A 69,304-nucleotide genomic window follows, 5' to 3' on the forward strand; every position below is an offset into this window, starting at 1 on the left:
AGTCCACCGCTCATGGCAAAGGCAGTGAAATTGACAAGAAGAGCGGGGTAGTACTTGCGCTGAGAAGGATAGCACGCTTTTCTGTACCTTTCTTCGTTTTAACTTTCTGAGCGTGTTTTTAATCCAAACATATCATATCTATATGTTTTTGGAATCAGGAACCGACAAGGAATAAGATGAAAGTGTTTTAAAATTGATTTGGACAATTTAATTTTGATAATAATTTTTATATATTTAATTTTCAGAGCTTGTTTTTAATCCGAATATAACATATTTATATGTTTTTGGAATCAGCAAATGATGGAGAATAAGATAAACGTAAATTTGGATCGTTTTATAAATTTGTATTTTTTTTTTTACAATTTTCAGATTTTTAATGACCAAAGTCATTAATTAATTTTTAAGCCACCAAGCTGAAATGCAATACCGAAGTCCGGGCTTCGTCGAAGATTACTTGACCAAAATTTCAACCAATTTGGTTGAAAAATGAGGGCGTGACAGTGCCGCCTCAACTTTCACGAAAAGCCGGATATGACGTCATCAAAGACATTTATCAAAAAAATGAAAAAAACATTCGGGGATTTCATACCCAGGAACTCTCATGTCAAATTTCATAAAGATCGGTCCAGTAGTTTAGTCTAAATCGCTCTACACACACACACACACAGACACACACATACACCACGACCCTCGTTTCGATTCCCCCTCGATGTTAAAATATTTAGTCAAAACTTGACTAAATATAAAAAGAGAAACAGCCTAACGGTTTTAAGATGTGTTTCTGCAATTGTTTTTACATGTGCAATTATCCAGAGAGAGTGCATGACTACAGCGAATAAAACTTTTGTGAGCGCTCTAGCGTCGTTAGTTTGTCAAAACAGGAGGTGGTCCATATTAGGAGCCGGTCCATAATAGGAGCTCTTCCCCTACACTAAGCGTCATAACAAAAAACTATACATATGCGTTTGATGGCACATCTTTCTGATGAGGCTGTTGATTGTAAAATCAAGTCATATAAAAATGACTGAAACAGCCATTGATTCCCCTACCTTGTTCAGATTGAGTTTACATGACGTAGTGTCTCTACAGTGGAACCTACAACACAGACACACCCCCCCCCCCCCCTCCCCATACAATTTCGCAAAATCAATTTTCCCGCGATACAAATCGACAACAAATCGAAACATGTTTAGCATGTCATTATATAGACAGGACAATCATATCTCCATCCAAAACAGTCAGTTTTGTTCACATATCGTGTCTAACATGGACTCTAGAGCATGCTGAATCCTCTCAGAGTGCATAACAGGCAGTTTGTGAAGCCGTTTTAGCGGGCAATGAGACCAAAAATTGTACGTTTGAGTAACTCGTTTACGCATTGTCTTTAATCTTTCAGTGATTTGTGCTAACACATGTCGTAAACATACACACGGAATCTCAAATCATTCAAGATGTTAGGTCTGCTGTTATGTGACATACAAATTAAGATATACCCAGTCAGAACAGAACAGCATTTTAAAATCAGCATGCGTTTGGAAAAATGAAAGCTCCATTTACCCATAAACTTAATACAGTTTTAACAAGAGCTGTTCACAGCGCACTTGTTCAAACGCACACACAAATTCTTCGAAATTTCTTTTTTAAGAGCCATTGATCAGTTAAGCGTTTCAGTAGTGAGTTTTGCTAGGCGTACGCCGACATTTGCGCTCAGCGCGCGTTCTGAATGAGTCAACTTCTCAAAAACTACTTTCGCGTTCAAATCCTCATACCACCCTTGTCTGATTAAATGTGTACATGAAATGTGAGTATGTGGCGCATGTTGTTGTACTTGAAGATGTCAACAAATTAAATTGTTTCGATGGGTCAGCAAAAAACTACTGTCAATTTCAGAACTTTTCTGACATGAAAAAAAATAGCAGACCTAATGTCTCAAATCACTTGAAATTCCGTACGTACATTTGGGAAAGTTTTCTGACGATTTAGACCTGAAAACGGGACTGAACTCATGCAATAATATTTTTCAAAACTGCTCCGAAACTATGCCAAAATCAAGTAATTAAATGACATGTTGTTACTGTACGATAACTAAGTCTTTCCGATTTATTGTCATACTAACTTGTTTAATCACACTCTGAAAATATCACACGCAAAATATTAGCGAAATTATTTTGTTTTTGTTTTTTGTGTTCTGTAAATGTGACATGTTTTAGGCTTTTATATACTACATTATAACCGAGATGATGTTTTTAGACCCACAGATTTAGGTCAAAAATATGATATGTTTTTCGTTTCCTGAAAGGAGCTAATGTACTTATTCTGCCATCATGCTAACCTTTGTTTTGTAATTACTATGATTGCTTAAAATAAGCATTATGCTTGAGTATGTAATCATCCATGCATTGTTCTTGTCATGATTAAAATTGAATAAAGTTTTGTTTAAACCAAAAATATGATAGTTTTTTCTGAGATGGTGCAGACAACGTTAACCCTCATATAAATTAAATGTATTCCATGGTGGAATCCTGCTTGCACAATCTAATCTATTCAATCTAACCTAATCATAGGCACAATCAATAGAATCAAAATCACTCACCTTTATTGTCTTGCCTTTCTGCTATTCCTCCCAGAAACAAGTCTCACAACCTCGAATTATCTCGCGGACAATTGCTAATTTGCGAAACGAACTAACTTTATGTAGGGCACGACCTCTCAAAGGGGTGAGAACCGTGTCAGTGTATTAACCAATCATATGAACACATTGCCTGGCGCGTGCGCTCTCAAAATCCACTGACCAATAGCCGATAAGAACGACATCACTGCAGGACCGGCAAGTCATGCAATCCAATTGGGCGGTGTTTATGATGCTCCCCGTGTCGACCACTGTAGCGTCGTCAAATGTCCAGTGTCAATTGTATTGGATGATTCTCAACTCGTGGTCAAAACAACGTTTATGCTTGCGGCCATTGTCACCTAGTCCTATAGGCAAGACCATGAATTAAATCTTGGCGAACAATGTTTAATATCTTTATTGTACAAAATAAAACAAACTAACAAAAACCGATTTTATCTCACAGAATATTATCATGCTGTTCTCGCAACAACAACAACAACAACAACAACAACAACAACAACAACAACAACAACAACAACAACAACAACAACAACACTTCAGGGAGTTATTCCATGAAAAATGCATGGATGTATAATTTCTATTCGATTTTGTTTTCGCTGTGTACAAAAGGAAACAAACAAACTAACAATAACCGATTTTATCTTACAGAATATGATCATGCTGTTCTCGCAACAATAACAAAAACACTTAACAGAGTTATTCCATAAAATCGCATGGATGTATTATATATTTTCTATTCGGAAAAAAACCCCACCCGAATGTTATGCATAAAGTATTCCCATACACTTTTTAGGATTGGACATGAAACGATTACCGAACGTGCTTTTCCTCAGGCCCGTACAGACACTTCGGCATGCTTGAATTCTTTAACATTCAACAAGGCTTGAGTCGGTTTCGCGTAATCCCTTTGCCTGATCAGTCAAATTATACAAGTCATAAAAATGTTCCCGACATATATCAAACCATACGTGCAGTAGTATCGTCTGTTTCTCCCGCGGGCTTAAAGCTTAATTATGATCAAACTCTGTTTGACATGAAAGCACAGCTGTTTAATATTTCCTCCCCCCCCCCCCCCACACTCACACACGTGCGCACGAGCAAACATAAGACTTTCATAAGTAATGTGATTAATCAACATGAAATAAACTTTTTTTGGGGGGCTTCTAGCGTGAAAATGCGCGTGGGTGGCACGAGCATGTTCATAATAATAAACATCTCTCTAGGGGTCCTTAAACGTCCTCACAGGAAATGTTCCTTTTTCACAGACATATATCCCATTTCGTGACACCTACCACTACTCCGCCCCCCCCCTCCCCCCCCTCCCGCTTCTTCCCTTTACCGCCTTGTATTAGACAAGACAAAAGTATTTATGTCCTACAGGCATATGTTTTAGGCTTCGAAAGGACAGGACTGGGGTTTCATGATATCTAACACACACAAAAAAGGAGGAAAAGAAGGAACAGAAAAAGGCAAGACCGAGCAAGCCAGACTCTGATGACTGGGGTCCGGGACCCACTCTCGCGGTTGCATTAAACGGTATACGTTAAAATACTTGAATAGGAGTAGTTGTAATAATCTCTTCGTACGTGTTGTCTTCCTAAGGGAAGGACCATTAAAAGACTATCTTTAATTCTTATATCATTTAAAAAAAAAGATGCTAAAACTCAGGACCACCTTCTGTTAAAAAGTTTCAAAGGGAAATGTTGTGCGAAAAATAGAGAAAGTGTGCAAACATGTAATACTCGTCTTCTATAGGGATACAGGGCCGGGATATAAAGATCAAACACACACATTATTTTATACTTGCACGCATGTATCCTGTGATATACGGCATCTGTTCATGATAAAGAGGATAACATGGTATAGTTAAAAGATCTATCTGCATTGTCCGTCGGCCTCCCCCCCCTCCCCCCCACCCCCTCCATCTCCACCTACCATAATAGTCGCAGTGAGAGAGAGAGAGAGAGAGAGAGAGAGAGAGAGAGAGAGAGAGAGAGAGAGAGAGAGAGAGAGAGAGAGAGAGAGATATATATATATGAGAGATATATATATAATGCACGCTTCACAAGAACAAGCTTGCATTTTTTGTCACTCAAAATACTTAATAGGGAAAAAGTACGATACCTGTTTTTAAATACCCCCACTTACTCATATTTTAATTCTTCTCACTTCTCTGCCTTTCCTCCTTTACCAGCTCTCCTCGCCTATTTGTATTCGTTTTTACACCGTTGCCTGCCTGTTTCCCCGTTTCCCTGCCTGTCTGTCCGTCTGCCTGCTTGCCTTCCTGCCTGTGTGCCTTTGTGCGTGCCTGTTTCCCTGTCTGCCTGTTTCCCTGTCTGTCTGTCTGGCAGGCTGGCTGGCTGGCTGGCTGTTTGTTTGTTTGTCCGCCAGAACTCAGAACGAACAGATATGTGTTTAGCTTAAAAACTAAAGCTACCAAACGTGCACTACTTGGACAACAATTCTCTTTTAAGAACCAGCAAGCTTCCTTTTCCGCTGAAACCAAAAAAGGATATGACGGAAAAACTCAAAAATAAACTTGTGGGGAGGACGTTAATCCCCAAAGTCAGTCAGTCAGTCACTAAAGGCAAAAGCGAGGTAACGCACAACTGGATCCGATCAGTAAATATTTCCCGTCAATTTCAGAGAACCCTTTGCTTAAAGTTCCAAAGATTTTTTTGTTTAGGAACTTTCTATTCTCTTCGATCATGAACAAGGAAATAGCTGAATGAGTATGACGCATTCTCTAAAGCTGTTCTGGGGTAAGAACGGATGTGATTACACACCCATCGCTCGCTTGAGTAATTCTTCAATCACGCAAGAAGCTTTTGTGGTGTTATGTTTTCTTGAAATAGTGACACGTTACCTGGCACACTTAAGCTAGGTTTCATGCCCCCCCTCCCTACCCATTGGGAATACAGACCACTTGAACAAATTTGAGTGTGTGGAGTTACGCCATGGAGTCATACTCGCCGGAGGAAAAAGGGTTAGTTCTTTGCTTTGTGGCGCCAATAACAAGTCTTTGGTGACGAATTGAGTCGTCTGTCAGAAAAACGTAACAAGGGGGGAAGGTCTCTTATTCATATTTGCTTTGGCTACCATGAATGTCTTGTTGTATGCCTTTTTTCTTCCAAGTATATACAACTATTGCAACGACAATAGAGAGAGAGAGAGAGAGAGAGAGAGAGAGAGAGAGAGAGAGAGAGAGAGAGAGAGAGAGAGAGAGAGATTTCAACAAAATCAAGGAAAAGAAAAGCCTAACAAAGAATTTCAAGTGGCAGCCCAAATTTTCGACCTGTTGCTTAAAAGATAAACTCCATGTCCTTACTTTATTTTGGCAGTTCAAAACTGTCAAAAACATGATTTCTCATGTTGGTCATGCTCGCAATAGTTATCTCTAATCGATGCTTCATAATATTATGCACGTTTTAGTTCTGCAGTTGCTCATACATCTTTTCATAGACATCTGAAGACGTGTGCTGCCCACATACAGATCAGCATAAATCCATTTACTACTTAGATTGTTTATTTATGTGTCTATATGTTATTTGCTTGTCTGTCTGTCTTGTGCGTACTCCTTCTCAAACATAAACAAACTCGGACATATTCAAACATAGTCTACATATGATCCAGAGACAGCCAGCATGCCTCTTCCTTGTTCTCCGACAAAAGAAAGCTTCCTTGTGGCCCATTGTGTGTTTTCGCCGGTAGGTGTCAATTGGCAGGCCAGGCACTTAATCACGCTTGACTCCCCTCCGCTCAAGCGGCAATCGTTTAGCAAGCCCCGGTGTCTGCTTCAAGAAAGCCCTTCACACCCAGATTAAGTGAGGGAACATCGAATAGTGACATTTTTCGATGTGATTTTCGATTTCATAAACAACAATTTTGAAAAAAATATATAAAAGAGATAAATATTTTGCAAATACCGTATCTGAGTGGTCTAAATCAGGTTTCTTGTCAAACGTAAAATGCAGTAGAGAAAAAAACAACAACATTGTATTAGAATGTACGACTAAATCAATTTGGGTCTACTTGTAGAAACAGTGTTAATAAATGTTCAACAAATGCTGAAAGAAGCAACAGGCAGCACCCTTGAAACGCTTGGCATGTATATTACATGTTGAATGTATATATTGGTTAAGAACAAAAGTTACGTTTGATTTAGACCCCTACCTCAATAGTTCTTTGAATGTTCGCCTTCTTTTATATTTACGGTACCGAGAAGCCTTTAACGGATGTATACATGTATAACTAATTCAATATGTTTTTCGAAGCATCCTATTATAAACTCTTACGTTAAATGTCTGACCTTTTTTGTTTCTGTTTTTATTTGTTTCTGTTGGGTTTCAAACAACATTCTGTGAGATCACCTTTAAGGTCATCGCCGTAACAAGAACACTGTTCTTCCTTTTATAGTCCATACAATATTTGCTGGCGTACACCCGTCAATTTTACGTTTATCAGTTCATGAAATATTTGCCGGCTTTTACCCATCTATGTTATCTTTCCCCGGTCAAGGCAATATATTGAAATGATTGTTGAAACTTCAGAGAACCCTTTGCTTAAAGTTCCAAAGATTTTTTTGTTTAGGAGCTTTCTATTCTCTTCGATCATGAACAAGGAAATAGCCGAATGAGTATGACGCATTCTCTAAAGCTGTCCTAGGGTAAGAACGGATGTGATCACACACTTATCGCTCGCTTGAGTAATTCTTCAATCACGCAAGAAGCTTTTGTGGTGTTATGTTTTCTTGAAATAGTGACACGTTACCTGGCACACTAAGCAGGTTTCATGCCCCCCCCCCTCCCTACCCATTGGGAATACAGACCACTTGAACAAATTTGAGTGTGTGGAGTTACGCCATGGAGTCATACTCGCCGGAGGAAAAAGGGTTAGTTCTTTGCTTTGTGGCGCCAATAACAAGTCTTTGGTGACGAATTGAGTCGTCTGTCAGAAAAACGTAACAAGGGAGGAAGGTCTCTTATTCATATTTGATTTGGCTTTTTGATTTTTTTTAACGAAACTAAAATAGAATTAAAATCCATGCTTCCAAAACGCATTTTTACTTACAAAACTAAACAGCACACACAAGAACGACCCCATGAAATACATCAAATGGGGCTTTTTTCCTAAACTCCCTCCAGCCCTATTACGCATTCTAAGAAGGGCCCGAACCAAAGGCCTCAATTGTTCCGTTTTCAAAAGAAACTGCGAGTGTGGCAGCGAAATTACCATAGAGCACACCTTCGTAAAATGTACTTCAAACTTAACCCGCTTTGCAACCCTGTATGATTATATGGACAAATATAACCTTATGCCAATTCAATTCTTTAACCCGGACGATAAACACGGCCTCGACCATGACCCCTAGATTCATTCAGCACAACTGGGTCCGACCAGTAAAGCCGTCGCTGCCTGTGTGACAACCACCATAAACATCTACCACAGCGGGAAACTTTCAAGTTAAGTATGTTAAACCATCGCCCGCATTCAACTTTACAATCAAAGGATGTCTGTTGAGATAATCGAATGGATCAAAACTTTGAAGCCTGCGCGCATATTCTAAGCCGACTAACACATAACAGTCAAGGACATCATAAAATAGTTCTCGGTGAAAACTTGACCGAGGGCCATTTTACGACGTCCTTGACTAGATAGTGTTTATGATCAAACCAAGCACAACTCGAGTTTGTGAAGTATACTCAAAGAGTCATATGCGCTGTTTCTTGGGCAAGGTAAAGAACACCGAAAGTACTCCAATGCCGTTCTCGAGCTACGCTGACTTTTACAAAGGGAACAGCTGACGCGGCTTACGTAATCCGGTTTCCTGGTCATTTGTGTGAAAAATCTGTCCGACAAACAAAACTGCCCAACGAATAGAGATAACTCGGTCGAAAAAAATACTACCAACATATTATCCACCACCCCCCCCCCCCCCAATCCCCCGAAGAAAGACCACGGGATTCAATACATGATAATAGTTATTAAACACAAAGCAGTTGTAGCTAGATTCAACTGGATGCTCCCCAAAAGACCTCAACCCCCCAAACTGGATACGCTAATGCCGTTCGCCACGGCCGTTACGACAAAGGTAAACACCCCCCTCACCCCTGGTGAAAAGCTCAGTCAAAACAAACCATAAGAAGGCGGACAATGGCACTCACCGCACTGCACAGAGTCCACTAAACAAGGGAAGAGACAAGCCATTTAACCAAGAAGAATTTGTCGCCTCAGTGGCCGATCAAATTTACAGTAAAGTAATGAAAAAGATCGAAACCGACCTGGAACAAAAACAGCGAGACATTAAACCTTCACAGGAAAGGGAACTGGCAGCAGAAGTCTTCAAAAAAGTCGATAGTCACAGAGACTCTGTGTTCATAACAACCCAAAAAAACAGAAGAAAAAGACCTGAGAGGCTACCAAGAGCTCTGCCTCACCTCGATGGTGACTGCTAGGCAGAAGCAGAGCCCCGAGGCTCTCATCAACTTATTAACGGATACCTACTGTTTTGTGACAAAAAATAAAGTGTCCGTCCCTAAACCAGACACCTACCTCATGGCCCTCAGCGCTCTCGCGGGGAGCAGAGATCTGTCGTCTGAGGAAATTCTCACAATTAAAAAATCACTGTAAGTCCCTTGTAATTTTGGACTCCCTAAAGTGGGAGCAAACTAAAATAAAGCCAGCATAAACACATGATCGTCATTTGTCAACGGTTTTAACTTAAACAAAGGGGACACACAGCTCGCAGGGAGCGAAGGGCATTGCCCCACCTCGCGGGCGTGGTTTTTTTTTGTTTTTTTGTTTGTTTTGTTCCTCTCCTCCTGATGGTTTTAAACTCCTGTTTCCGGATTACACGATAAACTTAAAAACATGATTATATAAACGAGAGGATAGCTGTTTTCTCTCTCAGTTAATACTGCTAATGTGCCGTCGCCTCCCCTGCGACTATTGTAGTGGCGGGGAGGTCGACGGACAATGCAGATAGATCTCTTAACCCTATCTTTTTATCCTATTTATAATGAGTAAATGCCGTATAGCAACTCATGCGTGCGTAAATAAAATGATGTGTCCAAATGTTACTACCCTATAGAAGATCAGTATTACGTGTTTGCGCATGTTCTTTATATTTTTCTCACAATGTTGTCACTTTTAAACCTTTTAACAGGTGGTCCTGAGTTTTATCTTTTTTTTTAACGAAACTAAAATTGAATTAAAATCCACGTTTTTAATGGTCCTTCCCCTAGGAAGTCAACGCATATCAAAGAAAAATTATTAATATTCCTCTTACAAGGATCTTAATGTATATTTCTTATTGCCCCACCCCCTCCCTTATTCACGGAGAGCGGGGCCGGGGTCCTATCACGGTCGGGATTGCTTGGTCTTGCCCTTTTCTTTCTCTCCTTTTTATTTTTAATTAGCGTATCATCAACTCATGTCCCTAAAAGGAAAATTTCCTGTGAGGACGTTAAGGACCCCTAGATTCAGCTAGAGTCAAGGCAATCACAAGATAGGAAAGCTTTCGAGTCATCGACAATCATTCGGAGGTGTGTTTTGGAACAAATGTTGGAGAAAAGGCTTCTTTTACAGACACTATCTAGTCTTATGTTTCTTATTTATTTGACCCTCTTAGGATTATGGAGTTTTATGCACTGCCTTTTATTGTTAACTAAACGTTTGTATTTGAAATAGCCCATTGCAGTTAAATCGCTTGTCCAGTATTTAATTTAATTCTCTATTTTTGTATGAACTCAAATGTTTAGTGTTCTTAGTATGTCTTGCTAAGCTAAGTTCTATTTAATCATAGTATGTTTGCGCGTGCTTATACTTTGTGATTTTGTAAAGCGCAGAGTGCTTTTAGTTATGCGCTATAGAAATCTCCTTAATAAATAAATAAATAAATAAACATTCAAAACTGTGTAAAATGGTCGAACTGAAGTTTTTGCACAACAACTATGACCATAAAAATTATTTCCCAAACTTAAAGTACTGGACAAATTAACCCCTTCGTTGTAAAGTTACACACGCGCAATGTCGAGACAAATTCATCAAAGACATGAACGCAATCATCCATGGAAAACGCGCTAATCATGCCAGTAAGGGCTGTTTTCAAGTCACTGAATGTCTAATGTTGATTGAGGTACACCATGTATGGTAACACTTATCTCCCAATACCCCCTCGGACAGTTCTAGAACCCCATGCAATGCTTAAAAGATAAACTCCATGTCCTTACTTAATTTTGGCAGTTCAAAACTGTCAAAAACATGATTTCTCATGTTGGTCATGCTCGCAATAGTTATCTCTAATCGATGCTTCATAATATTATGCACGTTTTAGTTCTGCAGTTGCTCATACATCTTTTCATAGACATCTGAAGACGTGTGCTGCCCACATACAGATCAGCATAAATCCATTTACTACTTAGATTGTTTATTTATGTGTCTATATGTTATTTGCTTGTCTGTCTGTCTTGTGCGTACTCCTTCTCAAACATAAACAAACTCGGACATATTCAAACATAGTCTACATATGATCCAGAGACAGCCAGCATGCCTCTTCCTTGTTCTCCGACAAAAGAAAGCTTCCTTGTGGCCCATTGTGTGTTTTCGCCGGTAGGTGTCAATTGGCAGGCCAGGCACTTAATCACGCTTGACTCCCCTCCGCTCAAGCGGCAATCGTTTAGCAAGCCCCGGTGTCTGCTTCAAGAAAGCCCTTCACACCCAGATTAAGTGAGGGAACATCGAATAGTGACATTTGTCGATGTGATTTTCGATTTCATAAACAACAATTTTGAAAAAAATATATATAAAAGAGATAAATATTTTGCAAATACCGTATCTGAGTGGTCTAAATCAGGTTTCTTGTCAAACGTAAAATGCAGTAGAGAAAAAAACAACAACATTGTATTAGAATGTACGACTAAATCAATTTGGGTCTACTTGTAGAAACAGTGTTAATAAATGTTCAACAAATGCTGAAAGAAGCAACAGGCAGCACCCTTGAAACGCTTGGCATGTATATTACATGTTGAATGTATATATTGGTTAAGAACAAAAGTTACGTTTGATTTAGACCCCTACCTCAATAGTTCTTTGAATGTTCGCCTTCTTTTATATTTACGGTACCGAGAAGCCTTTAACGGATGTATACATGTATAACTAATTCAATATGTTTTTCGAAGCATCCTATTATAAACTCTTACGTTAAATGTCTGACCTTTTTTGTTTCTGTTTTTATTTGTTTCTGTTGGGTTTCAAACAACATTCTGTGAGATCACCTTTAAGGTCATCGCCGTAACAAGAACACTGTTCTTCCTTTTATAGTCCATACAATATTTGCTGGCGTACACCCGTCAATTTTACGTTTATCAGTTCATGAAATATTTGCCGGCTTTTACCCATCTATGTTATCTTTCCCCGGTCAAGGCAATATATTGAAATGATTGTTGAAACTTCAGAGAACCCTTTGCTTAAAGTTCCAAAGATTTTTTTGTTTAGGAGCTTTCTATTCTCTTCGATCATGAACAAGGAAATAGCCGAATGAGTATGACGCATTCTCTAAAGCTGTCCTAGGGTAAGAACGGATGTGATCACACACTTATCGCTCGCTTGAGTAATTCTTCAATCACGCAAGAAGCTTTTGTGGTGTTATGTTTTCTTGAAATAGTGACACGTTACCTGGCACACTTAAGCAGGTTTCATGCCCCCCCCCCTCCCTACCCATTGGGAATACAGACCACTTGAACAAATTTGAGTGTGTGGAGTTACGCCATGGAGTCATACTCGCCGGAGGAAAAAGGGTTAGTTCTTTGCTTTGTGGCGCCAATAACAAGTCTTTGGTGACGAATTGAGTCGTCTGTCAGAAAAACGTAACAAGGGAGGAAGGTCTCTTATTCATATTTGATTTGGCTGCCATGAATGTCTTGTTGTATGCCTTTTTTTCTTCCAAGTATATACAACTATTGCAACGACAATAAAGAGCTAACAGGCAAGTGATATTTAATTTAAAAATGGAATACGCTTTAATTTAAAACAAAAGCACAACGAACAAGATGTTTTAATTTATTTCGCTCCAAGTCAAAATTTAAGCAAAACATCTAAATAGTTTTTAATGCGCATTTAGTCCGCTGCCGCACGGAGGAATGTAGGATTACCAAAACCGGCAAAACCAAAACTGGGCAAAACTTGATTTAAAAGAACGCCCCCCCCCCCCCCCCCTTGTTGAATTTGCACTGCTAGATGCGTTGGCGGCATCCCATCCTGCCTCTCCCATCTTACTGTATCCCAGTCTGCCTTACCCAATTTGCCGCATCCCAGTGTGTGTTAGTGCGTGTGGGGCAGAGAGAGAGAGAGAGAGAGAGAGAGAGAGAGAGAGAGAGAGAGAGAGAGAGAGAGAGAGAGAGAGAGAGAGAGAGAGATTTCAACAAAATCAAGGAAAAGAAAAGCCTAACAGAGAATTTCAAGTGGCAGCCCAAATTTTCGACCTGTTGCCAGGCCTTCCTTAGAGGCGTGTAATTCTGCGAGACGCCAATTCATGCATCAAGTACTAAGCAACACAATACCATAGTTAATTCTGTTACAAAACACAAAGCAAATATATTTCAAAGATAAAATCTACAAGACTTGATTAAAATTAATGTAAAAAATCAACAACAAGTAGAAACAGAGGCGAAAACAGTATTTGACTTTCGATGTTTTTGCAGAGAACTTGTTTACGGCAATAGTGGAAACTAACATGTTTTATGAGCGTGTTTATGTTTTGCAATCTTGTTTTCTGATTTATCCATCTATATATTTATTTACCAATTTACTTATTTAGTTCCGATCAAATGATCCGCTGCAAGAGCAGTTTGTAAATCAAATCAGCGATACAAAATGCCTCCGTTTCACTAAGATGGCGTATGGAACTTATTATGATGGGTGACCTCATTGCAAATTGCTCAAAAAAACACAAAAAACGATATCAAAAATAGAGTTACTAGACGGAGTCCTTCGGGGCGTTTAGTCATGCTTCAGACATACATTCAAATGTTTTGACAGAGTATGTCCTTATCTGCGACCAAAAGACAAATTGTTACTTCAACAGTGCTTTGAGCGGACCAGCATCTTAAGTATTGCACTTTCGGGTCTAATAACGTACGGTGTCTAAGATTAAATACGGCGAAGTGGTCTGAGCCTACAATGTTTAAATGTTTTATTGCATAACTTCTAAAAACTAGTTTCATGGTCTCATCCCTCCCCCCCATCTACCCCCTCATCCCCTATTTTTGTTTTAAACCTTTTTTCTTTTCTTTTCTTGCTCCTCTTACAGTATCACAGTAAATGTTCCCAAATAGATCTTAGTTACCTCAGAGGACGTTAATCCCCAAAGTCAGTCAGTCAGTCAGTCATTAAAGGCAAAAGCGAGGTAACGCACAACTGCATCAAGTAATCTTACAAGGCACGGCCCTAGACCTAATATGGATTCCCTCGCATACTAACCTAAGAGGAAATGATCTAGCCGACACTGCAGCAAAGAAGGCTTCCATTTCCTCCTCAACCGAAATTAATATTGGCTACTCCATCTCAGAATACCATTTATATTTTTCTCACGATGTTGTCATTTTTAAACCTCTTAACAGGTGATCCTGAGTTTTATCTTTTTTTTAACGAAACTAAAATAGAATTAAAATCCATGCTTCCAAAACGCATTTTTACTTACAAAACTAAACAGCACACACAAGAACGACCCCATGAAATACATCAAATGGGGCTTTTTTCCTAAACTCCCTCCAGCCCTATTACGCATTCTAAGAAGGGCCCGAACCAAAGGCCTCAATTGTTCCGTTTTCAAAAGAAACTGCGAGTGTGACAGCGAAATTACCATAGAGCACACCTTCGTAAAATGTACTTCAAACTTAACCCGCTTTGCAACCCTGTATGATTATATGGACAAATATAACCTTATGCCAATTCAATTCTTTAACCCGGACGATAAACACGGCCTCGACCATGACCCCTAGATTCATTCAGCACAACTGGGTCCGACCAGTAAAGCCGTCGCTGCCTGTGTGACAACCACCATAAAAATCTACCACAGCGGGAAACTTTCAAGTTAAGTATGTTAAACCATCGCCCGCATTCAACTTTACAATCAAAGGATGTCTGTTGAGATAATCGAATGGATCAAAACTTTGAAGCCTGCGCGCATATTCTAAGCCGACTAACACATAACAGTCAAGGACATCATAAAATAGTTCTCGGTGAAAACTTGACCGAGGGCCATTTTACGACGTCCTTGACTAGATAGTGTTTATGATCAAACCAAGCACAACTCGAGTTTGTGAAGTATACTCAAAGAGTCATATGCGCTGTTTCTTGGACAAGGTAAAGAACACCGAAAGTACTCCAATGCCGTTCTCGAGCTACGCTGACTTTTACAAAGGGAACAGCTGACGCGGCTTACGTAATCCGGTTTCCTGGTCATTTGTGTGAAAAATCTGTCCGACAAACAAAACTGCCCAACGAATAGAGATAACTCGGTCGAAAAAAATACTACCAACATATTAGCGCTATAGAAATCTCCTTAATAAATAAATAAATAAATAAACATTCAAAACTGTGTAAAATGGTCGAACTGAAGTTTTTGCACAACAACTATGACCATACAAATTATTTCCTAAACTTAAAGTACTGGACAAATTAACCCCTTCGTTGTGAAGTTACACACGCGCAATGTCGAGACAAATTCATCAAAGACATGAACGCAATCATCCATGCAAAACGCGCTAATCATGCCTGTAAGGGCTGTTTTCAAGTCACTGAATGTCTAATGTTGATTGAGGTACACCATGTATGGTAACACTTATCTCCCAATACCCCCTCGGACAGTTCTAGAACCCCATGCAATGCTTAAAAGATAAACTCCATGTCCTCACTTAATTTTGGCAGTTCAAAACTGTCAAAAACATGATTTCTCATGTTGGTCATGCTCGCAATAGTTATCTCTAATCGATGCTTCATAATATCATGCACGTTTTAGTTCTGCAGTTGCTCATACATCTTTTCATAGACATCTGAAGACGTGTGCTGCCCACATACAGATCAAGTAATGTTCGACGAAGCCCGGACTTCGGTATTGCATTTCAGCTTGGTGGCTTAAAAATAAATTGATGACTTTGGTCATTAAAAATCTGAAAATTGTAAAAAAAATTTTTTATATAAAACGATCCAAATTTACGTTCATCTTATTCTAAATCATTTGCTGATTCCAAAAACATATAAATATGTTATATTTGGATTAAAAACAAGCTCTGGAAATTAAATATATAAAAATTATTTTCAAAATTAAATTTTCTAAATCAATTCAAAAACACTTTCATTTTATTCCTTGTCGGTTCCTGATTGCAAAAACATATAGATATGATATGTTTGGATTAAAAACACGCTCAGAAAGTTAAAACGAAGAGAGGTACAGAAAAGCGTGCTATCCTTCTCAGCGCAACTACTAAACCGCTCTTCTTGTCAATTTCACTGCCTTTGCCGTGAGCGGTGGACTGACGATGCTACGAGTATACTGTCTTGCTGCGTTGCATTGCGTTCAGTTTCATTCTGGGAGTTCCACAGCTACTTGACTAAATGTTGTATTTTCGCCTTACGCGACTTGTTTGTTTCTGTTTTTATTTGTTTCTGTTGGGTTTCAAACAACATTCTGTGAGATCACCTTTAAGGTCATCGCCGTAACAAGAACACTGTTTTTCCTTTTATAGTCCATACAATATTTGCTGGCGTACACCCGTCAATTTTACGTTTATCAGTTCATGAAATATTTGCCGGCTTTTACCCATCTATGTTATCTTTCCCCGGTCAAGGCAATATATTGAAAAAATTGTTGAAACTTCAGAGAACCCTTTGCTTAAAGTTCCAAAGATTTTTTTGTTTAGGAGCTTTCTATTCTCTTCGATCATGAACAAGGAAATAGCTGAATGAGTATGACGCATTCTCTAAAGCTGTCCTGGGGTACAGAACGGATGTGATCACACACTTATCGCTCGCTTGAGTAATTCTTCAATCACGCAAGAAGCTTTTGTGGTGTTATGTTTTCTTGAAATAGTGACACGTTACCTGGCACACTTAAGCTAGGTTTCATGCCCCCCCTCCCTACCCATTGCGAATACAGACCACTTGAACGAAGCTGAGTGTGTGGAGTTACGCCATGGAGTCATACTCGCCGGAGGAAAAAGGATGAGTTCTTGGCTTTGTGGCGCCAATAACAAGTCTTTGGTGACGAATTGAGTCGTCTGTCACTGTGTCAGTAAAACTTAAAAAGGGAGGAAGGTCTCTTATTCATATTTGCTTCTTTGGCTACCATGAATGTCTCGTTGTATGCCTTTTTTCTTCCAAGTAAATACAACTATTGCAACAACAATAAAGCGCTAACAGGCAAGTGATATTTAATTTAAAAATGGAATACGCTTTAATTAAAAAACAAAAAGCACAACGAACAAGATGTTTTAATTTATTTCGCTCCAAGTCAAAATTTAAGCAAAACATCAAAAGAGTTTTTAATGCGCATTAAGTCCGCTGTCGCATGGAGGAATGTAGGATTACCAAAACCGGCAAAAGCAAAACTTGGTAGCACTTGTTTCAAAAGAACACCCCCCCCCCCCCCCCTTGTAGAACTTGGAATGCTAGATGCGTTGGCGGCAACCCAACCAGCCTCTCCCAACTTGCCGTATACCATTTACCATTCTGCCTTACCCAATTTGCCGCATCCTAGCCTGCTGCTTTGTATGTGTTAGTGCGTGTGTATTTGTGTGTGTGGGGCAGGGAGAGAGAGAGAGAGAGAGAGAGAGAGAGAGAGAGAGAGAGAGAGAGAGAGAGAGAGAGAGAGAGAGAGAGAGAGAATTTTGGAACTTTGAACTTTGAACTTTATTACAGGAAAGATAGCATTATGTCGATCACTAAGTGGGGCACTGCCCTTTGCTCCCTGTTATCCGAAAGCCAACAACAATAGGATGAGCATCAGAAGTGAAGATAAATAGGGAAATGTTTTCTCTGCGCGCGCGCCAGCAAGCAGGATGTCTCAGAACTGAAGCGGTAATTTTATGATCTAATTATAGGCGATGGGTTTATGGGTCACGTGATGTGGGGGCGGAGCAAAACATTGGTTGATACTTACTGTGTTGACATTAGTTCATTGGCCCCGCCCCAACATGATGTGACTTACTAATCCATGGGCTATCATTGGTTCATGTTTTTGGCGCTAAACTATCTGACAGTAAAGTACTATTTTGATGTGACACGTTATTACTTGGTGCAAATACGCGCGGTGTTTAAAACCACTTGGCGGACAGAACTGTGCATTCCCACAATTCGACACTTACTACACCCATAACCACACCGTTGATCAATTGCTGAGAAATGGCGCAAATGACAGTTGGGGAAACATTCAGAAGTTGGAACGACCTTACCGAACGGCTGGCAGACTTTTCCAGAAAGAACGATTTGGTGTACGTGGTCAAATACAGTCGTGCTGTTCAACTTGCGAACAAGAATTCAAAACAGCCCTTTCCAGACGAACTGAAGTATGCATACGCAAAACTTGTGTGCAAGTACTCAGGAAAAGGACGACTCACAGGCCGAGGTGCGAATAGGAGCAATGGGTAAGCGGATTTATACTTATTTGCTATACTTCTTATGCTTCCTTGTCACAGATAGTAACTCGTATGAATGTTTAATTTTAATATTATTATTTATTTTTTATTTTTATTTAGTCAAGTTTTGACTAAATATTTTAACGTAGAGGGGGGAATCGAGACGAGGGTCGTGGTGTATGTTTGTGTGTGTGTGTCTGTCTGTCTGTCTGTCTGTGTGTGTAGAGCGATTTAGACTAAACTACTGGACCGATCTTTATGAAATACCCATACTTTTTTTTCATTTTTTCAATAAATGTCTTTGATGACGTCATATCCGGCTTTTCGTGAAAGTTGAGGCGGCACTGTCACGCTCTCATTTTTCAACCAAATTGGTTGAAATTTTGATCAAGTAATCTTCGACGAAGGCCTGGGTTTGGTATTGCATTTCAGCTTGGTGGCTTAAAAACTAATGAGTGAGTTTGGTCATTAAAAATCTGAACATTGTAAAAAAAGTTTTTTTTATATAAAACGATCCAAATTTACGTACATCTTATTCTTTATCATATTCTGATTCAAAAAATATATAAATATGTTATATTTGGATTAAAAACAAGCTCTGAAAAATTAAAAATATAAAAATTATTATCAAAATTAAATTGTCCAAATCAATTTTAAAAACACCTTCATCTTATTCCTTGTCGGTTCCTGATTCCAAAAACATATAGATGTGATATGTTTGGATTAAAAACACGCTCAGAAAGTTAAAACGAAGAGAGGTACAGAAAAGCGTGCTATCCTTCTCAGCGCAAGTGCTACTCCGCTCATCTTGTCAATTTCACTGCCTTTGCCGTGCGCGGTGGACTGACGATGCTACGAGTATACGGTCTTGCTGGGTTGCATTACGTTCAGTTTCATTCTGTGAGTTCGACAGCTACTTGACTAAATGTTGTATTTTCGCCTTACGCGACTTGTTACATTTAGTCAAGTTATTCCGATTGTGAAGAAAATGTAACAGCAGAATACATCGCGCGTCGTGAATCGCTGCGCCCCTCGTAGCGCCGCGCGTTGTAAATCGCAACGCTGCACAACGCGCCGCGCGCTGTGAATCCACATCGCTCTTTGTGTGTGTGTGTGTGTGTGTCTGTCTGTCTGTATGTCTGTCTCTCTGTCTCTCTCTGTCTCTGTCTGTCTCTCTCTCTCTCTCATCAGTTCATCAGTCTGCAAAGATTAAACATTTTCTAAATTTTGATGCACGCAGAACATTTTTTCAAGCGCATGTGCAGTCTGGAATAGACTATGCATCAACCCTTTGGGATTCTGCAAGTGATGCAGCTTTAAGACCCCTAAAATCTTTGCACAGACGCGGAGTAAAAGTTGTTCTGCTGAAAAACAGCACCCTCTCTAATCATGACTACAAAAAAGCTGAAATTCTTCCACTTTCATCCAGACTAGCGTTTAACAAGGCAAGGTTTATGCATAAAATAGTTCGTGGACATGTACCGGACTATTTAACTGAAAGAATATTATTAACTGAGACTTCATCAAGCCACACGAAGAAACTAAATGTTCCCCTCCCTAGAATTGACTTGTATAAAACTAGTCTAGCATACTCAGGTCCATTTCTGTGGAATGTTTTACCAGTTTCTCTCAGACAGCCACTTTCTGTTGCCAGTTTTAGAAGACATACTTTTTTTGTATATGCTTTCATCGTCGTGTGGCACTTAATGCCGCGATCAGGTACTGCTGTTTGATAAGTACATGAAGATCTACTAATATAATCATTTTTTTCTTCTTTTTTTTCTTTTTTTCCTCTTTGTCTGATTTAATAACCATGTTTTTATGTTTTTGTTTTGCTTCTTCTTCTGCTTCATTATTATGCACTGCTTAGTTAATTCCCTCTTGGGCGAGGGCTGGATGAAAAAAGATTTCTCTCTCTCTCTCTCTCTCTCTCTCTCTCTCTCTCTCTCTCTCTCTCTCTCTCTCTCTCTCTCTCTCTCTCTTCTCTCTCTCTCTCACGTTTTGCGTTGCTTGAAACAGTTTTCATTATACCTTTGACAATAAGTATGTCATGTTCGTTTGTATGTATATTTTTGTTTGTTTGTTTAGTCTGTAATCGTTTGCTTGTTTGTCGTTTGTTTTTATTACTTCTTTAATTGATATTCCAACATTTTAAAACGTATTATCATTCGGGCGAGGGCTGGATGTAAAAAAGCACCTGTTTGCTTATGCCATTACCCTCGTTAATAAAGAATTTGTCATTGTCATTGTCTCTCTCTCTCTCTCTGTCTGTCTCTCTCTCTAAAATAACGAAACCCTAGAAGAGTTCGGACCAACAAAATAAATTTGGCTTATATTTTGCCTGTGTGCATTAATAGGTAACATGCGCCTTGAGTCGCCTTGTGTGGTGAGATACGTGCGCGATATAAATCCTCGTAAATAAATAAATAAATGAACAAATAAATAAATAGTGTAAACACAAATAAATCAATTGGTCAGAATGTTGAATTGTTGCTTCGTTCCTTGTTAATTTTGCCCCGTTTCGTAAATATATTGTTTTGTACTTTCAGGTCAAAGAAAACAGAATGCCCAGCCTTCATTTTTGTATCTGCTGACCGCAAGAAAGGTTTGCTTTGGATCAAAAACATGATGAACAGTCACAACCATGAGTCCTCGAACAACAACGATGCAGAGGTACGCAACGTACTTCATGTGCATCCGACTAATACCTAAGTCATCATTTTGTTTTCATTGAATATGTTTTATGTGTTGTGTGATATATTAAATTTAGGACACTCGTCACATTCTAAGATCTTGAGCAGAGACCCTTTAATTTGTGTGACTGATAAAATGTTTCTTTATAGTGTTTACCGTATACTTGTAGCAAGAATGATCTCTCTCTCTCTCTCTCTCTCTCTCTCTCTCTCTCTTTCTCTCTTTCTCTGGGTCTCTCTCCCTCTCTCTCTCTCTCTCCCCCTCTCTCTCTCTCTCTCCCTCGCGCTCTTTATCTCTCCCTCGCCCCCCCTTCTCTCTCTCTCACTCTCCCCCCTCTCTCTCTCTGATGTGTGTGACTGATAAAATGTTTCTTTATAGTGTTTACCGTATAGCAAGAATGATCTCTCTCTCTCTCTGTCTCTCTCTCTCTCTTTCTCTTCCTCTCTCTCTCTTTCCTTTTCTCGCCCCCCTCTCTCTTTCTCCCCTCACTCTCTCCCTCCCTCTGTCACTCTATATCTCTCTCCCTCCCTTTCCTTTATGTGAATGCTGCAATACGTTGTGTTAAATATTGGTTGAAGTTGTTAAGAATGGACGTAAATAGATTGCCACATAAAGCATATAAAATGTTGCGTGAACTGGATGAAAGAGGTAAAAGAAACTGGGTGTCTAGCGTACGTTGTAAATTATGTCAGAATGGTTTTGGGTTTGTATGGATGAATCAAGGAGTGCAAGATGAGAACCGTTTTTTTTAAAGATTTCAGAGAAAGATTGATTGATTGTAGATGGCACGAATGGAATGTTCATGTTCAGAACAGTTATAGATTTGCGTTATATAGGACATTTTGCACCGTGCACGAAGTAAAACCTTTTTTATTATTGAACATGGATAGGCATTTGACAATTAATATGGCAAGATTCCGAGGTGGAATAACAGAACTATTTGTGCACGTTAATCGATATAAGAGATACGATGCAGATAATGTTGTTATGCCCGTTGTGCAGGGAACGTAAGGAAGATGAGTTTCATTTTGTGCTTTGTTGCCCCGCACTTCGTGATTTGCGATGCTAGTTTATTTTTGCTAAGTTTTGTAGAAACCCAAGTTTACACAAGTTTTCTATGCTTATGGCATCTGTGAATGAAGGTATTGTTCGAAAGTTGTCAGTTTATGTGTACAAAGCATTTCGACTACGTAGTGTTGTTATGTCTTAGTTCATGTAAGCCTACGATATATTTTATTTGAAATGTAATGTCTTAGTTCGTGTATGATTTATTTCATTTGTGTGCAAATGTCATTATGTCATAGTATATATGTTCACCCCCCTCACAAGGGGCTATGGCCTAAATGAGTAAACAATCCAATCCAATCCAATCCAATCTCTCTCTCTCTCTCTCTCTCTCTCTCTCTCTCTCTCTCACTCTCTCTCTCTCTTTATCTCTCCCTCCTTCGCCCCCCCTTCTCTCTCTCTCTCTCTCTCTCTCTCTCTCTCCCTCGCGCTCTTTATCTCTCCCTCCCTCGCCCCCCCTTCTCTCTCACTCTCTCTCTCTCTATCCCTCTCTTTCTCTCAAGGGCACATTGTAAGATTAAGCCTATGGCCTAAAATGTCTACCCTTTATGTGAATAAAATGTTCTAAGTCTAAGTCTCTCTCTCTCTCTCTCTCGTGTGTGACTGATAAAATGTTTCTTTATAGTGTTTACCGTATAGCAAGAATGAGCTCTCTCTCCTCTCTCTCTCTCTCTCTCTCCTTTCCTCGCCCCCCCCCCCCCCCTCTCTCTCTCTCCCCTCACTCTCTCCCTCTGTATCTCTCTCCCTCTCTCCCCCTGTCTCTCTCCCTCTGTTTCTATCCCTCTCTCTCTCTCTCTTCTCTCTCTGTCTCTGTGTCTCTCTCTCTCTCTCTCCCTCTCTCTCTCTCTCTCTCTCTCTCTCTCTCTCTGGGTCTCTGTCGGTCTCTCTCTTTATTTCTCTCTCTGACTGAAATATTAACCACACCTCATTTCAGCGTTTTGTGTAATTTTATAACCAAGAGGTGGATGGTATGATTCCATGTAAAAGCCTGGCGCGGCCACATCTCAAACGTTGAGCCGAACTGATTACATTGGAATGAGTGTGCCTTTACAGTGAAGGCGATGTGGGTATGTGACTGTATATATAATTTGTCTGTTTATTTCAGGTCCAGTTAAAAATCAGCGGAGTTTTAACAGAAATTCAGCTGTCCTGCTACAACGTCCACGACGAAGAACTTGAGAGACGTCACTCCGCTTTGGCAAAGCTGCTGGAAGGCTGGCAAAACACAACTTCCCTTGGTATGAACCACGCAGGTACTGTTTGTTTCTGGTACAGTTTTGTGCTATTGTATACGAAATGTATGAGAAACACAATGCAATTAATGTTACTCAGTGGATTTAAAACTTAAATGAACACATTTTCTAAGGTTCCGAACTCAAATGCAACCAAGTGTCCGGATTCCATGCAAGCTTTTGAAGTTCATGTGCAGGATCCTTGTAGGGTCTCTCTGCACCTTGAAGTGAGAAGTACAGTGACTTTAAACCATGGCGTGGGAGTTTAATTGGCTAACTCCAAGACTGTTCAAAAGTTCAGTCAGCGAGTAACCTTGCTGAGGCTTTGGCAATGTGCTGTACTTTCAATATAAAGGAATGGCCCATACGTTGTTTTGAGTTTTTCGGAGTTGTGCAGTTACACAAAGAATTGTCTAAACCAAGAGTGCGAGTAATTCAAATAGATGTCATGACGATGAAAGGCACTTGGGCAATATATTGTGTGGTTTTTGTCATAACACACGAGGCGTTTAAGTAACAATGCCAATCATTTTCTGTTGTGCAGGTCCAGTGTCACTTTCACCTAAAAATATCGCAGACACTGATGAGCCTGATTTGGGGTAGGTGAACACAAGATGCCAGTTTACAAACTTCTGTTATCAAATTAAACGATAGTTCCTTTCAAAAAATGTCGTAGTGCAATATTAAATCTGTTTGTAAGCTCACTGCTAATGAGGTAGTGGATCCAGAATGTTGCTTTCCAAAAAGCAGTTCATATTGAATACATTAAGACGAGTCATAATTTTAAGAATTCATGTAACGTTTCGGTCTCGTCATTTTCGTTTGTACTGTAGGGTTTTGTAGCCTAGCTGTGTCGTTTATCTTTTGTAGGAAAAAAGTGGAAAAAACAGACTTTATGTTTTTCTATATGACAAACGGGGTGAAAGTGTTTAAGTCGGACCGCATTCACGGAATTTCTGAATTGACGGGAATTCGGCAAGACTTTTGCCCATTTCGCGTAATCCGAAAAAAAGGCAGCCAGGATTGAGGGTTTTGCCAGGATGTGCAAGGATACGTCTAAAACAAGCCTATTTTGCCAATCCGTAATCTTCTGTATTTTGTGTGTGTGGTGCTTTAGCTCCTTGTTATGGTTTGCGGAGCGACTCGGACACAGATTGATAACGGACTCTCATGCTCGAGAAACTGTCTCACTACGCGAAGTAACAATGTGCCGAGTGAGCTCAGGTAGCAGAGCACTTGACTCAAAACCCGAATCAATAAAATCAATCATTTTAAAGAACATTTGTTTTTAGGAACAGCCCAATGGGCGCTTGTAACCCCGCGCGTCGATTGCCGGTAATAGCTCTTAATGAACTCGGCCTGGCACGCAATATACCTCTTGCAGTAGAATTGGAATGTTACGATTAACCAGGAAATTCATTTATCTAAATTGTTCACCTGTTGTATCAAAATTAAATCATATAATTGTCATGTGCATGGCAGGTTGACGTTGCCAGACGAAAAACTGGCAGCACGTGTCAAACAACTGAAATCGGAACTGTTTGCCATATTTGACGGGACCAAAGAAAGTGACCGTCATAAGCTGTACTGCCGAGGTGGAGTATCCCGACGTGAGTTTCACTTCATTGCTGCCTTATTCAATAATGGTCTCCCCACCCAACACGGTCTTTAATTAAAAAAAGCTAATCGTGTTTATTACTTTTGTAGTTACAATGACATGGTACTATTTACTGTAATCCAGTACTTACACAAAATTATTCACACACTAACATCTTGCTTAGTTGGTGACAAAACGTAATGATTATCAATCAATAGGAGAAATTATGTATAACGCCATCTCAATCGAAGGATGCACGTGTCAACTTTACTAAGGGTAAAAAACAGGTGGGGTTCAGACCCTTTTTGATAGGTGCCACTAAAGGAAAGATCTTTATTCTTTAACCTCGTACTATACGGGTTTTTTCGGTGTATTTTGGGAGTACCCTCAGTATAGCGGTGGTCACGTAGCCCATGTAAAGAAATCGTTGATCCAAGATGTTTGCCAGATAGTGAAGTGAAATGCCTTTGATGGCACCAGAAGTTTAAATGAAAGACCACGGGTATTTGTTTTTATGTTGGTCCAGAAATTCAGTATAAATGTGTCATTAAAGTAATTCGCTGCACCTGGCACTGAACACACTATTGGCAAAGATCTACATAGGAGCCTCGGGGTGCGGCAGTCTGTTCCGCTCATAAGAGAGTGAGGTATTTTTTTATAAACAATTTCTGAAACTGTTTATTACAGGATCGTTGGATGGATATGGAGGACTTGGCTACCTTCAAGAAGGCCAGGAAGACCTTGTGATGGATATTCTCTTATCTCTATTCTCCAAGCACGGAACATTGTCTTTGAACGTACGTAAGAGTGGTTTACTGATTTAGTTTTGATGGCCTTCATACAGTAGCATAACATGTACACACATTGTGTCACGAAAGTAGCAGCCCGTTTTACAAGAAATGGTTAGGAAAATGTTGATGTATTCGTATGTATTTCATCGCATTATTGGAAATAATGTTTTTGGCATTGAAACTCCTGATGGAACTTGTGACTATTTGCAAGCTTTGGCGTCAATACTTTCGGCGTTTATTGTTGATTAATTTGTTTTTTTAGGGGTACAGTTTTACTGCCTTGTTTTTCTAAAACCGCAGCTTCAGGCTTAAAGACAAAAAACGTAACAATACTTTCTTATGCGATGTTACATTCACGCTTCTGAGATTTATTATTTGTACTATAAGTGTGTGTCTGTCTGTCTAATTAAAAGACCACTGGATCGACGTACTAGTATATGTAACATTTTGTTTTGTTAAACATAAACGTTTTATTAACATACAATTCTTGTTTTTGATCCCGTACGATGTACAGTTCAGAGAGTTCGTTGTCGTAACAGAGGCATCGGAATCTCCTATTATTAACACAAAGAAGATGAACAATTAACGATTTTTTTCTTTTAATGTGGAGTGCTCACCCATTTGCAAACGGAGTGTTTCGCTTTCATTGAAATCCGCTTGTAATGCCTAATTATTTTCTCTCGGGGTTATCAAATACTGTTGAAAATGGGTAACACTGTGGTACTTTTGTTGTGTCTGTTTTAGATGGCTGACTACTTGATGAGGGTACTGCTGCCGGAGGTTGTTGACAAAATATTTGTCAGCCAGTCATGAAAGAAACATTAGATATTGTAAACATTTGTTACAATGTGTTTTGGTGATTTTGGTTAGATGTGTGTTTTAGATTATGTTTTTCCTGATCAAACTTGCTGCTATTGAACTTTTTGTTCAATAAAAACGCCAATGAAGTATATACAAAGTATACATTAAATGCAATCGTTTTCGAATCATCAGTGATCGGTCATCATCGAACCAAAAGCAATTTCAATGTTCAAACAAATAAACAAATATAAAACATCAGGGTAGCATAGTGAACGCGGTGTTAACCTGCATATTTCGAGCTTTTGGAATGATATGAGAACAGGTCAATGCCTTTTTTAGTCTTATGTTTTAAAGTTTTGTTGTTGATCTACATGTATTAACCATTCAAGAACTTTGATTGAACAACAGTTTAAGATATTGCCATCAACACAATATTCAATGAACAGCTATTTATGCGTTTAGTTATCAGTTTGATGGTATATGTATGTGTTGTTTATAATGATGTAACAGAGAATTAAAGCTTTGTCATGAATGATCCGGAATGCACCACCTCTATTATTGTCACTATGGCCATGTTACTGCTCACTACATCTATCGTCACGCTCATAAGAAAAAATACCTATCTCAGTGTTAGACATGTCTGTGGTGAAACTACAGGGGGAGCTACTGGAAGGGTATATATCATGTGTAAGAGAGTACACAGTCTTAGACCATCGGAACCATTGCCACGGTAACGTAAGCAAAACTGCCGAACACTTTTTCTTTATGATGCAGAACAAATTGTTTTGAAAATGTACGGAATGCAGAATCTCTTTATGGGTTGATTTGCAGTTTTGCCGACTGAAAATGTTGCGGTCACCTTTTTATTTCACGTTATGCTGTGGTAACAGCCGAAGATGGGCAGTTCGCAAATTAAAATGAGATAAGCAGATTGTTCAGAAACCAAAGACGTTCCAGAACATAAAAAATGACAGAGGCAATTACCGTATGAGCGTGACGCTATGTTCGTCTGCGTGTGACTGTCTCTCTCTCTCTCGCTCCCTCCCTCCTTACCTCTCTCTCTTCCTCCCTCCTTTGCTCCCTCTCTCTCTCTCCCTCCGTACCTCTCTCTCCCTCCCTCCCTCCTTTGCTCCCTCTCTCTCTCCCTCCCTCCTTACCTCTCTCTCCCTCCCTCCTTTGCTCCCTCTCTCTCTCCCTTCCTACGTACCTCTCTCTCTCCCTCCCTCCTTTGCCCCCTCTCCCTCTCTCCTCTCCCCTCCTTTGCTCCCTTTATCTCTCTCTCACTCTCTTTCTCCGTCCCTCTCTCCCTCCCTCCCTCCTTTGCTCCCTCTCTCTCTCTCCCTCCTTCCTTACCTCTCTCTCTCCCTCCCTCCTTTGCTCCCTCTCTCTCTCCCTTCCTACGTACCTCTCTCTCTCCCTCCCTCCTTTGCTCCCTCTCTCTCTCCCCCCTTACCTCTCTCTCTCCATCCCTCCTTTGCTCCCTCTCTCTTTCTCCCTCCCTCCGTATATCTCTCTCTCCCTCCCTCCTTTGCTCCCTCTCTTTCTCTCACCCTCCTTACCTATCTATCTCCCTCCCTCCTTTGCTCCCTCTCTCTCTCTCCCTCCTTTGCTCCCTCTCTCTCTCCCTCCATACCTCTCTCTCTCCCTCCCTCCTTTGCTCCCTCTATCTCTCTCTCTCACTCTCTTTCTCCGTACCTCTCTCTCTCCCTCCCTTCATCCGTACCTCTCTCTCTCCCTCCCTCCTTTGCTCCCCCTCTCTCTCTCCTTTCCTCCATACCTCTCTCTCTCCCTCCCTCCTTTGCTCCCTCTATCTCTCTCTCACTCTCTTTCTCCGTACCTCTCTCTCCCTCCCTTCATCCGTACCTTTCTCTCTCCCTCCCTTCCTCCGTACCTCTCTCTCTCCCTCCCTCCTTTGCTCCCTCTCTCTCTCCCTCCTTACCTCTCTCTCCCCCTCCCTCCTTTGCTCCCTCTCTCTTTCTCCCTCCCTCCGTATCTCTCTTTCCCTCCCTCCTTTGCTCCCTCTCTCTTTCTCCCTCCCTCCGTATCTCTCTCTCCCTCCCTCCTTTGCTCCCTCTCTCTCTCTCACCCTCCTTACCTATCTCTCTCCCTCCCCCCTTTGCTCCCTCTCTCTCTCTCTCTCCCTCCCTCCGTACCTGTCTTTCTCACTCCCTCCTGTGCTCCCTCTCTCTCCCTCCCTCCTTTGCTCCCTCTCTCTCTCTCCCTCCCTTCCTCCGTACCTCTCTCTCCCTCCTTCCTTTGCTCCCTCTCTCTCTCCCTCCTTACCTCTCTCTCTGCCTCCCTCCTTTGCTCCCTCTCTCTTTCTCCCTTCCTCCATACCTCTCTCTCTCTCTCCCTCCCTCTTTTGCTCCATCTCTCTCTCTCCCTTCCTCCGTACCTCTCTCTCTCTCCCTCCCTCTTTTGCTCCCTCTCTCTCTCCCTTCCTCCGTACCTCTCTCTCTCCCTCCCTCTTTTGCTCCCTCTCTCTCTCTCTCACTCCCTCCTTACCTATCTCTCTCCCTCCCTCCTTTGCTCCCTCTCTCTCTCTCCCTCCCTCCGTACCTCTCTCTCTCTCCCTCCCTCATTTGCTCCCTCCCTCCTTTGCTCCCTCTCTCTCTCTTCCTCCCTCCGTACCTCTCTCTCTTCCTCCCTCCTTTGCTCTCTCTCTCTCTCTCTCTCTCTCTCTCTCTCCCTCCCTCCCTCCTTACCCCTCTATCTTCCTCCCTCTTTTGCTCTCTCTCTCTCTCTCTCCCTCCGTACCTCTCTCTCCCTTCCTCTCTCCTTTGCTCTCTCTCTCCCTCCCTCCTTTGCTCCCCCTCTCTCTCTCCCTACCTCCGTACCTCTCTCTCTCCCTCCCTCCTTTTCCCCCTCTCTCTCCCTTTCTTCCTCCGTACCTCTCTCTCAATATATATCACGACTTCCCCGCCCCCTTTATTCCATCCCTTCCTACCGCCAACAATCTACTTTTCTCTACCTCCCTCTTACCCTCTCTCTCCCTCCCCTCTGTCTCTCCATCTCACTCTCTATACCCCTCCCCCTCTCTCTTTCTTCCTCCCACTCTCTTCCTCCCTTCCTATCTCCACCTCTCTCACTCCCTTCCTCCCTCCCACTATTTCTTTCCATCCTTCCTTCCCCTCTCTACTCTCTCATTTTCCCTCCTCTCTTCCTCCCTCCATATCTCACTCTCTCCCCCCTCTCATTCCTTCCACCCCACTATTTCTTTCCCTCCCTTCCTCTCTCCCTCCCTTCCACACTCCCTATCTCTTTCTTCTTCTTTTCCTCCCTCAATCCCACCAAATCTCTTCCCCCCTCTCTCTCTCTCTCCCTCCCTTCTTTTCTCCTTCTCTCTCCATCCCTTTCACTCAGTCCATTCCTATATATCTCTCTTCCTCCCCATTTATCTCCCTTCCTCCGTACATCTCTCTTTATCTTGGTAGTATTATGACATTTATTATTGAAAGTAACAAGAAAGCACCTACGCGGTTCATACTTCGCAATAAGTCAAGTCAAGTCAATACTTATTTCAAAAAACCCCTAGGGTTACATGAATAAAATAAATAAAAATTGCAATAAACACGACAAAAAAGATGTAATAATGAGACACAACACTTCGAATTAACCGAAAATAAATCTCATAACAAAATAATTGTAATCATTTTTTTTTTTTTTACAGGAATGTATATGTTTCTGTGTTTGTTTTTGTTTTAATACAAAACAACAAAAAAAACCGTGATCAAATAATCAGAACTCTTTCAAAATACTCTTAATAAAATATATTAAATGCAATAACTTTTTTTTTTTTTTTAAATTCAAATACATGTTTAAGTTTGACTGCATTTGAATAGAAACTGAATTTTGATGAAAGCAGTTACTGTAAAGTCATTTGAAGTCACATGATAAAAATCACATGGTTTAGTTGAGCAGACCAAAAAGTGCAGAGCTAAAATGTGTGTATGAATCTGTGTGAAAATCCAGTCCGTTTGTCCACAGGGATGCTAGGAAGCAGTCAAATGGGGTCGCTCAATCTGCTCAAATCCAGTCAAATGGGGTCGCACGGGCCGACAAATGGGGACGTCCCCGTTTGTCGGAAGCGTCCCCATTTGACTGCTCTCCAGTGACAATCGTCCCCATTTGTCGGTAAAACCACCTACACACACACACACACACACAATCTGCAAACACCAAGTCAAACACACACAGAGTTTATTATTTTTAACATAGACCCTCCAAGAGGGTTAGGGCCTACCTTTTCTTGTACCAACTTCTTGAGGTAGTTGTTCTCTTCCCGCAGCTTCATGACCTCTCTGCAGCAGATACAGCAAAATCAAACAAATGCTTTTTTGCAGTAATACTGTAGTTTAAACAGACTATTCCTGCAGCTAGGGGGCGTTTTCTTTTTGCGAAATAGTGGGTACAGTGTCTATCGGGACAAGAAAGTTGCAACTATCTAAACAGTTTTAAGGCGCTGGAAGTTTCAACTTTTTTTTATTTGGATAGACACTGATCATTAATTACTAAGACTCACTGATTACTCAGGCGTCAAAAAAGTCTGCGTCAATGACTGAAGACTGAAGCCTGAGACCAACAATGTACTGCAGTGGAACCCCCCTTTTAAGACCTCCAAAAATCTGATAAAAACAGGTCTTAAAAATGTGGGAGTAAATTTACAAAGGCTATAAAAGGAAAGTCTAAGAAAAGAGGGTTTTAAAAGCGAGGAAGTCTTACGGTAAAGAAACCCCATGGAAATTAACCAACAATTGTTGATAGGTGTGTTTTGGGTTTTAACACTATGACACACTTTGATCTATGTTCTTTCGGTTGAGCATAACCAAAATGTGAATTGTTGGCAAAAAAGGCACTTTTTTAAAACTTGTTGTTGTACTGGTTGCGATTGAATCATTTCTGGACTCATTTTATATTCATTATTTTCAAATCGCCATAACTTTTGTTTAAAACTACTTTGGAAGATGTTTCAAGCACAACAATGTAGATCTACATACGCTGATTGTGTTCGCCTGCCGTCGCCCGAAAGTGTGTAACCTTGTTTTTGATTAGCTGATGTGTGAAAGGGTATGAAGCCTCACTTGCCAAACAGAGCGTGTCTTATATAGTACATTTGCGGGCTGAATCTAAATATGCCATGTGCATAACTTGTACAGTTTTAGATCTGAAGGTATGAGTAGGTCTAAAAAGTGTTCACGGCGTAAAGTTTGCGGATGGCTATGTTTACTCTCGGAAGACACAACACAGATTTCTCGAGAATCCACATGCCGCCACCTCCACACGAAAAGTTGACAAAATCACAAGAAGAAAATAACAAAACACAAACAGTTGATGTTGCTAGTTTTGAGCAAGCTGATGACGAGGTGATAAGGATCTGAGACACGTCACAGTGTTGTGCGATGACGATATGCTATCTGTCACTGAAAATTCACCACCGATAACTTACGTTCAACTTCAAGCGCGATTTTCTCAGAATCACGTTTTTCGCAGCATGCGTTGCGGTTACATGGACATTTTCAAAACTATTCAACCGATTGTCATAAAATTTGGCATGATGTTTGTTCATGTAATTGTTTTACATTTTGTTCCTCTGAATAAGAATTCTGAAGAAAGTTGTCATTTTTGTTACGGTTTTTCTATTTGGTACTTGTTTGGGCTGGTCAAAAACAACCTTTTTGTGCATTTGTCAAAAAACTGGAGGAACAAAACGCAGAGGAGTCATTTTTTGACACTTCAGCCAAATATGGTGACAATCGGAGAAATGATTTTGATCACATGTGTGTAACGCTACTCCGACCATTGTCCTAAAAATCTGATGTTATGAAACTGTTTTTGCAGATATCATAACGAAATTTGCACACTGCATTCCTTAATAATTCAAGCATGTACCGTGCAAGTTTTGTGCAAAACGGTTTGTATTCTAGTGTGTAGCGCGAACACAAACAAGAAGGGCAAAGCCCATACGACTCACATGCTTGACCTTTACATGACCTTGACCTTCAGCTAAACCTAGCAATGACATTATACACTAAGAACTGCTTTACACATTTTTCCTACCAAAATACATGTGACCTTGACCCAAGGTCAAGGTCATCCAAGGTCATGCAACACAAAGCTGTTAATTCAAGACATAGGAAGTACAATGGTGCTTATTGGCTCTTTCTACCATGAGATATGGTCACTTTTAGTGGTTCACTACCTTATTTTGGTCACATTTCATAAAGGTCAAAGTGACCTTGACCTTGATCATATGTGACCAAATATGTCTCATGATGAAAGCATAACATGTGCCCCACATAATTTTTAAGTTTGAAACAGTTATCTTCCATAGTTCAGGGTCAAGGTCACTTCAAAATATGTATACAATCCAACTTTGAAGAGCTCCTGTGACCTTGACCTTGAAGCAAGGTAAACCAAACTGGTATCAAAAGATGGGGTTTACTTTGCCCTATATATCATATATAGGTGAGGTACTGTATTCAATCTCAAAAACTTCAGAGAAAATGGGAAAAATGGGAAAAATAGCTGTTTTTTAGACAACATTTATGGCCCCTGCGACCTTGACCTTGAAGCAAGGTCAAGATGCTATGTATGTTTTTTGGGGCCTTGTCATCATACACCATCTTGCCAAATTTGGTACTGATAGACTGAATAGTGTCCAAGAAATATCCAACGTTAAAGTTTTCCGGACGGACGGACGGGGGGGACGGACGGACGGGGGGGACGGACGGACGGACGGACGACTCGGGTGAGTACATAGACTCACTTTTGCTTCGCATGTGAGTAAAAAAAACCCGCAATTTTGCGCAAAATCCATGGGGTTTCCTTACCTTAAATTGGGGGGGGGGGGGGGGGGGTTCTTAAAAGGGGGGTTCCACTATACTATGTACTGAACTACTGCAAAGTCTGCACACATAACCATGCAAAAACCAACAGCTGCAGCCTTTAGCTAGCTTGATCATCTATATTGCCTTACGGACTAAACAAGAAGAATTAACATGCATGAGGAAGAAACTTATAATGGACACATGCAAAAGTAGGAAGAGAAGATGAAAAGAAGAAGGATACCGTAATCGTCTGTCAATCATCAAACACTGATTACACCCACAGACAGACAATATGTACACTCCTGCTTCCACATGTAAAACAAAAAATTAAACGCAGACAACACATTGGCACACAAGGAGTTGAAGGACTGCATGAGTCTACAAATGAGGAAAGAAAATCACCTCTCATAGGCTTGTGCAGAAGAAATCATCTTCTTGGCATCTATAAGCATCTTGTTCTGCTCTTGCAGCTGTGACACAAAACATTTTGCAGTGAAATTAGAATATCGCAGATCATCCACACAATTCACACGATTCTAAAGGGTCACCCGAAAAGTGCTGTACCTGTGCAAATCTTAACAACTGCAATAAAAATTAATGGAAACTAGAATCTGCAGCTTAATGAAAGTCTAGGTTGGTTTTGTTTCTCCTATCTAGTTTCTCTTTGTCTGTCTTCTAATATAAACTCTGCAAAAAATATTATTGCGACACTTAAATTTGTTGTCCCCAATCTAAAAAACCAAACCAAACCCGCAAAAACCTTATTCACATTTTCCATGCCTTTAATCATAAACACATTTAGCGTGGCTGCATGTTTGGCACACTTTTTAGACAGATAATTTCCTTCACAGGGGTCACGGCCACTCAAATGAGGGTACCCCCCAAATCGACCCGACAAAACCGTAATCAAGGTATACCAACCAAAAGTCAGCAAAAAAACAGGAAAGGCAAAATTCACCAACTTCATTTTGCAATAAAGTTTTAACAACTCTTAAATTTATTATTAATTATTATTGATTAATTATCTACCCAGAACATTTGGGGTTTTTTGCATGGCTATCTTGTGTATTTCTTGTGCATTGCCATTCATTAATCAAGGTATACCAACCAAAAGTCAGCAAAAAAACAGGAAAGGCAAAATTCACCAACTTCATTTTGCAATAAAGTTTTAACAACTCTTAAATTTATTATTAATTATTATTGATTAATTATCTACCCAGAACATTTGGGTTTTTTTGCATGGCTATCTTGTGTATTTCTTGTGCATTGCCATTCATATATTGACGCAGATATCAATTGCAAAAATGGTCGAAAACATGGATTCAATTTTCAAGATTTACTTGACAAACGTTCAGAAATGTTACAAAAAATATTAAAGGATGTAGAGTTACCTTGTTTTTGATGTGGGTGATAAACCTTCGCCTGTGGTTCTTTTGAAAATCCAACACCTGGAAAAGCAAAATAAAATGTGAAAAAGATATATTGTGACACTTCTTTCTACCCAGACAAAAACATTTATATTTCTGTGGCAAAATTAAGCAACTTTTCAACACGAACATACAGGAAGAAAGTCCAATCAGTTACTGCAACATCTTCCCAGCTAGGTAATTTTGTTTCTCTTATGCATTACTTCTTGTGTTACATCATTCTGACTGATGATGTAAACAGTGCTAATATAGTGGTCAAAGTCAGGCAGTGCAGGTGAAGCACTAGACAATGTGATATTGCATTAAATTGGTATAAAAAAAACAATACAGCAGCAAAAAGGTTACAGAATACCTGCATGCACTTTTTCATTGCCTTGTTGAGCTGCTCAACAGGGTCTTGGAAATACACCTCCACATCAGGTTTTACCTGAAAAACAAAATGCCAGAAATAAAGAAACCAACAACATGGAAAACTGCAACAGATTTAAATGTTTATCAATCAATCAATATGAGGCTTATATCGCGCGTATTCCGTGGGTACAGTTCTAAGCGCAGGGATTTATTTTTTTAATTTATTTTTAAATTATTTAATTTTTTAATTTTTATTTTATGCAATTTATATCGCGCACATATTCAAGGCGCAGGGATTTATTTATACCGTGTGAGATGGAATTTTTTTACACAATACATCACGCATTCACATCGGCCAGCAGATCGCAGCCATTTCGGCGCATATCCTACTTTTCACGGCCTATTATTCCAAGTCACACGGGTATTTTGGTGGACATTTTTATCTATGCCAATACAATTTTGCCAGGAAAGACCCTTTTGTCAATCGTGGGATCTTTAACGTGCACACCCCAATGTAGTGTACACGAAGGGACCTCGGTTTTTCGTCTCATCCGAAAGACTAGCACTTGAACCCACCACCTAGGTTAGGAAAGGGGGGAGAAAATTGCTAACGCCCTGACCCAGGGTCGAACTCGCAACCTCTTGCTTCCGAGCGCAAGTGCGTTACCACTCGGCCACCCAGTCCTTTATAGCCTTTGCAACGGAAAGCCAGTTGTCACACGGGTATTTTGGTGGACATTTTTATCTATGCCAATACAATTTTGCCAGGAAAGACCCTTTTGTCAATCGTGGGATCTTTAACGTGCACACCCCAATGTAGTGTACACGAAGGGACCTCGGGCGGGGATATAGCTCAGTTGGTAGCGCGCTGGATTTGTATTCAGTTGGCCGCTGTCAGCGCGAGTTCGATCCCAGGTTCGGCGGAAATTTATTTCACAGAGTCAACTTTGTGTGCAGACTCTCTTCGGTGTCCGAACCACCCCCCGTGTATACTACATTGGGTGTGCACGTTAAAGATCCCACGATTGACAAAAGGGTCTTTCCTGGCAAAATTGCTTAGGCACAATTAATAATTGTCTACCATACCCGTGTGACTTGGAATAAGGCCATGAAAGGTAAATATGCGCCGACATGGCTGCAATCTACTGGCCGTATAAAATTTCACCTCACACGGCATCACTGCACAGCGCCTAGAACTGTACCCACGGAATATGCGCGATATAAGCCTCATTGATTGATTGAGTTGTGTTTTTCAAGAATCCTACCAGCAGGTACTTAAGTGTAACTTAATTAACATATTATGCATCATTTGTTTTAGTTTTGATTCTGAAGTACCCCCCCCCCCCCTCCCCCCAAAAATTGAGAATCAATAATTCTATAACACATGAAGTCATTTCCTTCTTATACAGGAACCAATGGTACGTATGATGAAAGTATAGTTTTGGGACCAACCAAAAGCGTCCCTGCATTGCAGGTGGCCTTTCCTAACAATTACATTTTGGTTAGATATGATAGAAAAAGGGAAAACAAAAGCCAGCCTTTCATTGGAAGTGTCCTCTCAATGGAGGAGTAATATATGACGTTGCAGCTACCACTGTGTATCCTGCTGGGTCCTTGGCTTAAATTTATAGCTCTAAGTCTAACTGCATGGATGTTAGAATACCTATCTGTGCCACATGTCATTACTTCACAATATAATTAGCAGATAAAAGGTCATCACAGCTGTGTGGCAAGACCTCCATAAAAAAAACATCAACAACAAAACTGAAGCACAAACACATAATGTTAAACGCATTGTAATCTAGAGATTACTATTCATCTGACAAATGCAAACAATAAACAGCAAACAAAAATTCAAAATTGCAATGAACAAAGCACTACAACAAAACAAAAGTCAACATCATGCACATCTTATGAAAGTTAACACCAATTCTTACATTCCCTGCCAGCTGCATAGTTGAACATTTGCTTGCACACATTCTGCAGCTATCTTTTGTAGCTGTGTTGGACATAAAAGCAAACTGTCGTCAGTTTTTGCAATCTCACTAACATCTCTCGCGAATGACATTGCTGATTGCTGATCAAGTCACTGGATTTCAATGAATACCAATTCATTAAACAGCAATTAAGTGCCAACACTGATAAGGTGTAAACAAAATTCTTTTTAGAGTCTTTGGTAAGTACCCCAACCGACCAAATTTTTTTTCTTTGACCAAAGAGCTTTGTGTGTGTATTAACCAAAAAATCGCAAACATTTATATTTAATTTTTTAATGTTAATGAACAAACTTATTATATAACTTTTAAGCTTCCACACTGAAATACAATCTCATATTCCGAACATGATTCAAAGATTGCATGCTTTTGCATAAAGCTGAAAACCTGCGGATTTAGTTTTTATTTCCGGTGAATATATATATGTTCTGCGCGAAGTTAGAATCCGGTTCCATTCTAGAATGGACCGGGTCCAAGTTGGAATTCTGACCCTGCGCAAGTACAGGGGTGCCATTCTAGAATGGTACCCTTGTTGCTGGTCCATTCATCGCGAGAGTGAATAAAGGGGGCCGTAATGTTTGTAGGTAAGACAGAGTTGTCTTCCCTTGAATTATCTCCACCTGCACCTTCCCTTTGATAAAATGGGGCTGATTTGTCTACCCCTGAAAAAAAATCCTTTGGCGATCTTGCGATGTCATGTCATGTCAAGAAAGTTGACACTCCTGAGTACGCAATAAACAAAGGCAGACCATAGCAAGGGGGACTACCAGGGCGGTAATGTTTGCAGGGCAGTTGTTTTTGTGATGAGAGCCGGTTGCGGCCGCTTGCAATGTCAGCGCTGTCTCCCTCTCGGAAATGTCCGGTTTTTTGACAATTTTTTTGACAGACAGACAGACAGACGGTCAGACCGACTAACCGACAGACAGACCAACAGAAGGACAGAGTGAGTTATAGAGCTGTTGTCACAGGTTTAAAAAAAAGTTGACATTAACAAAAACAGAAATCAACAACAACTTTTGTCTGGTTTTATAATATTATGGGAAAACATTGAAAGCAATTCATAGTAGTAGTACTACCACAACAAATACTCTCAAAGGGGAATTCCATGCCTAAAAGTTTGACAGTTTTTATTTAATCTATCAGAATCCCTACCTTCCAAACTGTGATATGCCCACGTTTCAAACTCCTACAACCCTGCATTACTACTACACAAAAGAACAAAGTTCCAAGAATTATATCCTGGTGCACATTTATTTGTAGAGGAAGTACCAATCATTCAAGAGAGTTCACTTGATTTACAAATGGATTGGAGGTCTGTCATTTCCAAGCAACTGAATTGTAGCTTAAAATCAGTGAATACCCTTTATTTCTGACCAAGCCTCATTGCAATGACAGTCAATTAATTTTTCTCTCCAAAATCACAACATTATACCATGTCATACGTTCAAATAACCTCTAATTGTCCTTGAAAAAAATACAGGCTCCTGACGTTCTCAGTGCCCAGTGACGGCAGAGATTGACGAATTGCAATTCAACCGTGTAGCAAGATGACACCACTTGAGCCAGAGGTCAACTAATGATTAGTAATGACATTCCAATTCACAGCATCTTGATTGACAAGCTTGATTTTCCGTAATAACTGTGGAAAGTCAGAATTTTCAAAAATTTTCCCTGAAAAGCATAAATACTCGAAGCTCAGCGTTCACAAATGAATCAAATGAAAGAATGAAATCGATGATTAGATGCCACAAGACCTTATGTCGAAATACAAACGCCAGTTATGGGATGATATGTCATTTTGGAGAAAACAGAGACGATTTTCTACAGAAACTAGCCTCGCCTTTGCCGATTTTCGTGGGGCCAACCGCAGCCAATTGCTTTCGTTGTGGTCGGCGCTCATAACGAGGGGTTTGCTATGGCTGCGAGTCTTGTGGTCAAAGCAGCACCGTTCTTAAGAGGCGCATGCCTGATAGAACGTTAAAGCTAGTTTAAAAAAAAAAAAAAAAAAAAAAAAGCCTTTCCCTCGCTCAAACTACACAGTCATATTATATATCGATACAAAGCTAAAGACTTTATCTTCACAATTCAGAAGACCAACTTCATGTATATGAATAAGATTAAAAGTTACAAGCGAGATCGGCAAAACACTGTCAGTCCGGAAATTTCCGTTCGTAGCGATCAGTGCTGAGTGTCTCTCAAAATCGTAATCACTTTCAGAACATCACAATCCCAATTCACGATGTCTTTGAGTAAAGTGTAAAAAACCCGGAAAAAAACCCAACCAAACACACAAAAAACAAAAACAAACAGAAAATCCACATTTGTGGCTTTGGCTGTGTGATAATCTAATTGAAATGACTATTCCAACTTGGACCCAAATTCCAACCTTGCGCACGGCCGATTCTAGAATGGACCAGCAACAAGGGTACCATTCTAGAATGGCACCCCTGTACTTGCGCAGGGTTAGAATTCCAACTTGGACCCGGTCCATTCTAGAATGGAACCGGATTCTAACTTCGCGCAGAACATATATATATGGAGTGACAAATTTCCCATTGTTTGCGCACCTTCATTTTTTCCAGAGTGTTGAAAGAAGTTTAAGGGTCATCAGAAAAAATACAGAGGTCGATCACCCAAAATATATAATAAGACAATATGCATAAGAAATTCAATCACATAAACTAAAGAAGTTTTGGAGACCACATATATTATATGTCTGTTAACTCTAGATAGCAATATTTCTCAAATAATTTGCAATTGCCCATGCATTACTCTATAATATGATTGATGATTTGCAGGCCATTTGTATACGTAACTTGTAAACTGTTGCGAGTATTCAGATCTATTTATATTAAGCTACTATATATATATCCAGGTTTCCCAATTGCTTCGTTTCCGGCCGATTTATGTGGAGCACGTGATGCGCACAAAAAATATTGGCGGTCTAGAAGTGTCATCTGCGCAATGATCGCAGCGGCTTTCTTGACCACCAAGGACGACCACGCACGTTCTTAGACGTCATTTGTTAGACCTCAATAGGGGCTGCCTTACTTTTAAGAGTTTATCATCATATAACTGCTACATCACCTTTGATAACACATTTGTCACAGTAGATGTGGCCACATGTTGTAATGTGAAATTGTATGCCCTTGTAGGGCTGCAGAAAACAAGTGTTGCAGTGAAGCCAGTCAGCCATCAGAAGTGGATTTGCCGTTCCTGGCAATGAACTGATCACCTGACGACATAGAGAAAAGAGAAACATAGTAACCAGCGACTAATATCGCACGCCAGTTGTTCTCACGGATTTTCACATAATTGTCAGATTCTGATTTCCATTGTATGTTGAATAACTCACTGTCTCGCAATAAACTACAAGTATTATACATCCCACTCAGCTTAATCAAGATCTCAAGATCTCAAGACCAAAAGGCGAGACGTACCCCTTCCATTTTATTTTACTTTTTTTTACTTTTTTTTTACTGATGAATGGGATTGATTGTTACGCAGATCAACCTTAATGGTAATTAATTCCCTCTTTTAGTGCACATCGATAATAACAAGGTATGGAGCTTAATATACGTATACCATGGCCACATTTGACAGCACAACAACGACGTCCGTGAATATCCACACGTTGACTGTCGTCTGCTGGGCATTTAGACGCAAAGAGTAGCTTCCCTTTATCAAGTGAAGTATTGTGTTCTTGATTTTCCCCCCCTTGTGCTGTGTGTTAAAATACAAAAATATGTTTGACTGGCACCGAGATGTCCTTTTTCTTTCTGGGTATTTGAAGCAGTTCTAAAGAAATTATTTAATTTCTAAGTCGTTAGTGTTCCGCTCTAACAAATTTTGTAAGGTATCATGGGATACCGAAATGGCGGAAGTACGTCTTCCTTCAGAAACCAAAGTTGTTGGGGAAAATGTGAAAATCAGATCCACTTTAGTGCGTTAAGCTCCCAGTTGTGGGAGTGGTGGTTGTAAATTAACTTGGTAAGCCTTGAATGCTTTTGCTTTGTTTCTCAATGTGACGACAGTGGAATGTGACAAAATGTCAGTGATGTACTACTACAAAATTACTTTTATTTAAGAGAAAATTGATGTCTCAGTCACTAGTGTCTGTCGTGTCACCGTGACAGTGTCACTGTCATTGTTACGCTATTGGTGTTACTCAAAGACATTTATTTGCACATGACCTTTTAATACCAATTTCAACCAAACCGAAAAAAATCCAGCTCTACTGGGGCACCAGTAGATCCAGTCGAAATGATTGAAGATATGCCACGAGTAGGAGACGTAAACAAGCAGTATGGTACTGGTACTAGTGGTAGTGGTAGCTAGATTATTAAGCTTTATTCTGTTGTTTTTCATTCCGAAAAAGACACACTTTAAGTGCTGTATATATACATAGTGGTCATTGTGTATTAAGATATGTATCTTTGCGTCATGCGTGCATTTGTCTGTTAAAGTTTGCCTTTACTGTTTCTGTTTTTGTTACTCTGTCTGTTGAACTTCAAGTTCAATTTTTAAGCTGTTTTTTTTTTAAACTTTTGTACTACATGTATAGTGTGCCATACATTTTCAAGTACCACTGTCTCTTTTGGGGCTGACCACATTCCATACACTGGATGGTGACTGACAGTTAAAAAATGTCTCTTAATTATAACACTGTAAGTGTAACAGGAATGTTTGTAAATTGTACACATTTTTGTGAATCTGAATGGGACAAATTTCCTGATCTCATCAACATGTATAAGACATAAATTTGAGTTTTTTGACTGGCTTTACGGTTTTCAATTGGACATTTTGCATCACCAACAGTGGTCATAGACATCAGTGTCTGCTATAACTGTTCTCTCTTGTCTTCTTCTTTTTTTTTTTTTTAACTGTACAACATTTTTGTTTACTTTGTTACATCAGCTAGGTTTACAAAATAAAGAAGAACTAGTAGACTAGGTAAGGAGCTGAGGAAAATGATTTGGGAATACTTGGCAACTCTTCATTTTGACTTTCACTAATAGTAGTAATACACAATTTGGCTGGTTCCACTTTTACTGTTAGCATCTCTTTCTCTCTCTCCCTATATATTTTTTGTGTGTGTGTTTGTAATATAAACATTCTTTTTTATTTTGATTAAAGAGCACTTGATTTTTTTATTTGAATTTTTGAAACATTACATTTTTTTTTACTAGGTTGAATAAAACAAGGGTATTTTTATATCATGGGTTTTATGAATTTTCTTCTTTTTTTCTTTTATAGTTATTAATTAATGACCTATATGTGCTGATGACTAAATTAATTTCCTTTGTTGGATCAATAAAATGTTATGAGTTATGAGTTATGAGACAGACTAATGACAATGACATTACACAGTTACCTCCCTTGAGCAGTTGATGAGAAAAATATCACTTCACCAATGAATTCATGACTGCTTGAAATGTACAACAAACTATTTCAAGTGAGTTTGTTCCACACGCTAACTGTTAAAAGGACTCAGTGTACCCAAAACCACTGATGTTTAGGGCAAGTAATTACTCCATACTTCATTACCTGAGAGTGAGACTAAAGGGGCTGATTCCATGCCAGTGGGCTACATAAAGTGACTGCATGAAACAGAATTTCAGTTACCGATTCTCTGGAACAGTTGCTGAGCCTGTTGCTGTGTCTGATGTTTGTGTTGTGGTTTAAATATGTTGCCAAACAAGAAAAGGGTCACCTAGTGTTGTGATCTTGAGTACATAGCTGCGAAATTCTGGCACGGCCCAGCTCTGCGGTTTAAATTGAATCATCAATGAATGCAGTGAAAGCGTTTTGACCGACACAAGCTAAATTTAATTTGACTGAGCCTGTCCTCTACAAAGAATAGACATCTGACCCCCCGCGGGTTAGGGGGAAGAATTTACCTGATGCTCCCAGCATGTCGTAATAGGCGACTAACGGATTCTGTTTCTCTTTTTACCCTTGTTAAGTGTTTCTTGTACAGAATATAGTCAATTTTTGTAAAGATTTTAGGCAAGCAGTATGTAAGAAATGTTAAGTCCTTTGTACTGGAAACTTGCATTCTCCCAGTAAGGTCATACATTGTACTACGTTGCAAGCCCCTGGAGCAAATTTTTGATTAGTGCTTTTGTGAACAAGAAACAATTGACAAGTGGCTCTATCCCATCTCCCCCCTTTCCCTCGTCGCGATATAACCTTCGTGGTTGAAAACGACGTTAAACACCAAATAAAGAAAGAAAGAAAAGACCGACACCTGACCTTATGAATGGATATTTGAGGCAGTTAATCGGACTATGAGTATGACCAATGTCCGACGCAGAACGACATATGTTTATAGATAAATGTCACACAGCAAACTATAAATGTTTGCGTATGTTACTTACTACGTAACTAATAGAACGTTATAAATTCACCCACTGCTCTCTACACATGCATTCTCCGAACCTTGAATGCACATCCTACACAACACAGCCTTCCCATCCCCCTTCAATTAATCAGTATGATTTCTGCTTACCTGGAGATTGACATCACCAGACGGAGTGCCTCTTTTCAATGAATACTACTTGGTAGTGTTTACATTCAACTACTAGTACTACTGTACTAGTACTAGTAGACTACGATTGAATTAGAAAGAATAAACCTAATTTCCTTATCTTAACCAGGGATCGCGTTTACCGGTAATTTCCGGTATTTTACCGGTTAAGATTCGCCAATACCGGAAAAAATAGTGGATGTCGGTCAGACGTACCGATTGTTATTTAGTTTGACAGGTAAAAAAAAAAGTAGTAATCACAAAAATCGTACGAGGGAGAGAGAGAGAGAGAGAGAGAGAGATTTGGATGGCTTGTTGTGACAGCGCTACAATGTTGCGATTATGTCTCCATTGATGACACTTGATGTCAAGGTGTCAAACATGACGTCAAAAATCAGACATCATACTTTTCGCGCCATTTCTTTCGGTTCCCGGTCCATCGTAAAATCTTTCAGTTTATGATATAAGGGACGGCGTCTAACTATAGCCGACATAGCATCATACCGGGAAATCACGTACTCACACCAGCTTAGATCTTTGTCTACATACAGTTGATTATTGTGAGGCGAGTCGATTGCGATGAAGAAGCAACGATCTTTACTGTCTTTTCTACCCCCAAGAGGTGAGAAAAGGCCTTTGAATGAAGGAACTGAAAGTGAAAGTACTTCACGGCCTAGTACATCTGCAGAGCCCGAGTCTCAAGCGGCGGCATAGAAACCAACATCGGCATCTTCCACTGACTGTCAAACGATTTCAGGAAAAATGGTGCAAAGAGTTTCTGTGGTTGCGGACAGAGGGGGAGGGGGAGAACTTTCTCATGTTTTGTGAAGACTGCAAAAAAAAACACGTCAAAAAAATGTTTACACAAGAGGTTGTCGAAATTTTCAACATTCATCTCTCGAAGACCATTCAAAATCGCTAAGTCATAGAAATGCTGTTGGCTCTGCGCGTGAAAACTTTTTGACAACAAAGACTAGGCGAAAGTCATGAAACTGTAACACTAAATTAAGTAACTAGTGAGTAAGTCTTCCAGTGGCGTGATTACTATTTGCTTTCCTATTTTATTTCGGAAGTCTCTCTCTCTCTCTCTCTCTCTCTCTCTCTCTCTCTCTCTCTCTCTCTCTCTCTCTCTCTCTCTCTCTCTCACACACAGCGGCTGCTGATGTGTCACTGTCAAGTTGTGCGACAGTTGTTTTGAGGGGGGGGGGGGGGGGGGGAGAAAAAACGTCCGCATACCACTGACATTGATTTAATGTATTGTAAGTCATTGTTTGTCTTTTACTGGTTGCCTTGGCAAGCTTACCGATTTTCGTGAGAGCCTTGTAGCCAGCTCATGACGTCATACCGGTTTGAAAAATACCTAGCGCGATCACTGCTTAACTAAGTTCTATCTCAGTATCTGTGCTTGGTATTCAACTTTTCATCCTTGTAGTTATAATATTCTCTTTGGAATAAATACATTTATGAGTCTGTGACATTTTTGTCACATTTATTTTGTAAATAATAATGCAGTGCAAGTGATCTTTGAGTTTGATGTGTATTTTCCAGGACATGATGGCTGATAATGGTCCAGTCAAGAGTGAAAGCGGCGAGGAAGATCAAGATGACATTACAAACCCAACAGCTACCACAGCAGCAAGAGACAGCAGTGGGGCCGAAGAAAGCATCGAGACTCAGAGCAGTAGCCTTCCCGCAAACAGAGATGACGGCACGACAAACATTGTCACAAGGACCAGTGTGATGCAAGCGTCATCCCATTCCCAAGTGACGACCGACAGCCACCTAAATGGCTGTTTGTCCTCGCCAGCAATCAGGAGCACCCATGTTCCAGACTGTCTGAACAAAAGGTACGAGAGGAACAGTTCATCACTACAGGCTGTTGTGACACAAGGTAACCCTACTGCTGCAGCCAGTGTTTTTCACTCAAAGAACGAGGCTGGGGCCAGTTGCAGCCATGACAGGTCTGGGATGCATCTGAATGGTTTGGTGTCTGTGTTCTCGCATAATCCCAGCCTAGTCACCTCACAAACAAATTTTCTGTCAGGTTCAAGCCGAGTAGTGAATGGTGGTGGTGGGTTTTCTCATGATCTAAGCACTGATGATAACTTTGACCTTGCTGCGCCTGACATTGGGTCGGCCATGGGCCAGTCACATCAGTGTCACAAAGGCACCAGGCCTAAGAAACTGAGAAGACGCTTGCGCAGAGACGATCGACACCACAGCGCAGCGCTGTCTGATTCTGAGGAAGAGGGCGCCAAGTTTCAAGGCGGGATTTCCGTGGTGCGACCCAATGTGGTGGACTGTTCTCACATGGGTGGAAGGCCGAGAAATGCAGGTCAGTGCAATGGAGAGATGTCTCCCCCTGTCCCTCAGCGTGATCAGGGAGGGTTCAACCAGCCAGTGGCGCTCAGAAGGGACGATGACTTAGTCGATGAAGGAGCAGTCTGTGATTTTGACAGAAACGTTTTAGTTGATGAAAATCTTGTCTACACCGAAGACTCCAGTATTCCCTCACCAGAAGACGGTGGTAATGAAAGGTCAAACTTTCCCAATGGACACGCGTTGCATGGTTCTCCTCTCTTACATCACCATAGAAATGGGGGCCAGCGGCGTTACTTCCCCTATCGTGGCTGCAATTCTAGTGATTCGGAGGATGGCTTGTATAGGCGTGGTGCTGTGGGACGGCGAAACGAGAGCCATGCTGAGGAGGACAATGGAGACTTTATTGATGCAGACTTGCCTGCCTCATCTCGCCAGCTTCTCTCCAGTTCTGCTGACTCTGCTTCGTTATCTTCTGTAAATGGTGACCTGGCAGAACAGGCAATAGCGCCGTATCCTAACAGGCCGGAACATGTGTCTTCCCAGTTAGAAAATGATTTGTCGGGTGGATCAGACAAGGAGCTGAACCACAACCAAGACTCACCATCAGGTCTTCAGCCTCTAAGGGATGGTGCTATTGTCAGAACTTCCTATTCTAGTCCAAGTCATGATGGAGGCTTTGACAATTTTCTGCTGCCTCGGGACTTGTCCAGCTCTGAAGGCGTTTTCTGGAACAGCAGCGAGAGCGAAAACGAGGATGAGTTGAGTGAAGGAGCGCCAGCGGACAACAAGATGTGCCAAGAGGTTCCAGTCACGTCGTCAGAGGGTGCGGGTGTAGCCGAGGCGCTTGTGGCTCCTTCCCACAACGAGCACAGCAGAGTGGGAGAGCCCCAGTTTGGTGCAGGCGGGGACCTGACGATGTGTTTCCACTTTGATCGCGCCTGCTGCCTGCAGGAGAACCAGTGGCCCATGCCCAGCTGTGTGCCCCACGCTTTTCTGGCTGGTCACAGCGCTGCCCGCCACTGCCCCCACCCTCACCTTCCCTCAGACTCCCCGTTGGAAGGGGAAGCGGGTGGAGCCTGTGCCCCTCCCCCTCCTGTCAACAACCTGAGTCGCCTCCACCCCGCCTCCCGCTCCGGAGAGGCCATGGCCAATGGCCTGGATGACGTGGCCCCCTCCAACTTCAACGACGAGAGCAACCGCCAGCAGAAAGTGTTTGACAAGTTCCCCATGGTGGAGGAAGGAAGGGATGGGGACTGCGGGTCGGGTGCGGGCCCAGGAAAGTGCGACGACAACAACGTCATGTACCCTTGCCCTGTGGCCCCTGCCCCTGGTATCATGTATGAGAGGGCTGGCGACAGGGTGTCCCTCCAAGACCAGGCCACGTTAGGGACTCTGGGACCTAACGTGGAGTCCTTTAGACGACCCGACTACAAAAGTCCTTTTGGGGATGCTCCGTGGAGGGCCAACTCAGAGTGAGCTTTTATGATTATTATTGTTTCATTGAGTGTTACCAAATGAAAATTACTGATCAGTACATCAGAAATCTTGTGTAGAGATTATTAAAGAAACAGAGGTAGAACTACTAGAAGTAGAACCCTTCTGTTATTGTTGAGAGTACAAGTTTAGTAGTAGTACAGTATGGAAAATAACATATTTCATAACTTGTGTTAGTTCACCAAACACACATGGGTACTTGCAGTGATTGTGATACACTGTACTTATAATCTTATGTGTGTACTTTGTCGCAATTATCAAAGTAAGTGTAGTATGAATCATGAGTAGTAGTATTGCTTGCATTCGTACAGAACTTTACAGTTACACTAAAGGCTTCATAGGTTTAGGCACAGCACTGCATTATTTAAACTCTTCATTTCATTGTTACTGTCAGTGTAACAATCACATTCTTCTAAGCTATTAGCAGGGTTTCGCCTGGGAGAAAAAGGCAATGGGACATTTGTCCCCCTCAACTAAATTCGGATGGGACATTGACAAAGGCAAGAAGCGTCAAAGATGCATGTTTGCGTTTTTGACCAAAGATGCAAAATGGTGCAATATGGTGCCATCTGAGAATTAGCCGCTATATTGTGTTATCTCTGTATGTGTGTGTGTGTGTGTGTGTGTGTAATCTTATGTAAAGTGTACATTTGGTGGCGTTTTTTTTTTAATTTTTTTTTTATAAATCTACTTAATTTATTAAAAAAAAATTTATGTTTCCCTTGACTGCAAATAATCAAAGAGAGTTCATGCAACATGTTACTTTTGTTAGGTTTTATCCAGTGAGGAAAATACTGTGAGAATCTTTTATGATATTTATTCAGAAATATGTTATTTCTTGACTGTAGGTCTGGTGTGTCAGAGCCTGTGTATGATGAGAGCTATGGATACCGTCTTTGTCCTTCTGCTGATTGCTGCATGGCACATAACTCTCTCCACCAACCAACCACCAAGGGAGGCAAGGATGGCAAAAAGGTTTGTACGCTTGTGTTTATCATGTCTGTCTCAGTGTTTCTGTGGATGCAAAGGATACAAATGTAATATGGTTTTTGCTTTAACTCATCGAAAAAAATGTTTTGTGTACAGTATATATTCTTGCGCGAAATAGCCTAAATGTGGATGTGAGAATACATTTTAGACAATGCTACGACGGGCGCAGTGGCATGGTGGTAAGACGTCGGCCTCCTAATCGGGAGGTCGTGAGTTCGAATCCCGGTCGCTGCCGCCTGGTGGGTTAAGAGTGGAGATTTTTCCGATCTCCCAGGTCAACTTATGTGCAGACCTGCTAGTGACTTTACCCCCTTCGTGTGTACACGCAAGCACAAGACCAAGTGCGCACGGAAAAGATCCTGTAATCCATGTCAGAGTTCGGTGGGTTATGGAAACACGAAAATACCCAGCATGCCTACTCAACGAAAGCGGAGTGAAGTTGACTATGCTCTCAGAGTATAGTTTGAGGAACCCAAATGGGCAAACGAGCTCACACGTAACCAGAAAATTCTGGAACGCTGAAGAAGAAGACAATGCTACACTATACTAAAACACCATTTGCTACGCTGAAAACTCCAAACAAATGTTAATTGCTACACTTGCAGTTTCACAAGGGTTAGCAGGTCTGGTCCGGGATCCCTTATGGTAGAGGATCTGTGGGGAGCCCTGTTTCCATTTCTCATTAACAGTCCTAATTTATTCTGTTAGTGTTACAATGAAAACAACATTAAATATAAAGGTCCATGAAACTCGTGTTAAACTCATACATGTGTGCTTTTTCTCACAGAAACGGATAGTTTGCCGGCCCATTGAAAATGGCATGGATTCCTTGCCATCGGTGGAACGCATCATGATCTGGAGCGAGTATGAGGCCTACCTGCTGCAAGTCAAACAGATCGGGATGTCTGCTTGTGGACAGACTGCTGTGCTCAATCTCTTGGTAAGTCCCAGTGCCTGCATGCATACAGGTTGTTACAGTTGAACCTGCCCCGGCGACCACCTCTTAGTAACGACCACATGCTCATTACAACCACCTATGAAGATCCCCGCTGATGTTGTTGCTATATTTTCACCTGCCCCTACCTGTTTCTAACAACCGCTGTTGGTTGGTCTCTTGGATCGTCATTGTGGACAGATTCGACTGTATTTCTTGTTTGTTTTTCTTGTTTGTCTTCTTTTCTTTTATCTTCGATAGGTGTTTTATTGTGCTTGAGTTTTTACATTTGGACCGAGTGAGTGATCGATACAAAAAATCCAAATTTCACAGTCAGTCTTTCAGTCTTTGCCAAATAAGTGCAGTAATGAAAAAAAGTGAAATATAAAAGTACTTGAACAACATTTTTTGAACACTCAGAATTTATCCATGTGGTTACAGATGAGTTCGCTTAGGACATCTTGATCTTTATTTACGTAAAAGTGAAGTGTGTTGTTTTTTGCAAATTGCAGAAAGCGTTTGAACTGGTGGCAGAGAAAGAGGACGTGTGCAACACCATACAGGTCAACATGAGGAAGGAGAAGGCATCTGTGGCAGAGTATCTGGCATCCAGGGCTGTCGCAGGTACTTTTTCACTGTTCGGTAATCATGGATTGGCACAAAAGCAGGGTTCGTACAGAGTCCTTGAACCCTGGAAAACTCCTTGAAAATTGGAAAACCTTTTCCAGGCCTTGAAAAGTGCTTGAAAATAGAGTTTTGTTAAATAGTCATTGAAAAGTACTTGATTTTTCCAAATTGTTGCCTATACATTTCGTCAGCTGCTTGTCTTATTTAAAAAAAATAATGCAACCCCCTTTGTTTTCGTCAAATACAGTACACACATTTTGGGAGAATAAAAGATCGAGTGAAAACGAAAGCAGACGAACTAACTATTACTAGTCACCCGTAGTTGCTTCCCTTCCCGGAAGTTGGCAAGGGAAACAACTACGGAATGACTTGGTGCTTTGCATTAATTTGGGGAAAATCATGTCCTTGAAAAGCATTTATTTGGTCCTGGAAATGTCCTTGAAAACTCCTTGAATTGTATCAGCTCTGCCCTGCAGGAACCCTGCAAAAGTCACTTTTTAGGGGTTTCATTCAGCTTGTGTTATTTTATCGTTTGATTGTTCAGAATTATGTAAGGAGACAAGACACATGGCCATGTGCAATATATTTGGAATAAGTTCAGAAATATTTGAAAAAAGTAAGACTTTGTGGATACAATTTATCTACACGTTCTGAAATATTTGAGTTTTTCTCTGTTATCTTCTGAAATTTCTCTTTCAGGGTTTGTTTTGAAAAGCAAGTAAACATGCAATTTGCAATGCATTTCTGAAAATGTAAATTGTCTCTTCTTCATTATTTTTAATTCACTATTTGTCTTTATTTTTAGCAGTTTTACACTGGATCGTCAGTTGAAGATTTTGATGTTGTGAGTGTGAGCATGTGTACTCTTTTTCTCAGGCACAACGGCTGAGGACTTGCTGTCGGGTGTGGAACGCCTGACGAAAGGAGAGATCCGTGGTCGGTTCTTTCAGCTGTGGCCGCCTCGCAATGTTCAGCTCCTGACGTGGCTTTCACAATGGATGAAACGAGGTAAGTTAATACTGTGAAAAAACCCTTTTTAGGACTCCCTTTTTTGTTAGTCGTCCCCCCCCCCCCCCCCCCCCCCTCCCCCCCACTTTTTTTATTTTTTAATGACCCTAGTTTTTCAGATTTTTCGTCGATAACATGGATAAATGTACCTACATGTTAAGACTTCCTGCCTTCTAAGACCGGACTTTTGGAGATTTTTGAAGGTCTTAAAAGGGGGGTTGCACTTTACTTCTGTAACCGCTGGGGGGTAGAGAATAAAGTTTTTGTTTTTGTTTTTTGTTTTTTTGTTATTTTGAGGGAGTTTGTCTCTGTCTTTAGAGAATTGATATGTATAGATTTGTAATAGATCCTTGTCTGAGCGAACGACGAAGAAGAAGAAGTAATAGATCCCAGTTTGGTTTATGTTCCTTGAAACATTGATTGAAAAAACGGCAGTAGCCACCATAACTTCATCACTGATTGTCTCTTATAACCAAAACTGTTCTTATTTCCTTATTAGCTTAAAAGTCTCTGTAATGCTTCTGTGCAGACCAAAAGTAAGCAAAAAGTTTCTCTTTTGTTCTTCAGGCGCTGTGCCCATTGCGACATTGAACCTTCAGCAAGGCGTCAAACAGCATCAACAGATTCCAGACGCTTGGCACCACCAGATGGTGTACGGTGTGGGACCCAGAGGTAAGTCTTCTGAAATTAAACACCGCCCCTAATCCTAAAGGTAGCGTGGGTAAACCAATTTTGTTATCAAAGAGAATATACTGGACTCGCAACGAAATATACAAACAAATGACAATGAACAACGTTTCGACCTAAAGGTCTTCAACAGGTTAAAAAAATGAAAACAACAATACAAATATGAAAACGACTTATCAGAGAAGATGGCGATGATGTCCTCCAAGTGCAAAAGAAGGGGGAAAGGGAGATAAATCAAAAAGAAAAATGAGCAATGAAAAATGAAACCAAAAAGAAACAAATCAGAATAATAACGCTTGAAGGGCCTGAAGTTGAAAGAGAGAGAGAGAGAGAGAGAGAGAGAGAGAGAGAGAGAGAGAGAGAGAGAGAATAAATAATAAGTTTATTTTGTTATCAAGTTAAAGTTTATGATGCAAATGCAGAGATGATGTATTTGGTCTCTTAGAAGACGTATAATACAGAATTTGGAGCAGTCCAAGCGGTAATGTTTTTTTGGTGACGTTTTTATATGGGTAGGGTACAAACACCACTTGGACATGATTTTTGAGAGAAAAAATGAAGACCATTGTCACTGAAGTAATAGTGTTCAAAATATGGTATGAAATATTTAAGACAAAATTTACGGAAGAGGTTTAGTTACATAAAAAGGAATAACACTGTTAAAAAAAAGTCGAGGATGGTGAAAATAAAAAGGTTTTTAGTATGCATGTCTATTATTTGCACTCCATCCATGACAAACGAGCTATTCCGATAGACAGCCAGGTGTTATTTTTACATGTTTCTGTTTTTGCTCATGCTTGTAACAGATGAGGCCAAAAAAAAATAGGTCTGTTTACGGTAACCCGACCGACCCTAGTTTTTTCGCGCGACCCTAGACTTTTTTTTGGCATTTGGGGAAAAAAAAAATCGTTTTTTTGGCAAAATAACGTAAAAATATGGTTTTTTGGAAGAAAAAAAACAAAAAAAATCCCGACCTACCGACCCTATTTTTTTCGCCTATGTTACCGTAAACAGACCTATTTTTTTTTTGGGCCTGAGCTAACTGATTTTGTGGTGTAGTTGTATCAGACAGGATAGCACACCCATAAGAATGACCCCACCAACCGCCGTGTCAAGTGCCTGTCAATCAATCAATCAATGAGGCTTATATCGCGCATATTCCGTGGGTACAGTTCTAGGCGCTCTGCAGTGATGCCGTGTGAGATGAAATTTTATACGGCCAGTAGATTGCAGCCATGTCGGCGCATATTTACCTTTCACGGCCTTATTCCAAGTCACACGGGTATGGTAGACAATTATTAACTGTGCCTAAGCAATTTTGCCAGGAAAGACCCTTTTGTCAATCGTGGGATCTTTAACGTGCACACCCAATGTAGTATACACGGGGGGTGGTTCGGACACCGAAGAGAGTCTGCACACAAAGTTGACTCTGTGAAATAAATTTCCGCCGAACCTGGGATCGAACTCGCGCTGACAGCGGCCAACTGTGCCTGTGCGTGCATGCTGCATTCCATGCACATTTTACGACGTCGTGTTGTTTGATCCAAGGGAAGGCACCCAAAGCAGTTACTAATGTCGTCTGCAAAGCTCACAAGAACAGCTTTCTTAGTGGTTCAGGAAGTGGCGGCGACACTGAACGCTGGCCCAGAAGACGACAAAGATGTTTGGCATTGTTAATTTTCTTTTTCCATATTATACAGGAATCACAGAATGCCAACAAGATCATGCACCTTACAGCTCGACAACTTCCGAATATTCCAGTAAGCACATGGACAATTTGAGGGTTATTTTTTCATGGATTTCCCAGCAACAGTTCCCCTCCGTAAATGTTGATTCTTAGTATCTGTTTTAGCTCGTGGGTCTTCAAATACATCTTGACTGTGAGGACCAAAATGATGCACAATCTAGAAAACTAAAACATTTTCAAAAAGTTCAATTTGCAGTTTTTGAGTCACTTGAGAAAAAGTGACTCTATGTAATCGGTCAGTGTTAGTCTGTCCGGCCGGCCGTCCGTCCGGCCGTCCGGCCGGCCGTCCGTAGACACCACCTTAACGTTGGACTTTTCTCGGAAACTATCAAAGCGATCGGGCTCATATTTTGTTTAGTCGTGACCTCCAATGACCTCTACACTTTAACGATGGTTTCGTTGACCTTTGACCTTTTTCAAGGTCACAGGTCAGCGTCAAAGGAAAAATTAGACATTTTATATCTTTGACAAAGTTCATCGGATGTGATTGAAACTTTGTAGGATTATTCTTTACATCAAAGTATTTACATCTGTAGCCTTTTACGAACGTTATCAGAAAAACAAGGGAGATAACTAGCCTTTTCTGTTCGGCAACACACAACTTAACGTTGGGCTTTTCTCGGAAACTATAAAAGTGACCGGGCTCAAATTTTATGTGAACGTGACTCATTGTGTTGTGAATAGCAATTTCTTCCTGTCCATCTGATGCCTCATATAATATTCAGAACTGCGAAAGTGACTCGATCGACCGTTTGCTCTTCTTGTTTCAACTTTCTTTTAACACATTGGGATGCACCTTTGAGTTCTAACTTCTACATTCCCACTTTCGTTTGTGATGAACAGGTGTTTTTTTTACATCTAACCTCACATAACGTTATTACATGTATCGGCATTCTCAACCCTGCTAAAAGGAGATCCACTGACCAAACATTTTGGTCATTTCTGTGGCAGAGAATTACAGTTATCTATTCTTATTTTGGTCCACGCTACTTATGGTACTGGCAAAAGTTTACTGCCTTTAACATTTATAACAGGATTGAGCAGCAGGAGTTTACTCCTAATACATGATGCTGTTTGGTGTTGAGTATGAGATGATCATAATTGTGACAGAGTTTGCGTGTTTTCAGCTGTGTTGCAAGAAAGAAAAAAAATAGAAGTTTTTTTTAATTTTTCTTTTTACCTCCCTTGGACTTTGAAATGGTTGGTAGTTATCCAGTGGAAGAACTAACAGAGGTTGCTCATAAAATCTTTGCTTTAGCTCAGACATCTCAATTAAACAAGGGAAGTAAATCCTCTGAGCTCTGCTAAAAGTTTGCACTCCGTCTGCCTGCCAAGAAATGGCATGGTTTTGGTTCATTTCTTCAAGTTGTTCCTGGTATCTCAGAAGAATATTGCTGTCCAACAAATTTGGTATTCCTTACAGACGTTGCAGTTTTCCAGGCATTCTCCCACAAATTCTATAACAAATTTTGTGGAAATGTATGGCTTATCCTCTCGATTTCCAGGGTTTTTTCAGTGTATTTTTTCCTTCAGTTTGTATGCTGACATCTAACTTCAATCAACTACGTACTAAGTACTAATACTTATTAATTATTTAATCTGTTTTCCGTTTGTATGCAGACATCTTACTATAATCAGCCACTAATACTTATTAATTATTTCATCAGTTTTCAGGGTGTATGCAGACATCTTACTATAATCAGCCACTAATACTTATTAATTATTTCATCAGTTTTCAGGGTGTATGCAGACATCTTAATATAATCAGCCACTAATACTTATTATTTAATGTTCTGTTTTCAGTGTGTATGTAGACATTTTACTATAATCAGCCACTAATACTTATTAATTATTTCATCAGTTTTCAGGGTGTATGCAGACATCTTAATATAATCAGCCACTAATACTTATTATTTAATGTTCTGTTTTCAGTGTGTATGTAGACATTTTACTATAATCAGCCACAAATACTTATTATTTAATCTTCTGTTTTCAGTTTGTATGGCTATGCAGACATCTTACTTTAAGCAGCCACTAATATACATTATTATATCATCTTCTGTTTTCTGTTTGTATGCAGACATTTTACTTAAATCAGCCACTTATGTTTATTATTTAATCTGTTTAAAGGTGTGTACATATTCATTATTTAATTTTTTGGAAGGTGTTGACATGTATACTGACTTTTTGATTGATGTGAAGGTGTGTACTTGACGAACCCTCTGGAGATTGTGTCGGAGGAGACGATGATGGAACAGCTGTGCAGCGACTCCGTGCTGATGGTGCGCCGACAGGACGTGGTCAGTCGCTTCCAGCCCAGCGCCAGTCTCGCCCCCCTCCTCCGCCACCTGGACCCCCGCTGGTGTACCATGAACGTCCTAGGTCTGTACATCGTGGGTGTACGGGGGGGGGGGGGGGGGGGGGGGGAGGGGTGTGTGTCTGTCTGTCTGTGTGTGTGTGTAGGGGGTGGGGGGGGTGCGTCTGTCTCTGTGTGTGTCTGTCTCTGTGTGTGTGGGGGGAATGTATGTGGGGGGGGGGGGGGGGGCGGGTTTGGGTGGTGTGTGCCTGTCTGTGTGCGTGTCTGAGAATATGACGTCTGTGTCTGTCTGAGCATATTACATAAGTGTGTGTGTGTGCGCGCGTGCATATTACATCAGTTTGTGTGTGTGTGTGGATGTGTGCCCAGAGTGTAATTCCACCTTTATTGTATTAGTATTGCCCAGTGACCAAACCAGATGAGATTTTTTTTACTTCAACTCAGTGTGTGTGCATTTGAGTGCACAAAGCATGAAGAGATATGTCTTTTTTTGTCTTCATTCCACCTGTTTTTATGTTTTCTCTGTTTCTTGAAACAATGTGGGTTTAATACAAATATCTGTCAAATGGTGAACCGCTCTTCTGCTGCAATATGTTGTAATGTAAAGGTCATTTTGTCTTTTTTTCATTCCATTTCAGGGATGTCGTTAGGCGTCGGACATCAGACATTTATCGATAAAAATCCCCAAATGTCCGATTCACATTGCCGCATGTCGGTCAGATGTCCTATCGTTTTAGCCTGAGCGTGGTCATTGTCCGATATGCACTCCATTCTTTCGGACAGCGCGATATTCGTTAATTTTCATTTCAAGATACACATCTTCTAAAAGACCGAACGCTCTCGTGCTCAGCTGACACTGGAGTTGCCAGTGCCGCGCCAGTGCGGATCTTTTCTTTTGTCGGGAATTCCCGAACCGTTTGCGGTATGCGCCGTTTGGGTATAACCGCGCGCAGATCAGTGCATGTTACAGGAGTACGGGAGACAACTCCAACTGACTAAATTTGTCGTCTGCTTTTGTTTTCGATACGAGACAAAGCACTGAATTATGCCGCTGAAAAAAACCCTAAAGCCTGCAAAAGATCAGCATTAGATTAGTTTGTTTTTCAACTTTTATCCAAATCATGCAGTTTGTAATCAAATAAGAGCTCTGAAGTTGTTCGTGTTGGTTTCTTTTTTGTGGTTTCTTTGAAACTAAACAAATACAACATTATACGCACACTGTGTTGATGTATTTACTATATTATGTGTGTGTTCTACAGCGCGCGCGCGTGGGTGTGTGGGCGCATGACTTTGGAACAATTCCATGTAATGTGTTATAAGCTGTTTGGCGCAAATTCATAATGTCCTATTAGACTTTCTGAAAGCGGTCAAATGTCCTATTGATGCTGAAGAACTCAGGACATTTGTCCTATAGGTATGGATTTGTAGCAACATCCCTGCATTTCATTTTTTTTTTGTTGATCTTTCTTTGATTTTTTGAAACAATATATTTGATACAAATTTCTGTCTCTGTGACGACACACAGGCCAAGTGGTGAACGTACTACGAGAACACAACATGCCTAGCGTGCCAGGTTACCGTGCCCAGGTTACCTCTCACATCCGTATCCCTGCTGTGTACCGTGCTGGCATCACACTCTACGTCAGGCACAACACGGCGCAGTGGAAAGCGCTGCGCAGTGCCCCAGAATTTCCGCTGCTGTCCAGCGCTGCAGACCCCAGTGACAATGGCCAGTGAAGTGTGCTGTGCAGCGTTGCCGATCTGCTGTGACTGTTCTATGTGGAGAGATTTTGTGAAGACTTGAGTGTGATACTGTACAGGTGCCGAAAGGCGGAAACTTGAGCGTGGTAGGAAAGGCTGACTTGAAATACAGGACCAGACTAAGTTAAAAAAGAAAGACTTGACAGTACATAGGCTTGCAGCCAGCATGGCTTGTTTTGATTGGTATTACGCTTTGTATAGGATAAAGAATTTGTGTAATGCTCTTCCCGATTCAAGGGTAAATAACAATGCCATAGATGTGTAGAATATGTGCAACATTTGTGCAGAAGAAAAACAAAATTTCTTGAACAACATTCAAATAATTACAATATTGGCTCAGTCTCTCTGTCAAAATCTAAACTAAGATGAGTCGGAGTTCAATCACACACACACCTTTTTATTGTTTGTATATTTTGTCAAGTTTTTTGTCCTTTTTCTTCTTCTGTGAACTTGTCATTAAAAAGGAAGAGTAACAATTTCCTCAAGGCGATAAATATTATGGTTGTTTAAGATTCAATCTAAGGTTTGCTAGTCTGTCTACTGCTACCGGTTCACAGACAGACAGTGATTTTCATTTATGTAAGAAAAGAAAAGACATACTTTCTTTGTGTTAATGGATTGGTTCAAGTCTCAGCATATCCTGTTATTCCTTTTTATTTTTCTTCTTTTTTCCCCCTCCTCATTATTTTTGGCTCACGTAAGTGTAGCCTATGCGATCGTAACTTTGTCTGTCTGTGCGTGCGTGTGTGTGTGCGTGAGTGTGTTTGTGCGTGTGTATGTCTGTGGTAGAAACTCTAACATTTGAAGACGTCACATTACATTGATGTCACATTATGACGTAAGAGGGTTAGACGTCACGCGAAGGAAGTACTGAAAGTCTCGGTCATTATTATTTTGAGCGGGCCGAAACTAGTGTACATGCAGACAGACAGATCTAGATCTAGTGTCTCGCTTTCTTGCACAGTTTCACCTATTCTCTTTCTGTCTGTGTGTGTGTGTGTGTGTGTGTGTGTGTGTGTGTGTGTGTGTGTGTGTGTGTGTGTGTGTGTGTGTGTGTGTGTGACGGAGTGATTGAGTTTGTGTTACTGTTTGTCGATTTCTTACGTGAGCCTTGATGGCTTGGCCTCTTGTTTTTTAATACTGTTACCTTTTTGCACATTTAAAAAAAAAAAATTTTGTTAAAGAAGTTACATGTATCTTTATTAAAAGCAGAATTTTTTTATACGAGGCAAAAAACATTACTTATTTTTCTGAGCTGTGTGTTGTTCAGTTTGAGAGAAACGATGACAAAAATAAACAATATGACAAAGTTTTGAAGAAAGTGCCATCAGAGTCGGAATGTGATGCATGCTTCACAGGACGAAGCTGACCCTGCAGTTGAGGAAAATGACAAACATGTTCCAAAAAACTCAAGAAGAAAAATATTGTTGAAAATTGTGTGTCTTGTAAAACCGAACGACATGTGAAGTTCACTTGACTGGTAACTCGGCTGCAGTGTGGGTATGACAGTGATGCTAATCAGCGTTCGTTCAGGTCTGACTATAATCGCTAGTGCGTATTGTGAGATTGGGGAATGCTGCGATGAAAAACTTCACCCCATGTTCTGCAAGGAGTGACTAAAACAGCTGTTGCGTACATGTAGGAAGGTGCATATTGTGAGATTGGGAAATGCATCGATGGACAACTTCCTCTTATTTTCTTCAAGAGATTGAGGAGTGACTGAAATGGTCAGTGCGTACTTGAAGGGTTGCTTGCAGCTCACTCCTTGAAAGCATAATGATTTCACGCTGCTGAGCGAGGATTTGTGTTTGTGGCTGTGAGTGTGTCTTGTGTATTACAGACAGTGTAATGTGAGGAGTTATGGTTCACATAGGGCAGATGAGCATGTTCATGTTCTTGTCTGCATGTGATGCAAACCAAAATATAGACATGTATGCGCTGGCTTTGTGTTCGAAAGCATTTTGAGAACAAGGTATTCTGTTTAAACCCGCGGGTCTCATGAGTCTGGTGAGCTTTTATTAATGACTGATTTTTGTTTTGTTTTACTGCATTTCTGTTTTATATATTTGATAGTCTCCATTTAATCTGGTAAGAACTGGTTTACCATAAACTTTTCCCCCCACTGTGTGCATCATTCTTTGATTCTGATTTGACATTTGGTGGCAATATTCTTGCCCTTTTACAGGTGTTCAAATGCAAAGTTGAAAATAGCAGAAATAGTCCAAATTTCAAACATAAGAAAAAATTCCTTCAAAATGAAGATGTGTCATTCTGTACTTTTCTTGGTTAAACTTTTTTCAAGGGTGAAAGCGCTTTTTCCCCCTCCTTTCTCCTTTTGTTTGTACATCCTTTGATTGATTTTAAAACAAAATTTACATCTCGGCCAAGATCATGTAAAACTGTGCTACAGGAAAAGCGTAAGGGTCTGTGAAGAACAGGTCAGAAAAACAGGGAAATATATGAATGTTGAAAGCTGCTGCTTTTGAAAAGAGAGGACAAAACTGTTAGCAGGGTTCGTACAGAGTCCTTGAACCCTGGAAAACTCCTTGAAAATTGGAAAACCTTTTCCAGGCCTTGAAAAGTGCTTGAAAATAGTTTTGTTAAATAGTCATTGAAAAGTACTTGATTTTTCCAAATTGTTGCCTATACATTTCGTCAGCAGCTTGTCTTATTTAAAAAAAAATGCAACCCCCTTTTTTTTCGTCAAATACAGTACACACATTTTGGGAAAATAAAAGATCGAGTGAAAATGAAAGCAGACTAACTATTACTAGTCACCCGTAGTTGCTTCCCTTCCCAGAAGTTGGCAAGGGAAACAACTACGGAATGACTAATAGTTTGCAGACTTGAAAAACTGAAGGTAAGCTTGGTGCTTTGCATTAATTTGGGGAAAATCATGTCCTTGAAAAGCATTTATTTGGTCCTGGAAATGTCCTTGAAAACTCATTGAATTGTATCAGCTCTGCCCTGCAGGAACCCTGTGTTAGCTGCCAGAGTTAAAAGTGTTCATGCTTACTGCTGAATTGAGAAGTTAATTAACAATTAACTGAAATAAGGATGTCTAAATTAAAGGTAGGTAAGGTTCCATCTTTGCACAAACTTTCAGTTAGCCATGTTTGGGCCGGTTGCCTGAACTGAACTCTTTGTGTGTGTTGTATTTGTGTGTGTTTCTGTGAGTGTGTGTGTGTGTATGTATGAGCATGTGTGTGTTTGTGTGTGTGTGTTTGAGTTATAATACATGTATGTGTGTCTGTGTCATAATTTAAGAAATATCTTGTCAGCCATTCTGCTTGACTCATTCCTCCACAAGCCTGAACTGTGGAGAACCTGATTTGTTTGCTCTTCTCTTCTGTGTTCATGTTCATTGTACATGTAATTGTTGACCGGCAACATTTTCTGTACATGCAGTCTGTGAGAAGCTTGACAACTGAGAATAATGAAGGCATGATGTCTTTGTTAGTAAAATAGAACTTTTATTTCAAAGGTTGGACTGTTCAAAAGAGAGGATTGCAAGTAGTTGTGCCACATCCTTTTGCTACTGCAAGGTTTTATGAGTACAGTGGAACTCAAGACCTACAAAAAAAAATAAAGGAGAAAATCAGGTCTTAAAAAGGAGGATTTTTAAAATGGGAGTAAATTTACAGAGATTATGAACAGAACATCTGACGGGCGCTGTGGCAAGTCAAGTCAAGTCAAGTTTTATTCCGATAAAACCCCGTGAGGGTACATGGAAAATTAAAAAACACAATAAAAACACATTTCATTCAACACCAAATAAAAGGAACTAAAACAAAAAGAAATCAGACTATGTACAGAAAAGGGAGTTGAGGGGTGAGGGAGAGCAAAAACAATACAAGAAACAATTCAACAATAATAATAATAATAATAATAATAATAATGATAATAATAATAATAATAATAATAATAATAATAATAATAATAATAATTGTCAGTAAGTACTGGTGTCACATGACTGATGTGAACCAGTTGATTGGCTAATGGCGATGCGCTAAAACTGTTAGCGCACTCTTGGAGTGCGCTAACTTTTCCACAGAGCGTATTCTTGCGCCCTTTGCCTAAGCAAGACTGTGCTCTCATCCTCAGAATTAATTAATGACATGTAGCTTATATTCTCCACAATACCAAATGACCATAAATTCCCTGCTTCTCAATTAAAGCAGAAGTGGGTTTTTTTTCTGACAGATTGCATGTGCCTGTGCCAGTGCCAGTGATCTAAAAAAAATAGAAGCCGCTGTGTTTCATCTAATTTTCGCCGACTTGCATAGATTCTTCTCATATGCCGTGTTAGTGGCATGTAGCTTATCATCCACATTACCAAATGATGAGTTAGTATACAATTCCCAGCGGCTAACAGAAAACACAAGTGTTATTCCGATAACGTACCAGCAAGACCAGTTTGGAAGACTGACTCGATCGACTCTGTAGCAGACAACACAGAAATACGACTACATCAGTTCAGTAAATGAATGGTTTCAGAATTATTATTTCAAAGCAAGAACAATCGTAATCGAAAACGTGTAAGGTTCAGAACGTTCTTACCATTTATAAGATTTATTAGCAGCCTGCCTTATGGGTATGCGTACAGACTCAGTGCAGACTGCAGTCGTTCCATTGCCCAGGTTGGCAGGTAGCCTAGCAGACGACATTAACCCCGCTCAGCAAATTAACATGTTGGGCAAATGTGAACGAAAAAACGATGGGGATATAATACGTGTAGGGTTCAGAGCATTCTTACCGTTCATATTTAGTATCAGACTCCCCGATGAGTGAAGATAGAACACGAGAAAAATGCCACATTTGTTTTGAAAATGTGCGAACCGTCGAGTCCCGCTTTGAGTCAATTCAAGGGGAGTCACTCCGCATAGTCAATCCGTCGAAGCTCGACTGGAGGTTTCGAATCGCAAATAATGAAGAGCCTTTCTCCGAGTTCAAATGAGGTCTCTCTGAAAGATCATCACTGTTCAGATTAACGCTACACTGGAATTTACCAACAGAAATTAAAATGCGTGTGACGAAAGCACGACACACTTGAGACACCCCACACAAAAGTAGATCTTTACTGTGCACGACCTGACCACACAGTTATGCCTATTCAAATGCACTTTGCAAAATGTGCGTTTGGAATCTTCTTTTTTCTATGGCGGTACTGACAATATCGTTATTGAAACAATCCCAGTGCACTAAGGGATTTATAGAGCAAATCTCGAAAATAATTATTGAACTCAGCGCTATGCGCTTCGTTCAATAATGAATTTTCTCGATTTGCTCTATAAATCCCTTAGTGCACTGGGATGTCTCAATAACTTAAATAATAACAATAATAATAATAATAATAAAACACACAAAGTAATTACATACATTTCTTTACTATGGGAAATGGGGGGAAGGGGGAGGGGGGGTGATGGGTGAGTTAACATAAGGACAAAGATACTATTACAAACAACACAAAACAGATAACGGAGTATAAAGCTAAAAGAGAATTAAATTTTACTCGCTTCTCAAACAGTCCATGACAAGTGTCATGAACTTTGCGAGTTTTAGCAATAAACTCTTTTTTGTAGTGGAAAAAAGCTCTCTGAATTTAACTGAATTGGGGCGGGCATAATAATAGCACCGTAACAACTGTTTTCTATAATTGGTAAAAAAAGGACATACAAAAATATAATGGAACTCGTCCCCAAGGTCACCTGATGAACATTTGTGACAGATTCTGTCTTGTCTGGGAATACTAAGAGTCCTACCTTTTTGTATAGGCAATTTATGATTCAGTGTTCTAAATTTTAAAACAGCGTTTGCTAAATTAACCGGCAGGATGGACAAGTACTTTTCAAACTCAAAATTCTCTTTATACATTCTATAATTATAATAAAACTCATTGTTATTTATTTCTGAATGCCAGGTTTGGACAAATTGGTCTTGTAGCCTATTTTTCATCAGTGCTTTGAAAGTATTAAAATAACCACCATCCGTTACATTATCGATAGTTTGATTGTGCCAAAAATCACTAAAGCCTAACTCATTTAGAACACCATGGACAGAAAGCAAAAATTTTGACTTGTATACACCAGATTCATACATTTTAAACAAAAAACGATATGTCACACAAGAAAGTTTGTCAGAACCATTTGAAAATGCAAGTTTGTACCAAAAATTCAACATACGACATTTCGCTTGAATACTTACAGGGAACTGACCTAATTCACCCAAAACCATGTTTGTTGGTGTTGATTTGCCAACTTTCAAAATCATCTTAAAAAATCGTATCTGTAATTTGTTAGCTAGATCAGACATGTAAGGGCACCATACTTCAGAACCGTAAAGTAAAATAGGGACCACAGTTTTTTCAAAGAGGTCAATTTGGACATCAAGAGGCAAAAACAGTTTTCTAGTTTTACGTAATAAAGCAAACATGGCCTTGGAGGCACGGTCATACAAATTCTTCTGTGCAACAGTAAATTTACCATTGTAGCTAAATTTAATACCCAGGTATTGAAAATCATACACAATATCAAGTTTCCGACCATTGAATGTAAATGTCGGAACTTTTCTTACTTTCCCTCTTGAGAAAATCATTACTTTTGTTTTAGTTACATTCAATTTCAAAAACCAATCTTTACAATATCTGTCCATAATATCTAGAGCAATCTGCAAGGATTCTGGCGATTCAGCAAAAATAACCGTATCGTCAGCATACAACAAAATGAACAACCCATACAGAACGTTAATATCACTGTTGTCACAGTTTACATTTTCGGATTCACGTCCTAAGGTATTTAGAGCTGACTCCCGATCAAAATAATTCTTCAGATCGTTTAAATATACGGAAAAAAGCAGGGGAGACAAGTTCTCACCTTGTCTCACACCGGCAGAACAAGAAAAAAAGTCAGACAACTTAGTGTTCCACTGTACACAGGACTTAGCTTTAGAGTACATATCTTGAACAATCGTCAACATCTTACCACGCACACCACAATTTAACAATTTCTGCCACAAAAAAGAGCGGTTAACAAGGTCAAAAGCCTTTTCATAGTCAACAAAAACACAGTACAATCTCTTCTTTTTAGACAGGAAAAAGTCTATTATAGCATTCAGGGTAAAAATATGATCAGTCACACTATGGTCGGAACGAAAACCTGCTTGTTCTTCACCAATAGTGTTATTGGCATCAAAAAAATGAGTAAGGCGGTTGTTTAACAGACAGGTGAAAGCTTTTCCAAAACAGCTCAGGATGGAAATACCTCTATAGTTATTAGGATCATCCTTACTACCCTTATTCTTGAAAAGGGGCTTAATGACACCAATAGTCCAATCTTCGGGTACTTTGCCGGATACAAGGACTAAATTAAAAAACTTAGTAATAACTGACAAGAGATCTGCTGAAACATTCTTCAAAAATTCATTTGTTATAGTGTCTAAGCCACAAGCTTTATTATTTTTTAAGTTTCTGAGAGCAATTTTAACCTCTTCCTCAGTAAACAAGTCATTTAGTAAATATGTATCTATAGAAAAGGTACTTTGATCATTTTGCTGATCTGCAGAATTAGCATCATTGTCATCTGTCTTACCAAGACGTTTAAAATGCTCAAAAAATGCATCACAGGATACTTTAGCATATGTTTCTCTCTTGTCTTGGCTACAACCATTTATTATCTTCCAAAATGCCTTAGGGGTGGTAAGACGTCGGCCTCTTAATCGGAAGGTCGAGGGTTCGAATCCCGGCCGCGGCCGCCTGGTGGGTTAAGTGTGGAGATTTTTTCGATCTCCCAGGTCAACTTATGTGCAGACCTGCTTAGTGGCTTATCCCCCTTCGTGTGTACACGTAAGCACAAGACCAAGTGCGCACGGAAAAGATCCTGTAATCCATGTCAGAGTTCGGTGGGTTATAGAAACACGAAAATATCCAGCATGCTTCCTCCAAAAACGGCGTATGGCTGCCTAAATGACGGGGTAAAAACGGTCATGCATGTAAAATTCCACTCGTGCAAAAACACGAGTGTACGTGGGAGTCCATGAACGAAGAAGAAGAAGAAGAAGAAGAAGAACAGAACATCTGAAAAAGTAAAATCTTGAAAATCAGGTCTTAAAAAGGAGGATTTTTAAAATGGGGGTAAATTTACAGAGATTACGAACAGGACATCTAAAAAAGAAAAATCTTAAAAAAGAGGAAGTCTTAAATTGGGGGTCTTAAAAGGGGTGGTGGGTTCAACTGTATTTGAAGCAGAACGCAAGTTACAGTAATGGAGAGGGGGGTGATCTAGACTTGGGCTTCATCGCGTTGAGACTTTCTAGTGCCAGTACGTTGACATTAAAAATAAAACAGGAGACAAACTAATGGTGCTTCTGAAGCAGGAATGCTAAAGGACATTGCCTTGTAATTGAAACTGTATGAAGAAACAAGTTCACATACATTATAAAGTTAAGTTTGCACTTTGGCAGTGTGTTCATCTGTGGAGAAACTTGTGATAACTTGTGTGCATAATGTTGATGTTCAATGCTAACGTGCTGTGTTGTAGTCTTAGTGCTCTACATACAAACTGATAAGGCACAAAAAAAAAAAAGGTCTGCTTACGGTAACATAGGGTGAAAAAATAGGGTCGGTAGGTCGGCTTTTTTTTTCCATTTTTTTTCCATTTTTTTTCCTTTTTTTCTTTTCTCCCCTCTCTATGATGTTTCACAGTTCATTTCTTCTCATCAATCCCTGTTTTTGCCCAACATAACTATAAACAGTACTTTGAGCTTACCTCCCTTCTGTCCTCTGCTGTTTGAGCGCAAACAGCTCTATTTTGGATGCGTTTTTTCTTTCTTTTTTCAGACGATCCAAAAAAAAGATTAGGGTCGGGCCTAAAAACTAGGGTCGGTCGGGTTACCGTAAACAGACCTATTTTTTTTTTTTGGCCTCATCAAACTTCATAGTGAAAGTATGTATGTGCAATTATTTAAACTAAACATTTGGCTTTCTTTTCAATGACATTGTGTTGAATTGTATGATGGTGCCGACATTTTTTGCTCCTAATGTTTGCAGCAGAGAAACTTGTATTTGCGCCAAACTGCGGCTCCAAATTATTGTCAGTGTCTTTCATCTGCTTCTTGTGTTGTATAGTTACAGATATATATATACTTCTTCATGCTCTATGGTCAACAACATTGCATGTGGTCGTTTCATAATTATCCAGTTGCATATATATATATATATTACATATACCACTTAAATAAACGCTTGTCTGTACCCTTGTATCACAGTGAGCTGTTTGTATTCAAGGAAGAAAAGTTGTTCATACAGGTACAAGTCTGAATATAATGCATGATGATACAATGTAAATGTGTACACAGCTGTCTTGCAAATGAAGGAAAATAATACACGTGCGTGTGTTCAAAGATAGGTTAAGGATGGGTGAGAAGTATGATCATGTGCGTGTGTGCTTTTAAAGTTCCATGCCTGTGAATGGAAAACAAGCATGAAACTACCCATTTAAATTTTGGTGATGCTTTGTTTTAAATAAAGGGAGAAAATTGTGATTGTGTTTTTTGCTTTTCTTTTACATTCATGTGAGAAAGGGTGTGATGTGTCTCATAGAAAAAGTTGATAATCCCTCTAAGGTGTACACAACATTAAGCAGATCATAATGATTATGCCTGTATGGGAAGACTGAATTCAAAGACAGTTTGCATGTGAACAAATGTTAACAATAACGTTAATAGGGGCTGGAGTCAGGGGAGATGGCGGGAAGAAAAATATAAGTGTAGAAGTGAGTGCAGAGGATATGAAGAGTAATAAAGAGTAAGTGAGTGCAGAGGATATGAAGAGTAATAAAGAGTAAGTGAGTGCAGAGGATATGAAGAGTAATAAAGAGTAAGTGAGTGCAGAGGATATGAAGAGTAATAAAGAGTAAGTGAGTGCAGAGGGTATGAAGAGTAATAAAGAGTAAGTGAGTGGAGAGGGTATGAAGAGTAATAAAGAGTGAGTGCAGAGGATATGAAGAGTAATAAAGAGTAAGTGAGTGCAGTGGATATGAAGAGTAATAAAGAGTAAGTGAGTGCAGAGGATATGAAGAGTAATAAAGAGTGAGTGCAGAGGATATGAAGAGTAATAAAGAGTAAGTGCCGAGTGCAGAGGATATGAACAGTAATCAAGTACTCCGAGAGTAATAAAGAGTAAGTGAGTGCAGAGGATATGAAGAGTAATAAAGAGTAAGTGATTGCAGAGGATATGAAGAGTAATAAAGAGTAAGTGAGTGCAGAGGATATGAAGAGTAATAAAGAGTAAGTGAGTGCAGAGGATATGAAGAGTAATAAAGAGTAAGTGATTGCAGAGGATATGAACAGTAATCAAGTACTCCGAGAGTAATAAAGAGTAAGTGAGTGCAGAGGATATGAAGAGTAATAAAGAGTAAGTGATTGCAGAGGATATGAAGAGTAATAAAGAGTAAGTGAGTGCAGAGGATATGAAGAGTAATAAAGAGTAAGTGAGTGCAGAGGATATGAAGAGTAATAAAGAGTAAGTGATTGCAGAGGATATGAACAGTAATCAAGTACTCCGAGAGTAATAAAGAGTAAGTGAGTGCAGAGGATATGAAGAGTAATAAAGAGTAAGTGAGTGCAGAGGATATGAAGAGTAATAAAGAGTAAGTGAGTGCAGAGGATATGAAGAGTAATAAAGAGTAAGTGAGTGCAGAGGATATGAAGAGTAATAAAGAGTAAGTGAGTGCAGAGGATATGAAGAGTATAAAAGAGTTTGTCATCATTTTCACGAGTTTTCACCATTCACAAGCACCTGGGAAATAAATCTCATGTTCCCCAGGCAATAAATCCCCGGTTACCATAGTTGCAGGAAGCAGGTTATACATGAATAATCAAAAGCAAACCCAATAGAAACGCTCGGGGATTCTTCGGCTCTTTTCATTGGTGTTTCCCCAGACCTAAACAGACGACACGACACTGCTTTGCTAAGTTCCAAAAACGAACTGGCAAACTGGAAAAGTAAACAAAAAACAAAACTACTTCATGATATGAAAGGTCATACATTCAAAATGAAACCTAGCGATATGTTTTGTCTTCTTACAGAGTCATAGAGTGCGTGTATCTGTGTTTCGATACACAGACGTTCGGAGAAACACGAACGTCAAGTTCAAGTAAAACGACCCCTGACACACACACACATTTTGACCCATGCACAAGACGTTGTATCGATAAACGAAGCACAAATAAAAAACAATAATAAAAGCAAAGAAAATTGCAACAAGATATGCAAACATCTAACAAAGCCGAGCAAGCAGAATGACAGGTCTAATGAAAAACAAAGAGGTACTGAGTCGGAAACAAGATCGCGATTCTTTCCTTCGCTGCTTGGTGGTTTGTTGACAGACCAGCTTTTTTGTCGGTCCTCGGGGGGCATATCAACTTTTGTTTCATATTTATAGACCGCGGCCTTCGGCCTTGGTCAATAAATATGAAACAAAAGACGATATGCTCCCCCTCGGACCGACAAAAAAGCTGGTCTGTCAACAACCCATCAAACATCTTATAATGTTCAGGTTTACTGGTTTCACACGTACACGCATATATATATTTATGTTCTTTCTACAGTTCATTTTCTCCAGTTCATTGTGCAACACATAGAATGTACATAAACGCCAGTCCCCCGTCTCTGGGTACCTGGCTAGCACTTTGTCAAAATTGTGTGAGCACAAGGCAAACACAGGCTGAGGCGTGCACTGTACTGAATTTTTTAATGTTTACCCGTTTCTCTTCCACCCGTGAATGGAATAAACGGAATGCACTTGCGTCCTTTGGATCTGTTTTCAAAAGCTTCGGTGACATTGTACCC

At 40.2% G+C, this 69,304-nt stretch overlaps 3 protein-coding genes across 3 annotated transcripts; 2 read left to right on the forward strand and 1 right to left on the reverse strand.

The window, feature by feature from the left end:
• Positions 1–17,457: 17,457 nt before the first annotated feature.
• LOC138962368 (uncharacterized) lies at positions 17,458–26,527 on the forward strand. Its single transcript, XM_070334168.1, has 7 exons — positions 17,458–18,273; positions 20,814–20,937; positions 23,129–23,276; positions 23,800–23,854; positions 24,738–24,865; positions 25,540–25,649; positions 26,388–26,527. Exons 1-7 carry the CDS (start codon positions 18,032–18,034, stop codon positions 26,454–26,456), a joined length of 876 nt encoding a protein of 291 aa, XP_070190269.1. The 5' UTR covers positions 17,458–18,031; the 3' UTR covers positions 26,457–26,527.
• A 4,092-nt stretch (positions 26,528–30,619) lies between these two features.
• LOC138962386 (E3 ubiquitin-protein ligase RNF212B-like) lies at positions 30,620–40,698 on the reverse strand. Its single transcript, XM_070334193.1, has 7 exons — positions 40,629–40,698; positions 40,131–40,278; positions 36,987–37,048; positions 35,051–35,125; positions 34,663–34,719; positions 33,674–33,741; positions 30,620–30,745 (listed from the first exon to the last, which is right to left on the reverse strand). The coding sequence occupies exons 1-7, from the start codon at positions 40,629–40,631 to the stop codon at positions 30,628–30,630; spliced, it is 531 nt and encodes a 176-aa protein (XP_070190294.1). The 5' UTR covers positions 40,632–40,698; the 3' UTR covers positions 30,620–30,627.
• A 208-nt stretch (positions 40,699–40,906) lies between these two features.
• LOC138962395 (uncharacterized) lies at positions 40,907–60,544 on the forward strand. Its single transcript, XM_070334202.1, has 9 exons — positions 40,907–41,033; positions 45,121–47,366; positions 48,237–48,363; positions 49,166–49,318; positions 49,825–49,936; positions 50,816–50,947; positions 51,515–51,619; positions 55,584–55,763; positions 57,224–60,544. Exons 2-9 carry the CDS (start codon positions 45,124–45,126, stop codon positions 57,433–57,435), a joined length of 3,264 nt encoding a protein of 1,087 aa, XP_070190303.1. The 5' UTR covers positions 40,907–41,033; positions 45,121–45,123; the 3' UTR covers positions 57,436–60,544.
• Positions 60,545–69,304: the final 8,760 nt, after the last annotated feature.

Source organism: Littorina saxatilis, linkage group LG1 (genome assembly GCF_037325665.1).
Source record: "Littorina saxatilis isolate snail1 linkage group LG1, US_GU_Lsax_2.0, whole genome shotgun sequence".
NCBI classification, from domain to species: Eukaryota; Metazoa; Mollusca; class Gastropoda; order Littorinimorpha; family Littorinidae; genus Littorina; species Littorina saxatilis.

What these genes read in the sequence shown, in the direction of transcription:
- LOC138962386 (XM_070334193.1), bottom strand. An exon ending in TGACAAATGTGTTATCAAAG is followed by an intron (nt 37,049 to 40,130) that starts GTGATGTAGCAG and finishes TGTCCAACACAG; the next exon opens with CTACAAAAGATAGCTGCAGA. An exon ending in CTATGCAGCTGGCAGGGAAT is followed by an intron (nt 35,126 to 36,986) that starts GTAAGAATTGGT and finishes TTTGTTTTTCAG; the next exon opens with GTAAAACCTGATGTGGAGGT.
- LOC138962395 (XM_070334202.1), top strand. Translation starts at nt 45,124, where the DNA reads ATGATGGCTGATAATGGTCCAGTCAAGAGTGAAAGCGGCGAGGAAGAT. An exon ending in GAGGCAAGGATGGCAAAAAG is followed by an intron (nt 48,364 to 49,165) that starts GTTTGTACGCTT and finishes TTTTTCTCACAG; the next exon opens with AAACGGATAGTTTGCCGGCC. An exon ending in CTGCTGTGCTCAATCTCTTG is followed by an intron (nt 49,319 to 49,824) that starts GTAAGTCCCAGT and finishes TGCAAATTGCAG; the next exon opens with AAAGCGTTTGAACTGGTGGC.
- LOC138962368 (XM_070334168.1), top strand. Translation starts at nt 18,032, where the DNA reads ATGGCGCAAATGACAGTTGGGGAAACATTCAGAAGTTGGAACGACCTT. An exon ending in ACTGATGAGCCTGATTTGGG is followed by an intron (nt 23,855 to 24,737) that starts GTAGGTGAACAC and finishes TGTGCATGGCAG; the next exon opens with GTTGACGTTGCCAGACGAAA. An exon ending in ACGGAACATTGTCTTTGAAC is followed by an intron (nt 25,650 to 26,387) that starts GTACGTAAGAGT and finishes TGTCTGTTTTAG; the next exon opens with ATGGCTGACTACTTGATGAG.